This window comes from Pseudophryne corroboree, chromosome 1 (genome assembly GCF_028390025.1).
Source record: "Pseudophryne corroboree isolate aPseCor3 chromosome 1, aPseCor3.hap2, whole genome shotgun sequence".
Lineage (NCBI taxonomy): Eukaryota > Metazoa > Chordata > Amphibia > Anura > Myobatrachidae > Pseudophryne > Pseudophryne corroboree.
Window position 1 is genome coordinate 1105662887 of NC_086444.1, and position 72089 is coordinate 1105734975.

Here is a 72089-nt window from a genome sequence, read left to right on the forward strand (position 1 = left end):
GCGGCAGGATGTCCCTGTACTTAAAAGCCACTGTCGATCTGCGACTCTGAACTTCAACAAAATGGCCATTCCAACTAGCCACAGACCCAGAAGTCCAGGTTAAAAAACTACACATGCACAAATCACCTAGGTGACACCAGAAATGGTATGGAAATGAAGATCTCCACTTATATGTATAGAAAGTGCTGACTCCCATGAATTTATGTGCTTTGTACAGTATCCATATATAGTTTATAAATTTTATATATATATATATATATATATATATATATATATTGCAAACAGAAAGTATTCACAGCGCTTCACTTTTTCCACATTTTGTTATGTAACAGCCTTATTCCAAAATGGACTAAATTTATTTTTTCCCTCGAAATTCTACACACAACACCCCATAATGACAACATGAAAAAAGTTTTTTTTGTGACTTTTTGCAAATTTATTAAAAATAAAAAAACTAAGAAATCAAATGTACATAAGTATTCACAGCCTTTGCTTAATACTTTGTTGATGCACCTTTGGACTACAAGCTGTGAAACATTTTTTCCTGACTAATGCTGGGTACATACTGGCAGATATATTAGCCAATCAATTGATCAGCCAATATATCTTTTGCAGATTTGCAGGTGTGTACAAGCAACATGTCTGTGAAAAATATATTTCACAAATATGTTTCATCTGCTGTGCAACACAGCAGATGGACGATATATCAACAGATGTATTGGTGAATCTTTCTGTGTATATGAACAACTCCCATCCGCATATATAGCTGCAGATAGATTGAACAACAAATATATCTTTAAGATATATTGCTGCATCTTTCTTTGTGTATGAACAACCACCATCAGCTGATAGATCTGCAGATCAATTGAACAGATATATCTGCCAGGTTGTACCCAGAGTGATTTCACCCCAGATAAGATTGACATTATTCTGTATATGTTTGAATTGATTTTGAAGAACCACTTTTGCATATATGACAATAGTTTCTTTCTGCAGATTAAGTGGTGTGACATTTGGCAGTTCCATGGATCCGGTTTATGCAAATATAGTGATGTTCCTGATAGAACAGATGCTGTTTTTTTCCAGATGATACAACTTCTTCAAATATACAGTACAGTACTTTTTTTCTCGGTTCATAAATTATTTTTTTCCTGATTTGGCAAGGTGATGTTCATCAACTCACTAATTTATTAGAATTACACAATACTGTGCTTCAGACAGCCCCATCAAATATATGTTTGCTTTCATTCATAAATCTATGACTTTCCTGGATGTAAATGTATCCATTGAGAACAAACTGATCCACAGTAGTTTGTACACAAAAATAACAGATAGGAATACCCTCTTGAAAGCTCAGAGTTGTCACCCTAAATCGTTAATTAAAGGTCTGCCCTATTGCAGATGATCAGAATACACCACATTAATAGCGAAAAGGAAAGTAGAAGAGCTGCAAATGAATTCTTTGATAGACAAATTTGCACTCCATGGGTGCAATAGAATTGCATCAGAGGAATGTACAGAAAAGGTGCTAACCATTGATAGAATGTCCCTTTTAAAAGTATCTACATGTGACATTAAATATTCAGAAGAAATTACCTTGGGTGAATACTGTAAGTATAATGTCTTGTCTCCCATAAGTAATTAAACAGCAAAAACATTTTGACCAATCACAAGGAGTGACCCTAAAATAAATCTGGGGCATCATGATTTAATGCCCTGTTACTCATGGGGGCATAATTTAAAATATATATTAGTAAAGACATATGTTTCTAAACCTAAAATGCTGAGAACTACATTTCTAAGTAACACCAGAGTAGGCTACTTTAAATGTACATGCACCACATGTCAATTTCTGTTAACAGAGGACACATTCTTTCATTGGGAAGCAGTTGGGATCGCGACGGTCAGGATACCGATGCCGGAATCCCAACCACCAAGGGAATCCTGGCGGTCGGAATCCCGACTGGGGCCCATAATCCCTACACAGGGGGTGGTGTGAATGGGGAATAAATTAGTGTGCTAAGCTCGCCGCCAGCGTAGCAAGCCCGCGAGGGGACACGCTGCGCTCTCCATTGTGCTCCCACCTGTTGGGATTCTGGCGTCGTTCTGATTCCCTTTCATCTTTGTATAGGGAAACCATTTAAAATAAAACACTGCTTTACTTGCAACTCCACATGTATGGTGTATCAAATCTTATGGCCTTGTGGCATGTCTTACATAGGGAAAAAAGAGACTAAATGTAAAAAGCACATGGGCAATCACCGCACTGCCATATGAGCGGCTATTGCTTCTGATACAAGTGACCAGCCGGTCGCTCATCATTTCATGGAGTATAAATAGCCATTAACCAGTGTAAAGTATAGGATGATCGATACGGTCCTTTGTAGAATGAGAGGAGGTGATAGATCCTCACAGCTGTTAAGATGTGAAGCGCGGTAGATTCAACGCCTGAATACTTCACATCCTAACTGAGAAAAACAAAGAGCATGCTAGCGTTAGATAATTTGCTTTGAGGCTTTATTAATGGTAATTACTGCGGGTTGAATGATCTGTGCATGGTTATCCAAACTCGACTGGAAAAAGCAGGTCTATTTTTTTCCTGCTTTTTTTTAAGGAATCGAAAAAAAATAGACCCGCACTTGAGAACTCAGAGACTAACACCCAAATACGAATGAATCGTGAATACCCGTATTGTATGAAATAACAGCCGCATTTGACCGATGGTCTATTCATTCGTATTTCAGAACTTTGCCAATCAAACCATTACAAATAGACCAGACACTGCCGAGTTTTCTGCTTAGTGAATTCCCGGATTGGGACTTAGAAAAAACCCCCCACAAATCGGCAAAACTCTGATTTTTAGTAAATACCGGCCCTGGTGTGCACTACTATAATAAAGACATGTAAGTTTGCTTGATTGTGGGTCCTCATGACAATAGGATTTGAAATATTGAAAAGTTGAACAAAGCACCTGGTTTTATGTCCAATGTTTAATGTTTAGTGAGAAAGAGAGAGAGAGATAATATGCAGGCACTCAAATGTGATTTAATGACAACTTATACTTAAATAAAGTGAAGGCTTTGCATCGACTTTTTGAGTCTCCAAATCCTATCTCAAGCTACCTTGAGAGAGGAGTTGGATTCTCCGAAATGCCGCTGCTCATCCTTCACTTTATTCAAGTTCTCATCAAGTCCCATTAGTGCCTGCTTTTTTTCTTTTACTATGAAAACACTTATTTTGCTGGGTTTTGCCGTGCACCTGGGCCATTAATTACAGGAAGGAATACCTAGGTCACATACACTTTTGATCCTGGGCATTCATTAACCTCTTTGGCAGCACAAAACTGGCAGTACTAAGGGGGTAATTCAGACCTAATCGTAGCAGCAAATTTGTTAACAGTTGGGTAAAACCATGGGGGTCATTCCGAGTTGATTGCTCGCTAGCAGTTTTTAGCAGCCGAGCAAACGCATAGTCGCCGCCCACAGGGGTGTGTATTTTCGCTATTCAGGAGTGTGAATGCCTGTGCAGCAGAGCGCCTGCAAACACATTTTGTGCAAAACAAGACCAGCCCTGTAGTTACTTATCATGTGCGATGATTGCTGCGACGAGTGACACAGTAATGACGTCAGATACCTGCCCAGCAAACGCCCGGCCACGCCTGCACTTTTCCAAACACTCCCAGAAAATGGTCAGTTGACACCCATAAACGCCCTCTTTCTGTCAATCTCCTTGCGTTCGGCTGTGCAATTGGAATTGTCGCTAGAACCAGTGCAAAACCACAATTAACTTGGTACCATGCTTTATGTTTACACTGCAATTTAGATTTCAGTTTGAACACACCCCACCAAAATCTATCTATGCACATGTTATATCTGCCGACCCTGCAGTGCACATAGGGGGTAATTCCAAGTTTATCGCAGCAGGATTTTTGTTAGCAGTTGTGCACTGCAGTTGGGGCAGATGTAACATGTGCAGAGAGAGTTAGATTTGGGTGGGTTATTTTGTTTCTGTGCAGGGTAAATACTGGCTGCTTTATTTTTACACTGCAATTTAGATTGCAGATTGAACTCACCACACCCAAATCTATCTCTCTCTGCACATGTTATATCTGCCTCCCCTGCAGTGCACAAGGGGGGTAATTCCAAGTTGATCGCAGCAGGAAATTTTTTAGCAGTTGGGCAAAACCATGTGCACTGCAGGGGAGGCAGATATAACATTTGCAGAGAGAGGTAGATTTGGGTGGTTTATTTTGTTTCTGTGCAGGGTAAATACTGGCTGCTTTACTTTTACACTGCAATTCAGATTGCAGATTTAACTCACCACACCCAAATCTATCTCTCTCTGCACATGCTATATCTGCCTCCCCTGCAGTGCACATGGTTTTGCCCAACTGCTAACAAAAATCCTGCTGCGATCAATTCAGAACTACCCCCATGGTGTTGCCCAACTGCTAACAAATTTGCTGCTACGATCAGGTCTGAATTACCCCCTAAGTTGCAATTTGCTGTCTAAAATCTATGTAATGCCCAGAAAGTGTCCCCAATCACATGCACTCTTTTAGAAGTTTGTGGAATTTTTTTTTTAAATGCAACAGAACTATTCTTACAGTGTTCCATAGGTGTGAGAGTTACTTTCCAGTGTGCAATGTGACATGCTATATAAGTATAACTAATTATGTAGTTAAAACGTTTGGTACACAAAGTAAAGATGAGTTGTATGAATTTTTGCTTCTACTGCCAGGCTGACATGACATGGCTGCACTGCAAACACAGGGGGTCATTCCGAGTTGATTGCTCGCTACCTACTTTTTGCAGCTGTGCAAACGCATAGTCGCTGCCCACAGGGGAGTGTATTTTCACTTTTGCAAGTGTGCGAACGCCTGTGTTTTTGCCGTTTCTGAGTAGCTCTGGACTTACTCAGCCCTTGTGATCACTTTAGTCTTTTTAGTCCCGTAATTGACGTCAGACACCCGCCCTGCAAACGCTTGGACACGCCTGCGTATTTCCAAACACTCCCTAAAATGGTCAGTTGACACCCACAAATGCCCTCTTCCTGTCAATCTCGTTGCGATCGCCCAGCAATGATCCGCTTTGTACCCGTACGACGCACGTGCGCATTGCGGTGCATACGCATGCGCAGTTGTAACCTGTTCGCTGCGGAAAATGGCAACGAGCTATCAACTTGGAATGACCCCCACAATCTCTATGACAAAGGGCCTAATTTAGACCTGATCGCTAGGGTGCATCCCTGCGATCAGGTAGTCGCCGCTTACAGCGGGAGAGTATGGAGTGTGGGCAGGTGTGTGATCGCATTTGTAGCAGAATTGCTCAAACCTAAGTTTGTGCAGTTTCTGCTCAGCCCAGGACTTACTCTGCTGCTGCGATGATCGGGGCCGGAGCTGACGTCAGAAACCCTCCCGCCAAACGCCTGGTCCCTCTTGCGTTTTCCCGGACACTGCTTGAAAATGGTAAGTTGCTATTCACAAACGCACTCTTCCTGTCAATCTCCTTGTGGTCACCGATGCATTCGGTATTTCCACACCATCCCGTCACTGGCCGGCCATCCCTGTTGCTGCGATCCGTCACACCTGCGCGTTGCGGTGCATATGCATGCGCAGTGCAGACCTGATTGCAGTCTGTCAGAAAACGCACAGAAGTGATCAAGCCTGAATTACCCCAAAGTCCAGCAAGTTTGATTGACCACAATTTATTTTTCTGTGTAATAAAATTACTACACGGAAAAAGACCAAACAACCACAGTGATTATTATGTGAGATAGTGGCTAGACATTGAAATGAATAATCAGTAATTATCCTGTATTTTTTAATATGTCAATGTTTTGCTGTGCTACTCCAATGCATGCTTCAAGTCAAACCCATAACAGAGATACATACAGTACAGTTATTCTCTGTAGCCCCAGCTTGATTATAAATTCCATATAATATACAGTATGTGCTAGTAAAATTGTAAATCGTCCAATATGGCGGTTGTGGAGCTCAAAGATGGTATTGCTTGAAAATCATGCCTCTTTAAAATGACCTTTTCCTGCTCCAAAACTTGATATATGTGAAAGTTTAATGCACCTCCGCACATCGGTACTCGTGAGCAGGTCCGCCATCAGGGGGGTGCTGGGGGCACATCTGTCCCGGACCCAGCCTCTCTGACAGAGAGAGGAGGGCCCGGGATGCTCATGCAGCCACCAGCCCGCCCACCGCCGTCCACGCCGTTCCGCAGTCGTTCCGCTGTTCTACCGCTGTCCTCCGCTGTCCTCCGACCCTCCAGCAGCTCTGTATTGAAAACTTCCCTCCCAAAATGACCGCCGCCACAGAGGAGACAGTTATTTAAGATACTAGAGGAGCCCTCTAATATCTTGAATAACTGTCTCCTCAGAGGCGGCGGCCATTTTGGGAGGGACGTTATCAATACAGCTGCAGGAGGACGGAGGAGAGCAGCAGAACAGTGGGGATGGAGGCATACAGGCAGCGGCATCAGCATCCCTCCTGACAGCGGCACATGTACGTATGTATGCATACACGTGTGTGTATATAATACCAACACACACACATACACACATATATTCATTCATTAACTGGTGCAATTCTAAAGCTGACTCCTCCACAATGGGGGGGGGCTGCCTATTTTGTCAGTCCCAGGCCTCACAATTTCTGATGGCAGCCCTGCTCGTGAGTAAAAACATCCAGAAAATGAAGGCGTACTATAAAAGTTCTTAAAAGACTTCAAATGTTTCCTTCAAATATTTTGACACCTTTTAGTTAAAATTTCAGATAACACATTAAATATGTTTTGCTGAAAATGACAAGAAATTAATTTGCATATTAATTATGCCTTGTAACTGACATGCATTCCATCAAAACTTTTAATCTATTTTTTTTCTTTTATTAAACTTATGGTAGTAAAATGGTGCCTTATTTGTAATACTAAAATAAATTGCTTTATCAATTTCATGTCTTTTTTAATAATTCTTTTATAAATATAGTTTTTTTTTCCATTGCTTGGGGACTTTTTTATATGTCTATTTTATAGTACTTTATTGAGAATTTGTTAGCATTGTCATATAATGGGTGCCACATTATTATAAGCAGAACCTATGATGTTAATAGGTGTCAATGGTGTGTGCGTCAGTCCACATACTGTAACTTAACCAGACTGAGTGGTTTGTAAACCGTTATAAAAAAGGTGCCGGGTGAACACAAGCTTAGTATGCAGCAGGCAGGGGTGTATCTAGGGGTCCGGGCGCCCCTGGCAAAGTAAGGGACTGGCGCCCTCCATATATGAAATAGGGAAGTGCATGTGCAAAAAAGGGACATGGATCTTGTGTGAAAGGGGCATGACCATACAATAGTTCCCCCAATTCAAATGACGCTACAGAGTAGTAACCCTTATACACATCATGCCTACACGGTAGCAGTTCCCTTTATACATTATGCCCACAAAGTAATTCTTCTAACACTGAGGAGACATCAGCAGTGCCTGGCCAGGCTGAGGACGCAATGCCACCCAAGGCCAGGTAGTATAATCAAATAGTAGTGCAAAGAAGTGCAGTGCAGCGCACTATCCAGTGGTGCAAGTTGAAAAAAAATCTTAGTGGTACTGTGTGCGCGTGCACACACAAAACATGGGTGTGGTCACATGCCACATAGGGCGTGGCCAATGAAAATGGGGGCATGATACACATATGACCCCAATAATGCAATGCCAGATGCAGATATGTCTCCAGTAGTGTCAGATACACATATGCCCTCAGAGTGCCAGATACACACATGCCCCCACTGTGCTAGATACACACATGCCCCCCACTGTGCTAGATACACATATGCCCCCACAGTGCCAGATATGCCCCCACGGTGATAGATATGCCCCACAGTGCCAGATACACATATGCCCCCACAGTGCCAGATATGCCCCACATTTCCAGATACACATGGCCCCTCAGTGCTTGATATGCCCCCACAATGCCAAATACACATATTCTCCCACGTTGCCAGATAAGCCCCCATGTTGCCAGATATGCCCCCACATTTCCAGATACACTTGCCCCCCCCCCCCCCCCCACGGTGCCAGATATGCCCTGACAGTGCCAGATATTCCTCCAGCAGTGCAACTCACCGTTGTTGTTGATGCTGCTGCTGTCTGGGGCCGGCACTGTCTGCTGCTGCTGTCGGGGAGAGGAGAGCGCAGCACACACCTCTCCTGCCCTCAGTCCAGTGTCCTCCTGCGGCGGCGGCGGCCTGTAGCTCAGATTCTGGCACCGGTCCGCGAGCTCTGATTGGCTCACAAACTGGCGTTTGAGTACACGCCTCCGCAGCTGTCGAACTCAAAGGGGGAAGAAACTGCCGGTCTACGGACTGAAGGGGGCAGGAAAGGACAGGCACATGCTGTGCTCTCCTCTCTCCACGGTGTCTGCAAGGTGGCTGCCCAGCGTTACTGCGTACCGGCTGGGAATTTCTTGCCGGTACGCAGTACCGCCATACTTGCAGCACTGGCACTACCTAACTCTCCTATTCAAATGTACATAGATGTAGCCCCCCTCAGCACGTAGCCATAGCCCCCACCAGAACACAGCACATAATTATTTGCCCCCTCCCAGCACAGTCATAGTCCCCCCCTCCCAGTAAATAGCCATAGCCTCGCCACCTCTCCAAGCAATAGCTGTAGTCTCCACCTCTCCCAACACAGTCATACAGAAGTCCCCACCTCCCTCCCATCACATAACAATAGTTCCCTGCCAGCACAGATAGCCATAGTCCCCCTCCCTGCACATAGCCCCTCACCTCCCCAAGCACATAGCCATAGTCCCCATCCCCCTCCCAGCACATAGCTGTAGTCTGCCCTTAGCACATAGTGTAGCAGTAGTCTCCCCCACTCCGAGCACATACATAGCCTCCTCACACAGCACATAGCCCTAGTCCCCACCCCACAACATCCCAGCAGATAGCTGTAGTGTCTGGCAATATCTGCTGTGCTGAGCTGCCTGGGATGGAGGCCGGAGGATCGCTCAGCAGGCAGGAGCTGGCACCAGTGTCCTGCACTGCACCAAACTACGTGAAGAAACTGAAAATAAACTACAGGTCCCAGCAGCCCTTGCCGCCGGGAGCTCCCGACAGCAAGGGTTACTGTGAGTTGTAGTTTATTTTCAGTTTCTTCCCTGTAGTACATTGCGGTGCCGGAAACCAGCGCCAGCTCCTGGCTACTGAGCGATCCTCCGCCCTCCATCCCAGGCAATGCACAGGCAGCTCGGCACAGCATGTATTGCCATACACTACAGCTTAAGGTATTCCTCCCATTGGCCGAGGGTGGCACTGTCAGGCGGCGCCCCCTGCTCGGCTGGTGCCCCTGGCGAGTGCCATCCTGGCCAATGGGTAGATACGCCCCTGGCAGCAGGTATACAATACAATACAATACTCCTGTGCAGACTATGGGGGTAATTCTGAATTGATCGCAGCAGCAAGTTTGTTAAATCTAACTCTCTCTGCAAATGTTATATCTGCCCCCACTGCAGTGCACATGGTTTTGCCCAATTGCTAACAAACTTGCTGCTGCGATCAACTCAGAATTACCTCTTATAAGCATACACACGCACCATGGATCCGCTCACTTCTATGGGAAAGCTGCGAATGGATTGCAGTCTCCTGCGGCATAGCTCTCCAGCGATGCATACACATTGCGCTGTAAGGTTGTAGCAGGACACATCTGTAATAGCAAGTATGCTGTATGTACAGCAGATAAAGCCAGGAGCATACGGGGTTAATGCAGTGGTGTTCATGTGGTGTAGCACACACCTGTATGTGTAACTAGCGGTGGTCATAGCATATACTATAAAGCACAGTCACTGTTATAGAGAAACTCAGGGCACATCCTCTATGATGGAGTATGGAGGAGAGAAGCTGCACATGCACAGTAGAGCACTTTAGTCAGGGTCGGAGGTCAGGTCTGTGACACACGTTCATCTCTGGAGTGCTGGAGGAATCCAACTACCATGAGAAAGGGAATGACAGCACAGAGTGCACTCCTCCATAGACAATTATGTTACTCTAGTGCAAGGATCTATCATCTTCCTGCTGAGACGTAAATTAAATTGAGAATAAATTCTATACAGGTAGTTTTTCACTAATAATGTTTTCCTATTTAACTACATCACAGCTGTAATTATAGTAAATAAATTATAGTCAGATAAAAGGAATAAGAGTTTGCGAGCTTGCAGAAAAGTAAATTAAGACATTTTTTTAAATGAGCACATTACTTGGTCACACACAATGAATTTAAAATGATAACGTAGAATTATTGAAACTTAACCTAGATAGCCTGATAATCACGTGCATTGAGACTCTATACTGTCCTACAAAAGCCTTTCTTTTCATCACTCTATAGTTCATTGGGAACCTTCATCTACTCTGTAACAGTTGCAAACAGTTGCGACTTCAAAATTCAAATAGGGGACTCACACCAACTGCCAGTGAGACCTGGCCAGCGATGTTTGGCAGTGTTCGGGGAAGGGGGAGGTGGATGGGAGGGAGCTGTGCGTTCTTACTGAACATATTTATTATCATGAAATGATCCTTATCAACAAGTGTTTTCCCACATTAGTCACATGGGATTGGTTGAGGAGCATTTCACCCTCCCCTCGACTATAGATAAAATACATGTTGCTGTGTGGGCGCACTGTGCAGAGCCACCCCGAGTAGCCATTTATGTGATGATAGAAGCCACTCTGTCCGCTGTGTAAATTAAAGTAGTAGGCACCCCAACCCCCCCACCACCTCACACCTTGTAGTGTGTGGAAAGGGACTTCTGGGGATCAGAAGCCGTCATCTGAGTGCTGGTGCTAGCATAAGGCATATATCACATAGAGGTAGGGGAAGGGGGATGCAACAAACACACACACACTCTCAATATCTTAATATCAATATCTCTCTGTGGCCATGCTCCTACCCAATAAGGCACCAATTCTCTTTCTGGCACACGGCACCAAAATGTCTAGTTATGGCTCTGGCGGTGCACATATCACCCCGTACATACGGTAGCCCAACATCATATATATTTCTGCCCACCCCGATGGGGGTGAAAGCAAAATATGTTATATTGAGGTGATTTTGGAGCGATGTGATGCCACCATTATCAGCATTTAAGCAATGTTTGAGCAGCATATCACAGGCAGGGCCCTCTTAATAGCATTGTAGGCCCTGGGCAAAGAAATGCATTTGGGCCCCTTTCATGAGAACCAATTTAAAAATAAATAAATAAATAAATAAATATATATATATATATATATATATATATATATATATATATATATACCGTATATACTCGATTATAAGCCGACTTTTTCAGCACGTTTTTTTGTGCTGAAAAAGCCACCTCGGCTTATAATCGAGTCAGCGTTAGGAGGGACACGGAGAGCGCAGCGCGCAGCTCTCCTGTGTCCCTCCTGCATCTCCGGCGGTGTGTGTGTTAAAGGAAGTGCACGAACTGGCACTTCCTTTAACACATGCCGCTGCCGCCGGAGACGCAGGAGGGACACAGGAGAGCCGCGCACTGCGCTCTCCGTGTCCCTCCTTCAGAAGACAGCGCGGGAGCGACGGAGGGTAAGTATCTAGCACTGTGGGGCATATCTGACACTGTGGGGCACATCTGGCACTGTGGGGCACATCTGGCACTGTGGGGCATATCAGGCACATCTGGCACTGTGAGGCATATCTGGCACTGTGGGGCATATCTGGCACTGTGGGGCATATCTGGCACATCTAGCACTGTGGGGCATATCTAGCACTGTGGGGCATATCTAGCACTGTGGGGCATATCTGGCACATCTGGCACTGTGGGGCATATCTGGCACTGTGGGGCAAATCTGACACATCTGGCACTGTGGGGCATATCTGGCACATCTGGCACTGTGGGGCATATCTGGCACTGTGGGGCATATCTGGCACTGTGGGGGCATATCTGGCAGTATGAGGGCATATCTGGCACTGAGGGCTGTGTACGGCTAGAGCTGCATTTCCCACCCTAGGCTTATACTCGAGACAATAAGTTTTTCCAGGTTTTTGGGGTAAAATTAGGTGCCTCGGCTTATATTCGGGTCGACTTATACTCGAGTATATACGGTATATGTATATATATATATATATATATATATATATATATATATATATAACACGCCCCTCCAGCAGTCCTGTGCTGTCTCTCCACATGTTCCTATACACTGAATGGCTATCCAGCCATCCACAAATCAGCATGCTGACCAGCAATTACTGTCTGGCTGCAGGCTGGAAGTCAGGTAGAGAATGCTGTCTGATCACTCTGTTTGTGTGACCTTCACCCACCCCTGCTTGAAGTCCCCTAGAATTGTGGGGCAGTGTTAAGCTGCTCAGTGTGCCTATACGTTGAGATGGACCTGATCACAAGAATCGCTGCTATATCACCTTGAGTTGAATTGCTTCCCTAGTCTGAAATATTAATTACACCACACAATTTATTTCTGCCACAAAAGCAACACTGCCAACCTTACAGACTATGGGGTCTTTTCAATTAATGTCAGAATTTCCGACAAGTCAGAAAAACTGCACTTTCCAACTTTTTTATTGAATCTGGATTTGACCTATTCAAGCCCAGTGCCGTGTCGGAAAACACGTGGATTGCCGGATTAGCCGTGGATCCACATTTTTTGTCGACTTTGCGGGCGTTTCCGACAGGTTTGTGGCCCGTTTTCGACAATGCCGATTAAAATTTAAAAAAAGTCAGATTGGCATTGTTGAAAACAGGCAAAAACCTGTAGGAAATGCCCGCAAATTGAATAGTGAAGTGTCCTCTCCATCGAAGAGTATCCGACACTAATTGAATTTACCCATATAGATCTATTTTCCTGCTGGGTATCTGCTGATATTATTACTGTTCCTATTTATTCCTTTCTGAGCTTAGCACTTACAGTACAAGGATGAATTGAATCTGCTTGAATTCATTTAAAGAAAACCTGATAATTTATTTTGCATAGTGCCTTTTGTGCTATGTGCATACCTCCCAACTTTTTAAAATCACAAAGTGGGACCTTGTTGCGTGCCTGAAAAGGGGGCATGGTCTATGTAAAAGGGAGCATGGCCTTGTGGCAGAGCCGCGATCGCAATATACACCCCCTTTTATCTCTCTGAGCTGCTGGCATGCCCCCTCTTCCTCTAATCAGACCAGCAGTGAAAGGAGCCTCCCAACTGCCCCCCCTCCCCACCACGGGACACTGCAGCCTGTGGGTGGGACAGCAGTACAGTCCCAAAAAAATGAAAATTGGGAGGTATGCTATGTATATATACCTATGCATGTATGCATGTTCAAAGGTTTAAAATAAAACATTTTTAGACTGCCTAAACCCAAGGGAATGTAGACAAACAGTGCATATGTTACATAAATTCACTGAGTTGGGAGGTATTCTACCATGCACTTCATCCTCATGTTAAAGGTAGCATAGCTCATGAACAAACTGAATTAATTACTGTATACTGCACGGACATAAGGATAACACGGTAAGTAGCCCAGCAGGTAACGTAAAGACAGAATATTTGCTGCAGTGCATGCTGTCTCCCCATGCTCTCTCCTTTATGCTGGAATATACAGTACATTATACAAAATACAGTGTGAAAATAAAACTTTTTTAACTATAAAGTGACTGATTGTACCAAGATGCCTTCCCTTCAGTATAAATCAACAATATCTGCATTCTACATTATTGTATTACAAGTAAAATCCACGTACACAATAAACACTGCATATAAACTATAACTATGGAGATTTTAGCTTGGACATACTGTATATACACATACACACTGTACAGTACATACATACTGTACATCCATACATACATACTTACACAGGTTTGTGTCTAAAAATTAACTATAATTATTGTCTGTGCAAAGATGTAGAAGCCTTGCACCCAATAATTGATGTTATAATAACAGCATGATTTATACCTTTCAGTGAATTAAATATAGGATAATTTACATAATATAGGATTATTTGCATTTCCGTACAAGCAATTTGCATTTTTTTGCTGGTCACAGTGATATTTTTAGATACTTATTTAGACATTTAATAGTGAAGACTGTCATTCGCTACATAAAATGTAGTGGAAATGATTCTCCAAGCTGCTTCACTACCCCTCACTGGGTTGCATCAGCTTTCACATACAGTACCGTATTATTTGGTTCTCCTAATGGTATTTAGATACCATGCTTAGGCCATGCGTACACTAGATACACTCAATACTTCAGCTCTCTCATCCTCTCATCCTGGTCAGTGCCACATATTCTCATGTCTCGGAGTGCAGAATTGCACGGGTTATATTCATTCTTACATACATTATTCACAGTGGTGGATATTCCACTAGGCATGTGAGGCACATGTCTAGGGGTGACACTTGCTGGGGAGGGAGGTGCGGCACATCATGCTTACTTGCATGAGTGCCCTGCTAGGCCGGTATCCACATAAGGCCATGTTATTATTATTTTTTTTGGGTGGGGGGGGGGCATTACGACTTATTTTTTATTTTTTAACTGGTGCTGGTGAGGGAGGAGGGGGTAATGGTCAGTAAATTGGGGTGGTGGGGGTGAGATTACTGCTACTTTGGCTGCCAGATGGCCCAAACATGAAGGGGGCAGTGACATGATTGGGGTGTGGCCGATAATGTTGTGCCTACGGGCGGGATCACCCCTAAATTCATCCCTAGTTATTCGCATAAGTAGTTCTGACAAATTCAAAATGCTGTCAGCCGCCCCTGATTGGCTGCCAGTTCACTTGAAATGTTTGGTTCATGACCTGCACCAAATTTAAACAGATGTCACAGTGCTTTTGACTGGTCACAGAGTCAACCTCCACAATGAAGTACCGGTGTGACATTCTAGTTCATACCGGCACACTTCACGTGCTTACGTATAGAATATAGGGGGTCATTCCGACCCAATCGTTCACTGTAGTTTGTCGCAGCGCAGCGTTTGCATCGGAACTGCGCACGTGCCGGTGCCGCAGTGCGCCGGCGCATGGCAGCTTTCGTTGGCTAGCGATCGCCTCTGAGACAGAGGTGGACGCTGGGTGGGAGGGGACTGAACGGCGGCGTTAAGCCGCCATTTAGGGGGAGCGGGCCGGCCAACGCAGGCATGGCCGGACAGTTGGGGGGGGCGGGCCTCGGCGGCTGCGTGATGTCTCACGCAGCCGCTGCAGCCAGCGGCAGCGACAATTAACTCCCGGCCAGCCGCAGGAGATGCTGTGCGATGCTTTTGTATTTGTGCAGGGGGTGTGGCACTGACATGCGGGGTGGACTAGCCATGTGCTGGGCGTTTCCCCCGCATGTTAGGGAAGGAGATCGTAGCTGTGCTAAATTTAGCACAGCTACAATCAACTCGGAATGACCCCCATAGACATTTGCAATGTCGACACTGTCAGAATGTCAACATGGTGATTGTCAACACCTGATTTTAGGATTAGGGGGTAATTCAGATCTGATCACTGGGCTGCTAATTATGCTGTCCTGCAATCAGATTGTCGCCGCCTCCAGGGCGAGTGTAAATTCGCCGTGCAAGTGTGCGATCGCATGTGTGTGCCAAGCTACGAAAATACAGTGTGTGCAGTCTGTGCGCAGCCCAGGATTTACTCCTTCAGAACAGGCTGATCGGGAGATGGAGCTGACGTCAGACACCCTCCCTGAAAATGCTTGGTGATGCCTGCGTTTTTCCGGACAATCCCTATAAACGCTCGAATGGATTTTTCGCACCGTTGCTGACTGGCAATGCCTGTTGTTGTTGTCCAATGCGCATGCGTATTGCGGTGCATACGCATGTTTAATTAGGACCTGATTGCCCGCTGTGTGAAAAAGGCACAGCAGAGATCAAATCTGAATCACCCCCTAGATTAGGCTTGGTGATAGGATGCATTAGGATTAGGCTGTGGTTAGGGTTAGGTTTAAGGTTAGATGAAAGTAGCATGCAAAATTACACATGCCAACTGTCGATATTTGCAATGTCAACATTTTGGAAATTTACACAAACTTATGTCTACAAAAACTGCCTAATACAATAAGGTTGATTTATACAGTTGTCCATGTTTCCTGAGACAGGCAGAGCTGGTAGAATTAAATAAAAATGGTGCAACGCAGAGCAATTCCCTTGAAATTGTCAAGTCCGTTCTGAGATGACATACTCACCTAGAAATGAGGTGCTTTTCTCCTTGTTGTCATGATCCTGCCAATGCTATTTATCCATTATAACTCATTCCACCTGTAAACTTGTCGCTGATGCCAGAAATGATCACGTTAGCAGCTTGTGACAAGACACAGGCTTTTAGAAAATAATGTAGAAATTATTTTGTGAGTAAATATATCCCAGGATATTAATAAAATGCAGTATTCTGTATACTACATTTACTAATTCTAATATGACTAGGGAGTCAAATAATCTTGGCCCCTGGCAAGAAAATAGAAATAGAGAAAAATAAAAATTGCTACAAAAATAATCATAAAAATAAGTCTATCAAGAAAAGTTTTAAAGTTCCCCGAATTTCAGCAGAAGATCTGACTGCCCTAAAAAGACTGCTTAGGTTGAAATGGGATGTGTTTGGCATCCCGGTGGTCTGGATGCCGGTATCAGAACACTAACTGCTGGAATGCCGAAGGTGAGTGTTGGGGTTAGGGCCTGGGGTAGGGGGGGAGGGTTAGGGCTAGGCACTGAAGGGAGGGATTGGGGTTAGGCACTTGGGGGGTGGTTAGCTGTTGCCAGCACCCCCTCCCCCAAGGTTTAGTCCTAGCCACCACCCGGCAAGGGTTAGGGTAGGGGGCAGGAGAAGGGTAAAATACTTACCTCAGTCCAGTGTCAGGATCCTCATTTTCGGAATGCTGTGGTTGGTCATGTGAACGCCGGTGTCCCGGCGGTCGGTATTTCATACTGAACCCATTGAAACACATAAGATATTTACTGTACAGTACAGTATACTGGATGCTAATAAAATTCTCTAGTGTAAGTAACAGTAATAACTGGACAAAATTTAGAATTGACCCCAGAAACATCCTATTGTGTGTCAATACAATCTTTCTGTTGAAAGAGGGTAGTGGATGTCACACGGAGGACTTTAAATTTATATGATTTTACAATTATGTTATTTGCAAGTGCAATCATTGCATATCATTGATTTATCTGAATATTTGTTTAAAGTTAATATGCCAGAATTGCATTCATTTTTTGTATTTTCATTTCTTTGAACACCTGTTAAAGTCATCCAAATGCTTCCAAATCTGAATAATTAAAAATGCTGCCAGGTATGATATTAACTCTGGTGCAAGAGTCCTGTGTGTCACCACCAGACATATTTCAATTGTGCTTAATGCTAACTGAATACCAAAAACCCAATAGGTTCCGCCACAGGATATAATGCTAAAAAAAATAGTAAACACAGTACAAAAACAGGTATATTGACAACTTGTTCCTGCAGTGGTGAGGATCAGCCACTGAGTTGTCTGACCTTATCAAAAACCACAAAGGCCAGAGCCTTCTGGAGAAGTTCATCTTTGAACGTGACAAACACAAAATACATTATCTCAATGTTACCATAGAGGTCATTCATCAGCCAATTGTCACAAACATCTACACTAAATCAAGTTACCACAACAACATGCTATTAGCGTCAAGTCACCACCAATTCCCCTCTAAAAGATTATTACCTTACTCGCAAAGGTTTATAGAAGACTGGTAGAGTGATTTTCGAAGATCGTATAGAAATCATTGATGAGAGGTATCTTTTGAAAGCATTGTAGGAGTCCAAAAGGATCCCAAGAGACCATGTATTGAGTTCCAAGAGCACCAAGAGTTCAACTGATAAATTTGTATGGTTTAATACTTTTAACACATTGCTACTGTAGCTGGAATATAAACAAAATCATAAAGTCACTTTGTCCTATGATGTTCTCCGATCCTGCTATCCCCTCTCTACTTGATAGAAAGATAATTTAGCTAAAGTTGATGCTACTAAACAGGAATCTAGTTCCAGTTTCCTAACAAATGATTTCTCTGGGTGTTATAAATGTTTAAATTGTACAATCTGCCGCTATATGGTGATGGAAAATGTTTTCATCATCCATTAAATTTTTTTTTTTTTTTTTTAAATTGTATTGAACATCAGGTATCCTTCAGCTCCAAATTTGTAGCATATCTTATCACTTGCTGGTGTGGAAAACTTTACTTTGGGAAGATGGATTATTCCTTAAAAGAACCTTTGGTCATTCACTGCTCAACTTCTGTGGTGCTCAATCATCAGGCCACAATGAACACCCAGAGGCACATCACTTTTTGGAGGTAAGATGCTCTCTGGCCACTTTCTGTTATCACATCATCAATATGGGATGTAGTTGTGTCACTATACCGACACCGGGATCCTGGACAATTCAAATCCCAACAGTTGCACTCTCCCCCCCCCCCCTCCCCGCTTGCAATCTAAACATCAGGATCCCAGCGTCAGTATGGTGATCCTGCCGGTCACGCGAACCCATCCCACCAATATCACATGGAGGGGATCACTCAAAAAAGTTTAAGCAATTGGATAGCAGATAATTCATCACCTGAACTCATTGTCCCCAAGACTACTAAATGAGTCCTTGAGACTTGCTGTTTTCTTTAATTCTTTATTATTTTTAATCAATCATTTTTTCATTCTGTAAGATTTTCATTTTTAATTTCTAATTTTGCTTTTAGATAGTTTTGTGATGTGGTATTCTCCATAATGATACTAGATCTTGGCATACATATCAGTTTTTCATTTGAACAACAAAAACTATACAGACATTTATTGGCATTAGTTCTTTTACACCATATGCCTGTTTTTTTAATTAAAATTCATTTTTACTTTATTTCTTCTTCGATATTGTTTATCAGTTCTATTTTTTGTAGTACAGTATTTTAATTTATTTTTTATTACTTTTTTTACTTACCTTTTTGGCTATGTGTTCTAACATTCATACAGCATTTTGTATTTATTTTTTGTCTCAGATTGACATCTTTTTTATGTATATCACGCAGTTGTATACTGTAGTTTGAGTTTAGACTTAATTCATTATACATAGATGATTTTCTAGTTTCCATGTGTTCCTCCTGATGGCCTGTTTGTTTATATATTCAGCAATGTCTTGATTGTTCTTAAATAAAGTTCCCATATGGTTCTGCAGCAAAACTTAGTTGTAGTAGTGTGGCTTTGTTGCCATTAGCAACTTCATCATTTAAATGATGTTAGTGGTTCTATCATGTAATGAGTTTTGATCTTTACGTATAGTCTATTATCTATAGATTTGTTAGATTTTTGCTATATTATCTGCCAGCTTGAGCCACCTGTTCTCCCTCAGGTATGTTACTTATGTTTTGATGTTTTGTTTCAATGTTCCACCTTGTGGGCTAGATGCATCATTGCTTTGAAAGTGATAAAATGGAGAGTGAAAAAGTACCAGCCAATCAGATCCTACCTGCCATGTCACATGCTGTGTTTGAAAAATGACAGTTAGGAGATGATTGGTTGGTACTTTTTCACTCTCCATTTTATCACTTTCCAAGTGATGATGCATCTAGCTCTGTGTTTCTTATATACAGTATGTAAATGTGCAGCAGTTGACGCACATGATGCAGGGTCTCACAAGACTTCATCCATTATTTTAGTTCATGACTGGAAGAGGACACGGGAGCCCGGCCCCATTTGTGTTCTGTACAGGCATTTATCATTCCTATTTTGTATATTTGTTTGGGCACCCAGATGAAAATGTTTATGTAACATTGAAACATCGGTCAATATTATGTTGCCTATGTTTTGATTTCAGCACAGCGAGTGCCGCCACTTTGGGACAGTATTATACTTTTTGTCTGCAGTGTGAGAGTGGTGGAGGGTACTGGATCATTTCATTTATTAAGGAGATTACTGCTGATTTATATATAAACCTGAGGATAATCATCATATCTGCCCACAAGTTTGAGAATCCTCTTGTACTCTGCTGCATCCAGTATGTTCAGGGTTGGACTGGCCCACAGGGGTACCAGGGAAACCACCGGTAGGCCCCACTGCCTGAGGGTCCACTCCTTCCTCTAGGGATCAGGTTCCAGACTGTGCATTTGTATTATACATGGTAGATATGTTGCATTACACTGCACTAAACTATTGTGTATTTCAAGCTTCTGTGGAGGCTGACCACACCCCCTTTGTAGGCTGGCCACACTCCTAAGTATGGGCCCCTATAACTGTATTCCCCCGGTGGGCCCTTCATGCCCCAGTTTGACACTGAGTATGTTAAACCAGTTTGCTACAAGCTCCAACTCATCATCACTTCCAAAATAAATGTCTGCCCAAGAACTCTTTGAGATTCGTAAAAAGGTGAAAATCACTTGGATCACAGGACCTGATTCAGTAAGGATTGCAAATTCTGCTAAGTAGAAGAATTTTCAATCCTTTTCATCACATGCTGGTGGCCGCCCACCGCAGGGCAAGGTCACCCAGCATGTTAAGCGCCACCCCCCCTCCTTGAGCAGACTGAAATTGCGGTCGCAACGCAATTTCAGCGTGATCGCTAAATGTAAGGAAGCCTCCTGCTGGCACAGCCTGGCTGCGCCCACAGGAGACCCGCCACCATTTTAGTTATCACAGCGGCTGCATGTAACTCACGCAGCTGCCCCGATCACACCCACCCCACCCACCCCTGTTCGCACCAATATGCCCCCATTTTACGCCGCGTCTCCGCAGCACTCCAGTTTTGCTTCCCCCCGCGTTCGCATTTTCTGCAGGGTGCCTGCAGTAACTGTGGGTGCATGCGCAAGATGGGTGCTACACATGAGCCCGTGGGGCAATCACAAAAATTCCAGTTTGATCGCTCTTTGCGATCTAATCTGAATTAGCCCCACAGTCTGGACTTCTTGTTGGATGACCAAAAACCTCCCACCCAAAACTGCGACACGCGATGAGCATCCCAGTCAATTATCAACATGCATGTACTGTATGTTTGTCGATTATTTAACATTTCACGCCACTTTTTGATATCACCTGCTATAGTTGATGATAAATTTAATAAGCTCTCACTTTCTGCACATTGAAGAAATGAATAACTGTTCACAGTCTGGGGATTTGTGTATGGTAGGGTTCATTTTAACAACACAGCAGATCAGCAAAAACAATCATAGCAGCATGCCATTCACAGAGCACTTAATAAAGGGTTAAGAAGATCGGCCGACCATGAATTAGGGAGGTTAAATGACCTGCACCTTGGGAATGAGCTAACGGGCTTTACTTTCTCGATTTCTCTCTAAATAGATAGAGACAACTTGAGTGAACACAAAATACAGTTTTTAAATGGTCATTTTATTTACTGCAGGAAGAAGTTATACAACACAAACTGACCCTGTGTAAAATGGTAATAGCCCCCTTAGTTACTTTAGTTGCTCATTCAACCAATGACCCAAATTGAATTGATAATTGGGTTTATTTAGACTAGACATACTCAGACTTGACTAATACCAGCCCTGTTAAATCTAAACGTCACTTAAATAGAACCTTTTCAGCAACGTGCAGCTGGCTTAATGATCTCTCAATACAGTAAGCTATGATCAAAATAAAATCCAGAATACATGACAAAGAAACACATTGAAATACTGAATATCGGTCTTAAAAAAGGCTACAAATCCATTTCTAAAGCTTAGAGTCTCCAACAAACCATAGTGGAGAAAACTTGAAACAGTGGTGAATCCTCCAGGGAGTCGCCAACCTACTAAAGTACCTCTAAGAGCACATGATTGATTGATCCAGGAAGTAGAAAAAAACCCAGACAAGGCCAACAAAAATAATTGTTGGCCTTGTTTGGCTCAGTTAATGTCAGTGTTTATGATTCTATCATAAGAAAGAGACTGGCAAAAAATAATATCCATGGGAGAGTTGTAAGGTAAAAATCACTGACAACTACAAACTGTAAGGCTCGTCTCACATTTAAAAAAATACACACTAATAAGCGCCAATCCTTTTGAGCTAATGTCCTGTGGACTGATGAGTCAAAAATTTTTACTTTTTGGAAGACATGGATCCCGTTACATGTGGTGTACACAGCAATAAACACCAACAGTCAAACATGGTAGTGATTGTGTGAACTTGTGATATGTTTTGCTGCTTTACGATCTAGGCAACTTTCCATAATTGAAGAAATCATGATTTCTGCTCTCCACCAGTAATATCAGTCTGTGATGAATCTCAAGTGCAGTTGGACTATGCATAAAGACAACAAAGCAGAAGAGCAAGTCCATCTATAAATGGCTTAACTACTTAACTGATGATTTTTAAATATATTGAATTTATTTTTAAATATATATTTACATTTTGTTTACAAATTATCTAGGGAATGTTTTGCACCCAACCCCCGCCCCCCTCCCTCCCCATGTCCATAGGCTTCCACTATAATAATAATAATAATAAGAATAATTAGAATAATAATAATTTTATTTATATAGTGCTCTTTCTCCAATAGGACTCAAGGCGCTTAACAGATACATAGCATAATATAGTACAGAAAATAATGAAGTACATTTTCATAAAATACAGAAGCATGAAGATACTAAAAGGGACATTATGGAAATGCTTGAGTAAACAGAAAAGTCTTGAGTCTACTTTTGAAGGATTCTATTGTTGGGGCCTCTCGCACTGTGCGGGGAAGTGAGTTCCATAGAGTCGGAGCCGCATGACTAAAAGCTCGACCCCCAGATGAATTACTGTAGATTCTAGGTACTGCTAAAAGTCCTTCATCTACAGATCGCAGTAATCGAGTGTGGCAGTATGGGGTCAGAAGTAGAGATGAGCGCCTGAAATTTTTCGGGTTTTGTGTTTTGGTTTTGGGTTCGGTTCCGCGGCCGTGTTTTGGGTTCGAAAGCGTTTTGGCAAAACCTCACCGAATTTTTTTTGTCGGATTCGGGTGTGTTTTGGATTCGGGTGTTTTTTTCAAAAAACACTAAAAAACAGCTTAAATCATAGAATTTGGGGGTCATTTTGATCCCAAAGTATTATTAACCTCAAAAACCATAATTTACACTCATTTTCAGTCTATTCTGAATACCTCACACCTCACAATATTATTTTTAGTCCTAAAATTTGCACCGAGGTCGCTGTGTGAGTAAGATAAGCGACCCTAGTGGCCGACACAAACACCGGGCCCATCTAGGAGTGGCACTGCAGTGTCACGCAGAATGTCCCTTCCAAAAAACCCTTCCCAAACAGCACATGACGCAAAGAAAAAAAGAGGCGCAATGAGGTAGCTGTGTGAGTAAGATTAGCGACCCTAGTGGCCGACACAAACACCGGGCCCATCTAGGAGTGGCACTGCAGTGTCACGCAGGATGGCCCTTCCAAAAAACCCTCCCCAAACAGCACATGACGCAAAGAAAAAAAGAGGCGCAATGAGGTAGCTGTGTGAGTAAGATTAGCGACCCTAGTGGCCGACACAAACACCGGGCCCATCTAGGAGTGGCACTGCAGTGTCACGCAGGATGTCCCTTCCAAAAAACCCTCCCCAAACAGCACATGACGCAAAGAAAAAAAGAGGCGCAATGAGGTAGCTGTGTGAGTAAGATTAGCGACCCTAGTGGCCGACACAAACACCGGGCCCATCTAGGAGTGGCACTGCAGTGTCACGCAGGATGTCCCTTCCAAAAAACCCTCCCCAAACAGCACATGACGCAAAGAAAAAAAGAGGCGCAATGAGGTAGCTGACTGTGTGAGTAAGATTAGCGACCCTAGTGGCCGACACAAACACCGGGCCCATTTAGGAGTGGCACTGCAGTGTCACGCAGGATGTCCCTTCCAAAAAACCCTCCCCAATCAGCACATGATGCAAAGAAAAAGAAAAGAAAAAAGAGGTGCAAGATGGAATTGTCCTTGGGCCCTCCCACCCACCCTTATGTTGTATAAACAAAACAGGACATGCACACTTTAACCAACCCATCATTTCAGTGACAGGGTCTGCCACACGACTGTGACTGATATGACGGGTTGGTTTGGACCCCCCCCAAAAAAGAAGCAATTAATCTCTCCTTGCACAAACTGGCTCTACAGAGGCAAGATGTCCACCTCATCATCACCCTCCGATATATCACCGTGTACATCCCCCTCCTCACAGATTATCAATTCGTCCCCACTGGAATCCACCATCTCAGCTCCCTGTGTACTTTGTGGAGGCAATTGCTGCTGGTCAATGTCTCCGCGGAGGAATTGATTATAATTCATTTTAATGAACATCATCTTCTCCACATTTTCTGGATGTAACCTCGTACGCCGATTGCTGACAAGGTGAGCGGCGGCACTAAACACTCTTTCGGAGTACACACTTGTGGGAGGGCAACTTAGGTAGAATAAAGCCAGTTTGTGCAAGGGCCTCCAAATTGCCTCTTTTTCCTGCCAGTATAAGTACGGACTGTGTGACGTGCCTACTTGGATGCGGTCACTCATATAATCCTCCACCATTCTATCAATGTTGAGAGAATCATATGCAGTGACAGTAGACGACATGTCCGTAATCGTTGTCAGGTCCTTCAGTCCGGACCAGATGTCAGCATCAGCAGTCGCTCCAGACTGCCCTGCATCACCGCCAGCGGGTGGGCTCGGAATTCTGAGCCTTTTCCTCGCACCCCCAGTTGCGGGAGAATGTGAAGGAGGAGATGTTGACAGGTCGCGTTCCGCTTGACTTGACAATTTTGTCACCAGCAGGTCTTTCAACCCCAGCAGACTTGTGTCTGCCGGAAAGAGAGATCCAAGGTAGGCTTTAAATCTAGGATCGAGCACGGTGGCCAAAATGTAGTGCTCTGATTTCAACAGATTGACCACCCGTGAATCCTTGTTAAGCGAATTAAGGGCTCCATCCACAAGTCCCACATGCCTAGCGGAATCGCTCCGTGTTAGCTCCTCCTTCAATGTCTCCAGCTTCTTCTGCAAAAGCCTGATGAGGGGAATGACCTGACTCAGGCTGGCAGTGTCTGAACTGACTTCACGTGTGGCAAGTTCAAAGGGCATCAGAACCTTGCACAACGTTGAAATCATTCTCCACTGCGCTTGAGACAGGTGCATTCCACCTACTATATCGTGCTCAATTGTATAGGCTTGAATGGCCTTTTGCTGCTCCTCCAACCTCTGAAGCATATAGAGGGTTGAATTCCACCTCGTTACCACTTCTTGCTTCAGATGATGGCAGGGCAGGTTCAGTAGTTTTTGGTGGTGCTCCAGTCTTCTGTACGTGGTGCCTGTACGCCGAAAGTGTCCCGCAATTCTTCTGGCCACCGACAGCATCTCTTGCACGCCCCTGTCGTTTTTTAAAAAATTCTGCACCACCAAATTCAAGGTATGTGCAAAACATGGGACGTGCTGGAATTTGCCCATATTTAATGCACACACAATATTGCTGGCGTTGTCCGATGCCACAAATCCACAGGAGAGTCCAATTGGGGTAAGCCATTCCGCGATGATCTTCCTCAGTTGCCGTAAGAGGTTTTCAGCTGTGTGCGTATTCTGGAAAGCGGTGATACAAAGCGTAGCCTGCCTAGGAAAGAGTTGGCGTTTGCGAGATGCTGCTACTGGTGCCGCCGCTGCTGTTCTTGCGGCGGGAGTCCATACATCTACCCAGTGGGCTGTCACAGTCATATAGTCCTGACCCTGCCATGCTCCACTTGTCCACATGTCCGTGGTTAAGTGGACATTGGGTACAACTGCATTTTTTAGGACACTGGTGAGTCTTTTTCTGACGTCCGTGTACATTCTCGGTATCGCCTGCCTAGAGAAGTGGAACCTAGATGGTATTTGGTAACGGGGGCACACTGCCTCAATAAATTGTCTAGTTCCCTGTGAACAAACGGCGGATACCGGACGCACGTCTAACACCAACATAGTTGTCAAGGCCTCAGTTATCCGCTTTGCAGCAGGATGACTGCTGTGATATTTCATCTTCCTCGCAAAGGACTGTTGAACAGTCAATTGCTTACTGGAAGTAGTACAAGTGGGCTTACGACTTCCCCTCTGGGATGACCATCGACTCCCAGCAGCAACAACAGCAGCGCCAGCAGCAGTAGGCGTTACACGCAAGGATGCATCGGAGGAATCCCAGGCAGGAGAGGAATCGTCAGAATTGCCAGTGACATGGCCTGCAGGACTATTGGCATTCCTGGGGAAGGAGGAAATTGACACTGAGGGAGTTGGTGGGGTGGTTTGCGTGAGCTTGGTTACAAGAGGAAGGGATTTACTGGTCAGTGGACTGCTTCCGCTGTCACCCAAAGTTTTTGAACTTGTCACTGACTTATTATGAATGCGCTGCAGGTGACGTATAAGGGAGGATGTTCCGAGGTGGTTAACGTCCTTACCCCTACTTATTACAGCTTGACAAAGGGAACACACGGCTTGACACCTGTTGTCCGCATTTCTGGTGAAATACCTCCATACCGAAGAGCTGATTTTTTTGGTATTTTCACCTGGCATGTCAACGGCCATATTCCTCCCACGGACAACAGGTGTCTCCCCGGGTGCCTGACTTAAACAAACCACCTCACCATCAGAATCCTCCTGGTCAATTTCCTCCCCAGCGCCAGCAACACCCATATCCTCCTCATCCTGGTGTACTTCAACACTGACATCTTCAATCTGACTATCAGGAACTGGACTGCGGGTGCTCCTTCCTGCACTTGCAGGGGGCGTGCAAATGGTGGAAGGCGCATGCTCTTCACGTCCAGTGTTGGGAAGGTCAGGCATCGCAACCGACACAATTGGACTCTCCTTGTGGATTTGGGATTTCGAAGAATGCACAGTTCTTTGCTGTGCTGCTTTTGCCAGCTTGAGTCTTTTCATTTTTCTAGCGAGAGGCTGAGTGCTTCCATCCTCATGTGAAGCTGAACCACTAGCCATGAACATAGGCCAGGGCCTCAGCCGTTCCTTGCCACTCCGTGTCGTAAATGGCATATTGGCAAGTTTATGCTTCTCCTCCGACAATTTTATTTTAGGTTTTTGAGTCCTTTTTTTTCTGATATTTGGTGTTTTGGATTTGACATGCTCTGTACTATGACATTGGGCATCGGCCTTGGCAGACGACGTTGCTGGCATTTCATCGTCTCGGCCATGACTAGTGGCAGCAGCTTGAGCACGAGGTGGAAGTGGATCTTGATCTTTCCCTAATTTTGGAACCTCAACATTTTTGTTCTCCATATTTTAATAGGCACAACTAAAAGGCACCTCAGGTAAACAATGGAGATGGATACTAGTATACAATTATGGACTGCCTGCCGAGTGCAGACACAGAGGTAGCCACAGCCGTGAACTACCGTACTGTACTGTGTCTGCTGCTAATATAGACTGGTTGATAAAGAGATGTCTATGTAACTATGTATGTATAAAGAAGAAAGAAAAAAAAACCACGGTTAGGTGGTATACAATTATGGACGGACTGCCTGCCGAGTGCAGACACAGAGGTAGCCACAGCCGTGAACTACCGTACTGTACTGTGTCTGCTGCTAATAATATAGACTGGTTGATAAAGAGATGTCGTAGTAGTATGTATGTATAAAGAAGAAAGAAAAAAAAACCACGGTTAGGTGGTATACAATTATGGACGGACTGCCTGCCGAGTGCAGACACAGAGGTAGCCACAGCCGTGAACTACCGTACTGTACTGTGTCTGCTGCTAATATAGACTGGTTGATAAAGAGATGTCTATGTAACTATGTATGTATAAAGAAGAAAGAAAAAAAAACCACGGTTAGGTGGTATACAATTAAGGACGGACTGCCTGCCGAGTGCAGACACAGAGGTAGCCACAGCCGTGAACTACCGTACTGTACTGTGTCTGCTGCTAATATAGACTGGTTGATAAAGAGATGTCTATGTAACTATGTATGTATAAAGAAGAAAGAAAAAAAAACCACGGTTAGGTGGTATACAATTATGGACGGACTGCCTGCCGAGTGCAGACACAGAGGTAGCCACAGCCGTGAACTACCGTACTGTGTCTGCTGCGACTGGATGATAAATGATATAAAAAATATATATATATCACTACTGCAGCCGGACAGGTATATATTATATATTATATAATGACGGACCTGCTGGACACTGTCTGTCAGCAGAATGAGTTTTATTTTTATAGAATAAAAAAAAAAACAACACACAAGTGAAGTCACACGACGAGTGTTTAACTTTTTCAGGCAATCACAATATAAGTATACTACTAACTATACTGGTGGTCAGTGTGGTCAGGTCACTGGTCAGTCACACTGGCAGTGGCACTCCTGCAGCAAAAGTGTGCACTGTTTAATTTTAATATAATATTATGTACTCCTGGCTCCTGCTATAACCTATAACTGGCACTGCAGTGCTCCCCAGTCTCCCCCACAATTATAAGCTGTGTGAGCTGAGCAGTCAGACAGATATATAATATATATAGATGATGCAGCACACTGGGCTGAGCCTGAGCAGTGCACACAGATATGGTATGTGACTGAGTCACTGTGTGTATCGCTTTTTTCAGGCAGAGAACGGATATATTAAATAAACTGCACTGTCTGGTGGTCACTCACTATATAATATTATGTACTCCTGGCTCCTGCTATAACCTATAACTGGCACTGCAGTGCTCCCCAGTCTCCCCCACAATTATAAGCTGTGTGAGCTGAGCAGTCAGACAGATATATAATATATATAGATGATGCAGCACACTGGGCTGAGCCTGAGCAGTGCACACAGATATGGTATGTGACTGAGTCACTGTGTGTATCGCTTTTTTCAGGCAGAGAACGGATATATTAAATAAACTGCACTGTCTGGTGGTCACTCACTAGTAAACTCTCTGCACTCTCTACACTTCTACAGTACTCCTCCTAGTCCTAAGCTCCAGTAAATCTCTCTCTCTTATAATCTAAATGGAGAGGACGCCAGCCACGTCCTCTCACTATCAATCTCAATGCACGTGTGAAAATGGCGGCGACGCGCGGCTCCTTATATAGAATCCGAGTCTCGCGAGAATCCGACAGCGTCATGATGACGTTCGGGCGCGCTCGGGTTAACCGAGCAAGGCGGGAGGATCCGAGTCTGCTCGGACCCGTGAAAAAAACCATGAAGTTCGGGCGGGTTCGGATTCAGAGAAACCGAACCCGCTCATCTCTAGTCAGAAGCTGTTTCAGGTACCTTGGGCCTTGGTCATGTAATGCTTTGAAACTCAGTAAACAAATCTTGAAGATGATACGCCATCGTACAGGCAGCCAGTGAAGGGAGTAGAGGATGGGTGTTATGTGGCTAGAACGGGGCTGGTTGGTTAATAGCCTGGCAGCTGTGTTTTGCACCAGCTGTAAGCGGGTCAATTCTTTTGCTGGGAAACCAAGGTAGAGGGCATTACAGTAGTCTAAACGAGATGATACAAATGCATGTATGACTTTTGGCATATCATCTGAGGGAATTAAGTGCTTGATTCTGGCTATGTTCCTCAGGTGAAAGAATGAGGATTTGATTGTGGCTGATATCTGATGTTTAAGTGTCAAGCCACCATCCAGGACAACGCCAAGATTCCGCACACGATCACTGGTCTGTAATTCTGAATCCCCGAGTGTAAGTCCAGTTGGTTGGCTATGCTGCAGTCTTGTCCTTTGATGTTGCGGTCGTATCATAAGGACCTCTGTTTTATCCGGGTTCAGTCGCAGCCAACTGGCGCTCATCCACTCCTGTAGTTCAGCTAGACAGCCATTTAGGGTTGCTATTGGGTTATCAGTGCCCAGAGCAAAGGACAAGTACAGTTGTGTATCATCTGCATAGCAGTGGTAGACCAGGCCATGGCGCCTGATTATTTCGCCCAATGGGAGCATGTATACTGCAAAAAGCATGGGGGATAGTATAGAGCCTTCTGGGACACCACATGGCAATGGCACTGGTGGTGATGAGTATAATCCAGATGATACTCTCTGTGACCTGCCTGTGAGAAATGATTTGACTATTAAATAATTTTCCACAAGTGTTGGACTTGGGCATGAAGGGCCCACTGGGGGAATGCAGTGGTTGGGGGCCCTGTTTAGGGGTGTGGCCAGCCACCACATTGGTTTACCTAACCATTACAAAGTGCATGTCCTTGGCCCCTTGATAATTATATATAGTACTGTACATACTGCTAGTGCATGCATGATAATGTACCAGATTAATAACAGCAGTGCACTGTAGGAAATACACCATAGTCCGTGAGTAACCTCACCGCTGACTGCAAAGTTCCCACCATTGGACACAATGGAGCGCCTATGCGCTACATTGTATCTCTGCTGTGCGCAGCCTGACTGTCAGCTCAGGAGCGCACAGCCAATCAGGAGAGTGCCACGACGTGGCGCTCCCTAATTGGCTGAAGGGACCCTCTGTGACAGGAGTCACGGGGGGTCTCGGCAGTCGGGGAAAGGGGTCCCATGTGTAAACATGGGGCCCCTTTCAGTGCATGGTTCGGGTTTTTCGGTTAGTTTTTTTGCCAAGTACGTGGATTACAAGCTCAGAAGAGGACCGATCTACACTGGATTTTTGTGAGTATAATTTTATTCACAGGTATCCCATGGATTCTACTTGGAGAAGTGGACCGACCCTCGTGTGAACATAGGTAAGTATGTGTGAATGTAGGTGTGCACGTATGTAATAAAGTTTTACTTTCAAGGTGTGTGAGTTCTGTTTTTATTTGGGTATTTTGTTGTTGTAGTACTACAGGTACCAGCGGGCCCATTTTTCCACCGCATGCTGGTACTTGTGGTTCTCCAAGTACCCGCTTGCGGGGGAGGCTTGCTGGGACTTGTAGTACTGCTACAAAAAACAATATTCTTATTTTTACACAAGGCTATCAGCCCCCCATCCGCAGCCCTTGGATGGGGCGACTGCCTCGGGCTTCACCCATGGCCCTTGGGTGGTTGGAGGGGGGGACCCCTTGATTTAAGGGGTCCCCACTCCTCCAGTGTACCCCGGCCAGGGGTGACTAGTTAGTGATTTAATGCCAGGGCCGCAGGGACCGATATAAGTGTCCCCCGGCTGTGTCATTATCTCTCTGACTAGTGGAGCCCGGTGTCGGTTCAAAAAATACGGGGGACACCTACGTTTTTTGTCCCCCATATTTTTTTGCACCAGGACCGGACGCAGAGCCCGGTGCTGGTTGTTCAAATATGGGGGAACCCCAGTAATTTTTTATCCCATATTTTTACAACCAGGACCGGCTCAAAGAGCCCGAGGCTGGTTTTGCTTAGAAGGGGGGACCCCACACATTTTTTTTCTAGATTTTTAACACTTTAATTTTTTTTGTAGAGGTGCACAATGAAGCCCTGCACGGATCTCACAGATCCGGCCGAGATTCATTGTGTTAATGTCGGCAGTGTTTTACTATTCACTCCCGTAAAACACTGGGCAAAATTACGAGTGACATCGACATCGGAAAAAACTAAAATGCAGAATACGACAGCTTAGTAAATGTGGCGTAAAAAATGCAAAAATTTGCAAATTCACACATTCGATGTCATTCGTGTTTAATCTCCCTCCAAATCGACACAAATACGAATTTTAGTAAATATACCCCTTTGCTTCCTATCACATGCGTTAAGAATAGTGGTCGAAAGCCATTCTGTGGTGCAATTCTGGTAGTGATATCAGTGGTCAAGGAACACCATATCACTGCAGTGGGGCTGGGGAGCCAGAGAAGATCCGTTCTGGACTTTTGCAGAGTGGATCTCCTAAACTAAAGCTGGGGCATACATTGGGGCAGCACGGTCACATGTGATCTGACCTTGCCAGCTGAATCACTTTTGGTACCAGTCGCATCACATGCAGTGGCATCAGGCAAATGGTTAATTGAACAAATTTAAGGTTTTAGAGTGGCCTAGTCAAATTCTTGTCTTGAATTCAATTGAGATGCTGTGGCAGGACCTTAAATCCATTCTGAAAAACCATGCAGTGTGCCTGAATTAAAGCACTTCTGCATAGAATAGTAGGTTTAAATTCCCGTGATGTGAGCTGCAAGCTTAAATCCATTGATCAATTCATGAACCAAAACCCCACTGTTTATTTGTTGAGGTGAGTTTTTTTTAAGTTGAGTGCTGAGCTCTATGTGGATATGTGTGTGTGTGTCTGTATGTATATATACACACACACACACACACACACACACACACACACACACACACACACACACACACACAATGTGTTACATGAGTATATTAATACTGTATAATGTTAATCAGTGCCCATTTTCAGAAAAAAAAATGTTTACATTGTATTTCCCCTTGTCTTGACTTCCCATCTGTCTGTATGTGAGTGTGATACAGGAGTAAGACATTAGAAACATCTACAGTCATTAGGTCAACACCATAGGGTCAACAATCAAAAGGTTGACAGGGTCAAAAGGTCAACACAAAAGTTTATTTTTTTATATTTTCTGTTTTTAAACCTAATTTATGCAAATTTGTAGAAATGCATCCCCTCCACTTCACTTGCCAGAAGGTTACTAAAGGTAATAGTTTGTGACATGGATAAGAAAAGCAAAAGTTGTAAAAACATGAAACAAAACCCCGAAAAAAATGAGTGTCAACCTTTTTCATGTTGACCCCTATATGTTCTTTTAGTTTTTTTTATATTTCTTATATCACAATTATACATTTAACAGATAAAATGATATGGACATATCCTTCTCAATTACATAAAATGCAAAATACAAATTACACAACAACACACAACATGACATATTGGAACACAATCCTATGGTTTTACATTTGACTCTTAGTCACCTACTCTTCCTATAGAGTTTATAATTTATATTCTATATTAGGGGAAGTCCCGGAGGTTAGCCTACCCCCTCTTGGATTCACCCAAATCACGCTGGGTTGTATTGTCCCATTTGTTCCAGAAACAGGTCCCAACCACACCACTTTTTCACTATATTGGAGTTGAAAGTTTTATGTATAGTTGCCATTGTATGGCTATAGTTTATTTTATTTATCACCTCCTATGCAGTTGGGATCAGATCTTGTCTCCACAGTTTGGAAATCAGTGCTCTAATAGCAATTAAGACCTGGCATAATAGATATTTCTGTGTATTCACCATGCTGGGTGGAAGGATGTGTAGTAATTTGATTTGAGGTGTTATTTGTACTTGCATCCCAAAAGTTTGAATTAGAAGATTTTTTGTTTCTACTCAAAAAGGACTGTTTTTTACAGGTCCAAAATATGTGCATAATATCTTCCCTTTCTTCTCGACATCTCCAACATAGATTAGGTTGCTCTGGCCAGATTCTATGCATCTTGGCTGGGGTTAAGTACATATGGTAGAAGATCTTTATATATCTTTCGATATGAGTGATTGACTTAGACATCTGATGTACTGACCAAAACAATTGTGCCCATTGTATTCTGTCCATTAAGATATCTAAATCTTGTTCCCATCTTTCTTGCCATAATGTCTTATCTTCCCCTTTATCTTGTGACAAAGCCTTATACCAAAATGCAATTCCACACCTTCTTATTGGTGCAGAGAGTTGGCCAAGATACTTCCTTGGCAAGACTCTCCTCACCTCTGTCTAATTTGTAAATATTTATAGAATTCTACCATAGAGAGCCTATATGGTACTTTTTCTTAATCTGCGTAAATGACATCAACTCATTTCCTAAATATAAGTCTTTCAATGTAGTTATTCCCCTCTCTCTCCAGCTATCCAACTTTAAATTAGGAATAATTTTTGTCAATGCCTCAAGCAACAGATGCAACACCGGTGCTATGGAGCATTCCTTCTGTTCTATATATCTATCACAGGCTTTCAATGTTGCCCCTGTCGATTTTAACACCGGCATTATCATTCCTCTGCTTTGTGGTGGTAGCCATATTATATCTTTCAAAGGTATTTCTCCTACCATTTTATCCTCCATCTCAATACCTGGCTTAAATTTATCTGCAACTTCCCAGTCACAAATTTGATTTATTATGGTGGATAATTGATATAACTCTAAATTGGGGAAGACTAGCCCCCCTCGAGTTTTGGGAAGTATTAGGTATTTTTGTTTGCCAGAGTGGGCTTTTTATTCCCCCATATATAGCTATTGAATATTGAATTAAATCTATATAGCCAGTACTTAGGGAGCAGTAGTGGAACAGAGCAAAAGAGATAGAGGATCTTTGGCAGGAGAAACATCTTTATTACTGCATTTCTCCCAACCCAAGTGGTTTCATGCTTCATCCACTTGTTAACTTTAGAATTTAGTTGTTGAAGGAGTGGTCCAAATTATATAAAAGTTTTTTTTTCACTAGAAACTAGTTGGATACCTAAGTATTGTAATGTGTTTATCTTCCATTTAAATTTAAATTCCATTTTCAAATGCATCATTTCTGAAGATACAATGTTTAATGGAAGGGTTTCCATTTTACTCCTATTTAACTTGTAGTAAGACACTTCTGAGAATTTGACTAAGGTGTAGAGTAATTGAGGAAGTGATTCTTTTGGTTCCTGAAAGGAAAAGAAGGACATCATCAGCATAGAGTAAGATCTTCTGGTGTCTGAAATTCACTACCGCTCCTCTTATACCCAGGGCTTCTCTAATAATTTCCGCTAATGGATCTATTGCCAATACATACACAATAGGGGAGAGAGGGCACCCTTGTCTGGTCCCATTCGTAATGGGGAATTTAGATTAAACAAGCCCATTACATATACATGGGCTGTTGGTGTAGAATAAAGTGCCAACATGGCATTGAGGAGACCCCCCACGATTCCATATTTTTGAAGTACCCCTTTCATACATCCCCAGTGTAAGCGATCAAATGCTTTTTCTCCATCTAATGATATAACCAATAGCGAAATCTTTTCTTGAGCTACTTGTTCCATTACATTAATTGCTCTATGAATATTATCTGGTCTTTGTCTACCTCTTATAAATCCTGCTTGATCTGATTTTACAAGATCCCCCAGTATTAAGTTCAGTCTATCTACTATCATTTTCACATATATTTTGATGTCTGTATTCAGTAAGGCAATTGGCCTATAGTTTTGAGGTGATGTTAAGTCTTTCCCTTCTTTACCAATTGTAACTATATGAGCTTCGAGCATCTCTTCCGGGAATTTCTCTTCCTGCATACCTGTAATAGGAATGAAGCTATTTATAAACCTGTCTGGTTCTGGGGATTTATTTACCTTCAGGGTCTTGATGGCTTCAATAACTTCCAAGGTGCATTGAGTGTTTCTAATTGCTGTTGATTTATTCTTAGTAATTTTACATTTGATAAAAATAAATCTATATCTTCTTTAGAAGGTTGGCATATATTGATATCCTCTTTTATATTATATAACTGCTTAAAATATTCGGCAAAAGTATTCGAAATCTCTAAGGGGTTTGTTATCTTAGTGCCTTTGGCATTATAGAGAGCTTTAACTGAGTTTTTAATTTTTATCCCTTTAAGCTATCCTGGCTATCCTTAGTCGTGAGGCTCTATTGCCTTCTATATAATATCTTCGGTTAAGCTTATCTAGATCTCTACAAATCTGTTTTATATTATCAGTTTCTAATTCATCTCTTAATTTAGTAAGTTTTCTCGAGAACTTTAATCTTCATTTCTAGTCCATTTGTTCATTCTCTGTATTTTCTTTACTTCACTTCTCAGTAGATCCACCAGTTTTCCCTTTTTATGCTCCACACATCTTCCACCATGTTTTTCATTGTGCCACTGCCTATATGTTAAATTAATGTAATTAATGTGCAATGTGCTCTTAACCAGACACTCTGTCTATATAATTTGCCCCCCCCATGTTTATCCATCATTGTGCTACCTTTTCAACATCCACACTGTGCTCCCCTTCCCCAATCCACATCACAGATTTTGTTTCCCACATTGTGTTCTTAACATCAGTGTAGGCCCTGGGCTATGCAATTCACTGAGACTCCTACCCACTCATTCACAGGAATAAATAAAAAAAAATCATTATGTACCCGTCCTGCAGTCCCACACCTTCTCTTCACATACTTCCGTACAATGAGTGGCTGTGAGATATCCACTCTCAGACTGCAGGCTGGAAGGCAGGTAGGGATTCGGGAATGCTGCCTGATTGTTCTGTTTGTGTGTAATTCACAATCAGAGCAGCTGGGCAGCATTATCTAACTGCATACCAAGAAGCTCCATAAGCACCAAACTGGGGTTCAGATGCATACCAGCCCAACCCCTGCTTATAGGCCCCTAGAGTTATGGAGTCCTGGACAGAGCCCCAGTGTGCCCATACGTTAAAGTAGCCTTGATTGTGTTGTGTTCTCCTTTCCCCATCCCACAGTGTGCTACACATCCCACACTGTCTTCCCCTTCTACATCTCACACTGTGCTTCTTATACCACATTGTCCTCCACTTCTACATCTCACACTATGCTTCTCATCCCACATTGTGCTTCTAATCCCCAATTCCATAATGTGCTATCTATCCCACATTGTTCTCCCTGTCCCACACTGTGCTCCCTATCCCCCATTGTGCTTTTCCATCCCCAATTCTATACTCTGCTCCCCATCCCACATTGTGCTTCATAGCCCCAATTCCATAATGTTCCCCACATCCCACACTGTGCTCACAATCCCACACTGTGCTCCCCAACCCACATTGTGCTTCACATCCTCGATTCCATACTGTGCTCCCCATCTCACCTTGTGCTTCCTGGGTGTTGATCATTAAATCTACAAGCAAAAGTCCTGCAGTCATTAAGTTGACCACTAATGGTTGACAGGCATTAGGTAAACAGGGTCAAAATGTCAACAAGGTCATTAGGTCGACATGAAAAAGGTAGACAGTAGTAAAGGTCGACAGGGTCAACATGTCAACACATTAAATGGTCGACATGACAAAAGGTCAACACAAAAAGGATGGACCCAACATTTATGTTTTTTGGGTGTCGTTTTCACTGCCACAGCACGTTGAACCTCCACAACTAGTGTACTGCATCCCCCTGCATGGCGAGTGAACTATTTCCAATCTTAGTCCACTTGGATGTTACTTAAGTAAATTTAACCAATAGACTCTGAAACATGCAAAGATATACATACATTCAGCCATGGAGTGCATACATTCAGCCACAGTGCTAAAAATCATAGATACTGTGTATCGCTAAAAAGATTTGAGTTCAACTCTTCCCTCTTCCCTTACTTGCTTATCCTTTTTATTACTTTAATAGTCTTCAACTCCACCAAATCCAGCAGTCTTCTGCCACCTGATACTTATTTCAGTGTCATCTGCTGATGTAGCTATGTTTATTTACCCTGTACTTGTCCTATATTGTCTTCAACTGTAAGTTACTGTTTTCCTGTTTTGATATTTGTTTCTGTACTCTGTATTTGGGCGCTGCGGAACCCTTGTGGCGCCATATAAATAAAGGATGATAATAATAATAATAATAATAACTACAATAGCTGCAGAGGCATGTACAGTATAGGAAACCATTATCATTATTAATGCTAAGAGGACCTCACGGCATGTTTCAGTTTAACACAGAAATGCTCCAGCGTAAACTCATGAAAATAATAAAGATAATAAAAATGGTAATTATTAATTCAACTCATATGGGACTCAATATACAGTATGCTCTAAGACATTATGGTGTTCTATTTTTCTTGAGGAAGACCTAAAATGCTTATGCTGTCACTAGATTGGGAATACGCTGTCTGAATCAAATCAATTGATCCCTGGATCGAGAAAATTTACTTCCACAGTATCTTATTTCCTGTGCCCCGCTTGTCTTATTAATTGTGTAAATTGTATTCTGCTTAGAGGAAATTGATGTTATGATCATATATTGCAAGGTAAACTAATTTACCTAATCAGTTTTATGTGAATTGGACAATTTATCCGTTTCAGCCCATTGCCGGCAATATTTGATAAGGAATTTCAATTTTATTATTACTGTAGAATGTTTTGCTGTTTTGATTTTTTCATTACTTTGAAGATGCTGTTTTCTTTCCCTTTCTGCATAAGAGCACCTGATGGATGTGTGTAGAGATAAGTCACAAGAGAGTTCAGACATATGCATTTGATCGAGTAATGTATGAGCCATTTCGATATAAACGCAGTCACACAGATGAGCATAATGTTTGTGCGCATGTGAGCGTGCCATTTATTTTTCTCAGGATGATGATTTGACTTTTGTAATTTTGCATCTCAGTATGCCTGAGAGATGCACTGGGAAGTTCCAAGACAGCTTAATAATTCACATAGAGTGAGGTTTGCATTCTCATACACATTTACATTGCTTCCCTTTACATTTACTTATTGCATTATTCTTTAATGATCTTGTCTCCTTTATCATAAGCTATCAATTTCCCTCAAGCATATTATACCAGGTATGCCACCTGAGAATTCCACCCACTTCTCCTTCATCTGCACTCCAAAGTGGGGAAATAAATCTTCTATGTTGTACAGTGATTAGTTTCTTACTGTCTTTGTCTATTCAATTAAATATAGTATTATGGCTCTATTTCCCTCTGGTTCTTTTTTCACCTCCCATCTGGAAAGCCTTAGTGCATACTTGGTAAAGGAGGATGTGTGAGTGGCATATACTTCTTTACACCTCATGAATTACGGGAGGTCATTTATAAGTATAGAACAAATTCAATTTTGATCAGTCTGAGCACCTGGATTTCCAATCTGCACCTAGGCATGAGCCAAGTGCATATGTTTTCACTTGACATGCCCATGATTCTAATAAACACCCATGCTACTAGGGAATGGGTACTTTTAAGCCACCTACAGTACAGACACTAAAGCTGTTTTCGGCTTATAGGTCCTCAGTAGTTGGAGATTTAGAGATAGCTTAAGCCTAGGTAATGCAAAAAAAAAAAATGAAAAAAAAAATGTTAAATTATATTTCCCTACCATGTTCTATACAGCCCTGCAGTTTTGATCTGCCATCTATACACATAATAAAACTTTAAGGGTTATGTAGCATATTTTCTTGAGAAATACTGTATACTTCTAGGGACAGTTTAGGAAATATGTGGATGAAAAAAATGTTTTTTTTTTTTTTTTAGTCTGTCTGTTTATCTGGCTGTTTGTTCTGGCATCACGCAAAATGTCAGCATGAATTTGGAACTTGTTTTCAATATTGTATAGCTTTGTGACCTAGAAAGAAACCGAAGTATGTATGATGCTTGACTTCCAGCGCACAGCATTGTGCTGAAAGTTGGTGATCCAATCATGCTTCTGTGCAACTTGACTCCACCCAAGTTATGCCATGGAACCTGACTTAAAGTGACTGCTCTGCAGAGGAACCTAACTGAGGCAGAGATTCTAACATGATGTGACACAAGTGAGACTGTGTTTATATCACGTATTCCCCTTATCTCCAACTCACTCTTCTTGGGAACAGGAGCCAGACTGTGCAGTTGAATTATACATTATACATATTTTATATTACATTGCACACGACTTTGCTGTATCTTCTCCAGTGGTTTGCTGTTATTTATCTGGTACATTATTTTGCATGCACTAACAGTATTTAATATATATATATATATATATATATATATATAGTATATTTATAAAGGGGCCCAGACCATGCACAGGTTAAAGGGGCCTACGCATGGTGCAATTCTGGCTATGAACAATTTTTGCTTAATGATCTCCCATGAACTTCCCTGGTGTCCAAAACAAACAATATTGACTATACACTTGGAACAATTTTGCTATGAATGATTTTGACTATGTATTTTCTAGTCATGTTCTAGCCAAATTTGTATGTGCATGCACAGTATATTTTTACCGATGATGACAATCTGCAGGAGTGCACATTGTTCATCATTGGTTCTATACACATGGAATGATGTGCTCTAGTTTTTATAACTACATAGACCAGGGCTGGCCAAACCGGTCCTCGTGATATAGCAACAGTTAATTTTTTCCAGGCCTCCTGGAGAGCTGTAGAATTGTCAGTTAGGAATTAATGCAGCACATTTTAATTAGTAATGACTACACCTGTGCACCAGCTAGGTGGTCTGGAAAATGTGAACTGTTGGTAGATCTCAAGGACTGATTTGGCCAGCTCTGACATAGACTATATATTCCATATTATTAGTTCATATCGCTCCGTGTGTCTGTCCTTTAATGTTTAGCCAAGCATCTGTGAAGGCTGGTCCCCAAGTATTTGGCTCTTATCACTACATTTCCCCAGTGAGCTGTTTATGTCCCAGTCCAACACTGGAGAGAGGCAATTGTTATTTCTTGGTAAGAGTTCACACTCTCCCATAAAAACCTAGAGATGAGTGAGTTTGGTTCCCTGAGAACAAAACCCCCCCGAACTTCACTGCCCGAGCCAGGATCCGAGTCCAGCTTGGGTTTAACTGCCTGACTCGGAAACCAGGCAAAACGTCATCATCCCACTGTCGAATTCTCGCTGGGTTTGGATACCATATAAGGAGCTGCGCGTCACCGCCATTTTCACTCCGGCATTGGAGAGTGTAGAGAGAAGATGTGTCTCCATCCTCAGAGTCCTGCATCAGTTCAGTGGTAGTGTCTTGTGCTGCATCAGTCCAGTCACTGAGGCTGTGTCCTCTGCTGCCATATGTCCAGTGCTGCTGCATAAGTCCAGTCCAGTGGTGCTGTGTTGTCCTGCATTAGTACAATGGTAGTGTCTTGTGCTGCATCAGGCCAGTCACAGTGGTGGTTTCCTCTGCTGCCATATGTCCAGTGCTGCTGTATAAGTCCAGACCATTGCAGTGGTGCTGTGTTATCCTGCATCAGTCCAGTGGTGGTGTCCCTGTGCTGCTGTATATGTCCAGTGGTACTGCCGTATATGTCCAGAGATACTGCTGTATATGTCCAGCGTTACTGCCGTATAAATCCAGTGAACCTGCCATATAATTCCAGTGGTACTTGCGTATAATTCCAGTGATACTGCCATATAATTCCAGTGATACTGCCATATAAATCCAGTGATACTGCCATATACTGTAATTACAGTGGTACTGGCGTATAAATCCAGTCCAGTGATACTGCCGTATATGTCCAGTGATACTGCCGTATATGTCCAGCGGTACTGCCGTATAAATCCAGTGATACTGCCGTATAATTCCAGTGGTACTGGAATATAATTCCAGCAGTACTGGCGTATAAATCCATTCCAGTGATACTGCCGTATATGTCCAGTGGTACTGCCGTATAATTCCAGTGATACTGCCCTATAATTCCAGTGATACTGCTGTATAATTCCAGTGGTACTGCCGTATAATTCCAGCAGTACTGGTGTATAAATCCAGTCCAGTGATACTGCCACATATGTCCGGTGGTACTGCCATATAATTCCAGTGGTAGTGCAGTATAATTTCAGTGATACTGCCATATAATTCCAGTGGTACTGGCGTATAATTCCAGTGTTACTGGCAGATAAATCCAGTCCAGTTATACTGCTGTGTATGTCCAGTGGTACTGCCGTATATGTCCAGTGATACTGCTATATATGTCCAGTAGTACTACCGTATAAATCCAGTGGTACTGCCATATAATTCCAGTGGTACTGGCGTATAAATCCAGTGATACTGCCTTATAATTCCAGTGGTACTGCCATATAAATCCAATCCAGTGATACTGCCGAATATGTCCAGTGGGATTGCCGTATAATTCCAGTGCTACTGCCATATAATTCCAGTGATCCTGATGTATAACTCCAGTGGTACTGGCGTATAAATCCAGTGATACTGCAGTATAATTCCAGTGGTACTGCCATATAAGTCAAGTCCAGTGGTGCTGTCCTGTTACTCAAAATAAAGGGGTTATTAATATTTAATCCAAATAATTTTCACAGGGTTTGCCCTGTGTGGTGTAGAGGTACGCTCTCCAGTACCGCATATTTTTATGTAACTCCAGGAAAATAATGGAGAACAAAAATTTTAAGGATAAAAATAGGGAAAGATCAAGACTCACTTCCTCCTTGTGCTCAAGCTGTTGCCACTAATCATGACATAGACAGTGAAATGCCATCAACGTCGTCTGCCAAGGCCGATGCCCAGTGTGATAGTAGAGGGCTTGTAAAATCCAAAAAGCCAAAGTTCAGTAAAAAGACTCAAAAAAATAAATTTAAATGGTCTGAAGAGAAACGTAAACTTGCCAGTATGCCATTTACGACAGAGTGGCAAGGAACGGCTAAGGCCCTGGCCTAGGTTCAGCTTCACATGACGATGGAAGCCCTCATACTCCCGCTAGAAAAATGAAAAGAGTTAAGCTGGCAAAAGCACAGCAAAGAACTGTGCGTTCTAAGATTGTATAAAAAATCCCTAAGGAGCGTCCAAGTGTGTCGGCGGTTGCAATACCTGACATTCCCAACACTGGAGGGGAAGAGGTGGCTCCTTCCACCATTTGCACGCCCTCTGCAAGTGCTGGAAGGAGCACCCACAGTCCAGTTTCTGATATTCAAATTGAAGATGTCACTGTTGAAGTACACCAGGATGAGGATATGGGTGTTGCTAGTGCTGAGGAGGAAGTTGACGATGAGGATTCTGATGGTGATGTGGTTTGTTTAAATCAGGCACTGGGGGAGACACCTGTTGTCCATGGGATGAATAAGCCCATTCTAATGCCTGGGCAAAGTACCAAAAAACCACCTCTTCTGTGTGGTATTATTTCTCCACAAATCTGTACAACAGGTGTCAAGCCGTGTGTTACCTCTGTCAATCTGTAATAAGTAGGGGTAAGGATGTTAACCACCTAGGAACATGCTCCCTTATACATCACCTGCTGCGCATTCATCAGAAGTCAGTGTCAAGTTGTGAAACTTTGGGTAAGAGCGTAAGCAGTCCACGGACACCTAAATCCCTTCTTCCTATTGTACCCAAGCTCCTGCAAGCCACACCACCAACTCCTCAGTCAGGATCATCAGTTGTCCTGCAGGCCATGTCACTGGCAAGACTGGGGAGTCCTCTTCTAACCGGGATTCCTCTGGAGGATCCTTGAGTGGTACGCCTACTGCTGCTGTTGCTGCCGCTGCTGCTGCTGCTGGGAGTAAATCGTCATCCCAGAGGGGAAGTGGGAAGACCACTTGTACTACTTCAAATAAGCAATTGACTGTCCAACAGTCCTTTGTGAGGAAGATGAAATATGACAGCAGTCATCCTGTTGCAAAGCGGATAACTGAGGCCTTGACAGCTATGTTGGTGTTAGACGTGTGTCCGGAATCCACCATAAGTGAAGTGGGACTTAGAGAATTGTTTAAGGTAGTGTGTCCCGGGTACCAAATCCCATCTAGGTTCCACTTCACTAGGCAGGCGATACCGAGAATGTGCAGAGACATCAGAATAAGTGTCCTCAGTGTCCTAAAAAATGCAGTTGTACCCACTGTCCACTTAACCACGGACATGTGGACAAGTGGAACAGGGCAGACTAAGGACTATATGACTGTGACAGCCCACTGGGTAAATGTATTGCCTCCTGCAGCAATAACAACAGCAGCGGCACCTGTAGCAGCATCTCGCAAACGCCAACTCGTTCCTAGGCAGGCTATGCTATGTATCACCACTTTCCATAAGAGGCACACCGCTGACAACCTCTTACGGAAACTGAGGGACATCATCGCACAATGGCTTACCCCAATTAGACTCTCCTGGGGATTTGTGATATCGGACAATGCCACCAATATTGTGCGTGCCTTACATCAGGGCAAAGTCCAGCACATACCATGTTTTGCACATACAAATAATTTGGTGGTACAGAATTTTTTTTAAAATGACAGGAAGTGCAGGAGATGCTGTCGGTGGCACGAAAAATTGCGGGCCACTTTCGACATTCAGAAACCGCGTGCCGAAGACTGGAGCGCCAGCAAACACTCCTGAACCTGCCCTGCCATCACCTGAAGCAAGAGGTGGTAATGAGATGGAATTCAACACTATATGCTTCAGATGATGGAGGAGCAGCAAAAGGCCATTCAAGCCTATACATCAACCTACAATATAGGCAAAGAAGGGGGAATGCACCTGATTCAAGCGCAGTGGAGAATGATTTCCGTCTTCCTCAAGGTTCTGCAACCCTACGAACTTGCCACACGTGTAGTCAGTTCAGACACTGCCAGCTTGAGTCAGGTCATTCCCCTCATCAGGCTTTTGCAGAAGCAGCTGGAGAAACTGAAGAGGGAGCTAAGATGGAGCGATTCCGCAAAGTATGTGGGACTTGCGGATGGAGCCCTTCATTCACTTTGCCAGGATTCAAGGGTGGTCAATCTGTTGAAATCAGAGCACTACATTTTGGCCGCTGTGCTCGATCCTAGGTTTAAAGCCTACGTTGTATCTCTCTTTCCAGCAGACACGAGTCTGCAGAGGTTCAAAGATCTGCTGGTGAGAAAATTATCAACTAAAGCGGAATGTGACCCATCAACTGCTCCTCCTTCACTTTCTTCTGCAACTGTGGCTGCGAGGAAAGGGATAAGATTTCATAGCCCACCCGCTGGCAGTGATTCAGGGCAGTCAGGAGTGAGTGATGACATCTGGTCCAGACTGAAGGACCTGCCAACGATTACTGACATGTCTACTTTCACTGCATATGACTCTGTCACCATTGAAAGAATGATGGAGGATTATATGAGTGACAGCATCCAAGTAGGCATGTCAAACAATCTGTATGTATACTGGCAGGAAAAAGAGGCAACTTGGATGTACTTGCACAAACTGGCTTTATTTTACCTAAGTTGCCCCCCCCCTGCAGTGTGTACTCCAAAAGAGTGTTTAGTGCAGCCGGTACCCTTGTCAGCGATCGGCGTAGGAGGTTACCTCCACAAAATGTGGATAAGATTATGTTCATCAAAATTAATTATAAATTCCTCCAGGAAGACCTTTAACAGGAATTGCCTCCAGAAAGTACACAGGGATCTGTCATGGTAGATTCCAGTGGGGACGAATTAAGGAGGATGTACACATTGAGGAGGAGGATGTACACACTGAAAGGGGTGAGGAATTGGAGGATAAGGATGAGGTCGACATCTTGCCTCTGTAGAGCCAGTTTGTGCAAGGAGAGATAGATTGCTTCTTTTTTGGTGGAGGCCCAAACAAACCAGTCATTTCAGCCACAGTCGTGTGGCAGACCCTGTCGCTGAAATGATTGGTTTGTTAAAGTGTGCATGTCCTGTTTATACAACAAAAGGGTGGGTGGGAGGGTCCAAGGACAATTCCATCTTGAACCACTTTTACTTCTTAGCATCATGTGCTGTTTGGGGACTAGTTTTTTAAAGTGCCATTCTGTCTGACACTGCCATACAACTCCAGGGGTACTCTTGTATAAGTCATGGGGTACTGCCGTATAAGTCCAGTCCAGTGGTGCTGTCTTGTGCTGCATCAGTCCATTGGTGGTGTCTTGTGCTGTAATAAGTCCAGTGGTGGTGTCCTGTGCTGTATATTATTTACTCCAAATAAAAGGGTTATATAAATTACTTATATTATTATCCAAATCATTTTTACAGGGTTTGCTCTATTTGGTGTAGGGGTACGCTCGCCTGTGCTGCATATCATTACAACAGCTCCAAATAAGAGGGTTATTATTATCCAAATTAATTTTACAGGCTTTGCCATGTGTGTGTGTGTGTGCTCTCCTGTGCCACCAATATTGTGCGTGTATTACATCTGGGCAAATTTCAGCATGTCCCATGTTGTTTGTGCTGCACACTTGTGTCGCTTAGCTTAGTCATACAACTACCTCATTGCACCTCTTTTTCTTCTTTGCATGATGTGCTGTTTGGGGGTCTAGTTTTTTTAAGTGCCTTCCTGTCTGCAACTGCAGTGCCACTCCTAGATAGGCCAGGTGATTGTGTCACACACTTGTGTCGCTTAGCTTAGTCATACAACTACCTCATTGCACCTCTTTTTCTTCTTTGCATGATGTGCTGTTTGGGGCCTATTTTTTAAATATGCCATCCTGTCTGCCACTGCAGTGCCACTCCTAGATGGACCAGGTATTTGTGCCGCACACTTGTGTCGCTTAGCTTAGTCATCCAGCCACCTCGGTGCAACCTTTTGGCCTAAAAACAATATTGTGAGATGTGAGGTGTTCAGAATAGACTGGAAATGTGTGGAAATGAATGTTATTGAGGTTAATAATACCGTAGGCTCAAAATTACCCCAAAATTCTGTGATTTTAGCTGTTTTTATGTTTTTTTTTAAAATCATCCAGATCCAAAACCAAAACACGAGCATGGAACCAGATCCAAAACCAAAACATAAAACACGAAAAGTGCCTACCGCACATCTCTATAAATAACCTGCAGTAAGGTAGATTGCCATTGTATGTCAGTGAAAACCTGTTTGTCCGGTTGCTGTGAATGAATGCTGTAAATCACAACAGTTAAAACCCCCATTGTAGCAGTGGAACCTAGAGACAGAATGAAGTGCTTACTTTATCTTTTTTAGACTTGCATGCAGAGATACCTGTGTTCTGTACTCTGTACATGCAACAAATCTCACATGCCTATCTTGTTTATTTTAATTGTATAGGTATTTCTTATATGGCAGCTATGTGGTTGAGTATGTTCCATGGCTATTTCTCAGGCTTGTTTCTTTAATATGTGTGAGCATACTTAGTTTTGTAAAATAAGTACACTTGTATTCATTTACTATTCTTGAATTTAGGATGCTGTTTCTGACGTTCCTCATCTTTTGATGCCAATAAGGAGCAAACATGTTTCCTATGTATTTTCGCTGTAGAAAAAATCCATTGCCAATCAGGGATGCTGCTCTGAAGTGTTACCAACCCATGCTGAATGCTCTGCATGAATCTGAATCCAGCATCTGCATGATCATTTACTTCATCCTGATGGTTAAACTCTTCTGTCTTTGTCTTGGAATATTGGATGTGGCTTCTTTTCCCTGTGGTTTGATCTGTCAATACTACTTACAGACAAAAAATGTCCATGGAATCTACAAATTCACTATATTACTCTGGTATACTTTTATCACAGCAGTCTATTAGTGCTTCCAGCAATCTTACATCCATTCAGGTTTTATTGTTACAGCAACTGGAAGAAAGATGAGTTTGATAAATTTTGTGCTACACTACAACCTACTGTAATATGGGGGTAATTCTGAGTTGATCGCAGCAGGAACTTTGTTAGCAGTTGGGCAAAACCATGTGCACTGCAGAGGAGGCAGATATATCATGTGCAGAGAGAGATAGATTTGGGTGGGGTGAGTTCAATCTGCAATGTAAATTGCAGTGTAAAAATAAAGCAGCTAGTATATACCCTGTACAGAAACAAAATAACCCACCCAAATCTAACTCTCTCTGCAAATGTTATATCTGCCCCCCCCCCCCTGCAGTGCACATGGTTTTTCCCAACTGCTAAAAAAATTTCCTGCTGCGATCAACTTGGAATTACCCCCTATGTGAATAACAGTATCTGTCGTCAATCCATAATATGACATTCCTCTTCATACATCTGTCAAAATGTCCTTAAATATATATATGTATATATATATACATACTGTGTGTGTGTGTGTATATATATATATATATATATAGTGAGAGAAAGAGAGAGAGAGAGAGAGAGAGAGAAATAACAGCTGCGGCACTCAAGGACTTAAATCAAATGATGTGTTTTTGAAAAAATCACAGCATAATCAACCAACGTTTCGGGGTGTCTAACCCCTTTGTCAAGGTGTGAGAAGTGAAAAGAGAGTGTGAAGTACTCACCCATATAGTAGAAGAGCCCGCCAAACGAAGTGCAAATCCAACAGTGAGCCCATTGTGAACGCCGTGCGGCTCCATGTTATGATGTCAAGAAGCGCCTAGCAATGCCCGAGGTGAGCTCCGGTGCTGAGAGTTGGGCGGCTGTTGGGAAGTGCGCTGGTCGTGGAAAATACAGTGCACTATAGTAAATAAATAAAAAACACAAGCATACCAGTGAAAGTTAAAATACCTAATACATCAGTGGCCCTGCACATACACCTCCTAAACTAAACGGAGGGAAGCAGGAGAGGTGAGGAAGGACCTACAGACAGAGGAAATATACAAGGGTAATATACGTCCCAGTGGTACGGAGATCTAACTGTTATGTAACCCAGTGAGAGTTTTAGTGTGTTGTCCCATATTGGACTGCGGGGACTAGGTATCAATCTAGCACCATAAGGACAAACCCCAACCATACATGGGTACAATACATCATGATACAGATAACTAAGTATACAAACATGAAAAAGGCAAAGTGTAAGATCCGGAGCAGGGAGCATTACGGGGGGGAAGAGATTGAAATGGAAACAACAGCTACTGGAAGGCAGAGACATTGGGAAAAAGAATGAAGATAGAGAGTGGGAAGTAGTCAGGTCAAGCTGCAATGAACATATTAGACGAACGCTGATCTATCACTATAAAAAATGTATTTGCAGTTGATTATAGAGTTCACTAATACAGTGGAAAGGAATAGCTGCTCTTCCCAACTGTATGTTATCCAAAAGTACTCCAAACGATCCTCTCGTTCAAACCTGCTGGATGGATATTATTCAAATTGAATATCCATTGGGCTTCTCTTCGAAGGAGTTGACCGTCCCTATCTCCTCCCCGGAGTGATTTGGGGATGTGATCTATGATGATATGTTTTTATCCAGAAAGCAGGTGTTGTGCTTCATAAAAGTGTCTGGATACTGGTTGCTCCGAAGGTGTTCCCGCATTAGTTGCCTTAATCGCGGAACGGTGTAGTGCCATGCATTCACGTAGGGATCTTATAGTTTTCTCCACGTAGCATAGCCCGCAAGGGTAGATGATCAGGTAGATGATGTAGGTGGAAGTACAAGACAAGTACAATGGGAAAATTAGGTAAATGCTTATATCAGGCGCCAACCAAACAATATGTGAGTAGATCAATAGCAACCACACATTAATACATTCTGGTAATACAATTACCAGAGCTAATTGAGAACTGGTGTAAAACAGCTCTCAGACACATATATGGTGGTAGTCACCAAACAGTCCTCCCGGGCGGGCAGTCTGGGATGTCACTCAAACAAACGAACAGCAATCCAACCTTCTACTGTAACTGGGGGGTCCAAATACAGCCAACGCGTTTCAACCCAAATGCTCTGGGTCTTTCTCAAGGCAGTGTAAAAATTTCCGGTTCCCGGACTTGTTTAAAAACCCAAAGCGTCCAATCAGAAGTGATACCCATACAATGGTAGTCAATTAGCCAATCGGGAGCCTCCATCCTCATTTCCTCTGTATATTTTATGGAGGGTCCCACTGTCCATCATGGCTACAACTACCCAGAAATACTGTATGTATTTACCGGAAGTGCGTCGTCCCACTTCCGTCATGCGGGACATCCATCCTAAGTGGGCGCCGCTTCTGTAGTTCTCATCCTCCCAAAGCGCGTCATCACCAGAAGTCTGTCAGTGCGTGTTTGGAGTGAGCAACGTCACTTCCGGTAGCACACCTTCCTCACATTCTATAACCCTCATGATATTGTTGTTGTCCTGGTGATTCTCTAAATATCTATGGACATCTTCTCCCATTGTCATAGCAATACATGTACAATCAATAGAAAAAACTCCCAATCCATATAGTCCTTCATGTTAAAAATGATGTCCATGAATTTAAAATGTCCCAAAGATGAATAATCCACATAATATATGTACGGATGAGGGGACGTTTAAACAACAAGCTGATGAATTGAAAATAAGATTTAAGGAAAATGGATACAGAACTGAACTGGTTGAACAAGCTATGCAGGAGGCTGATAAAGTAGATAGAAAAGACTTGTTGGATACTAATCCTTTGAAAAAAATTAAGAGAGATAAATATGAGTGGGCCTTTATTACAGGCTTTAATTCTCAATATAGGATTCTAGAAAAATAATTTAAGAAAAATTTGAATATTTTAACAAAAGACCCTGTATTGAGTGGAGTCATTCCGGGACGTCCGGTTTTTATATCCAAAAGGCTCCAAATTTAAAAACCTCATTAGTGAGAAGTTATCTTCCACTAAAAAAACTGGAGGGCAGGATTGCCACCAAAGGCTTCCACCGCTGTGGTTCATGTACAGGGTGCCGAGAGATCAAGAGTGATAGCTCAAAAAAATTAGAAACAATAAGTATAAATGGACACAAATTCAAATTAAAAGATTTTATCACATGCAATATGAATAATGTAATATATTTTATTGAATGTACTTTTTTGTACATTGTCACTTCTTTATGTAGGACGAACTTCTCGTGCCTTAAAAGTACGGATAGGGGAGCATTGTCAGAATATTAAGAAGGGTTTAGAAACCCATGCTCTTTCAAACCATTTTAAAAAAAACACCACAATTGTTCCACAGAAGGAATAGTGAGATTTGACAGTATTAAATTAGTAATCATCGCCAAAGGGATATTGCTTCCCTTTTGGCTAAATGTGAAATGCAGTGTATTTTGAATTCAATACACTTCATCCACATGGCATCAATAACGATTTTGAATTGAAGTGGTTCCTTTAATATATTTATATTATATCATTCTGTATTTTCTGTATATTATCATGAATAATATCTCTGTTCCCCCTTTTTTAATTGTGCCTTTTTAATTGAGCTTTTGTATTTTAGATATTATGTGGATTATATCTTTGGGACATTTTTATACATTTTTACCATGAAGGACTGTATGGATTGGGAGTTTTTTCTATTGATTGTATATGTATTGCTATGACAACGGGAGAAGACGTCCATAGATATTTAGAGAATCACTAGGACAACAACAATGCCACGTGGGCTATAAATTGTGAGGAAGGTGTGCTACCGGAAGTGACGTCGTGCACTCTAAACACGCGGTGACAGACTTCCGGTGATGACGCGCTTTGGGAGGACGAGAACTACGTCCCGTGCGACGGAAGTGGGACGATGCACTTCTGGTAAAGACACATTTCCGGGTAGTTGTAGCCATGATGGACAGCGGGACCCTCCATAGAATATACAGAGGAAATGAGGATGGAGGCTCCCGATTGGCTAATTGACTACCATTGTATGGGTATAACTTCTGATTGGACGCTTTGGGTTTTTAAACAAGTCCAGGAACAGGAAATTTTTACACTGCCTTGAGAAAGACCCAGAGCATTTGGGTTGAAACGCGTTGGCTGTATTTGGACCCCCAAGTTCCAGCAGAAGGTTGGATTGCTGTTCGTTTGCTTGAGTGACTTCCCAGACTGCCCACCCGGGAGGAATGTTTGGTGACTACCATCATATATGTGTCTGAGAGCTGTTTTACACCAGTTCTCAATTAGCTCTGGTAATTGTTCAGCTTGTAGCATCTTAACTGGACGTGGGGAACAATATGAATTTTATTTTGTGCATATTGTGTGTATGTCATTAAAACTAATTGTACTGCACATTATAATTTTCTGTTCTTTCCTTATGTGCTGAGGATATAATATTTGGAAGAGGATGAAGCCATGAGGATGATCTCCATTAAAAGGAATGTATTAAAGTGTGGTTGCTATTGAACTACTCACATATTCTTTGGGTGGTGCCCGGTATAAGCATTTACCTAATTTTCCCATTGTACTTGTTGTTCAAAAGTGTTTTGGAGGGACACTTTTTCAGGCATTTGCACTTTCCAGGCAGCCTACTGTGCGTAGTTGTTTATATCACTAAATTCTTTCTGTAAAGGAAGTACAAGACACTCTAAGCTGGATGACTATCCTCTTCTCCATTAAGTGTAATGTAAAGTGGGAACCCAATGATAGCAGCCAGGTTTTTTGGATAAAAACGTCTCTTTCTGCGATGTAACTGAAACTTTGGACAGGTAAGTTATATTGGTGCGGACTATCATATCTTTAATATTTCGGCCCCTCTTGTAGCACATCATTGGGGTTTTATTTTTAAAGCATGTTAAATTGGGAAATACTGTACAGCTCAGAATGATTGTCTGTAGGAGCTGTCCTAGTGCTGAATTGCTGGTTAGGAAGTTTTTAAGGACTGTCAGTGCTGTGTTGTACATGAAAAATATGTTTCATTCCTGAAAAATCCCCCCCCCCCCCAGGAATTATCATAGATTGCTTTCCAGCTGCAACTGAATACAAAACCCCCTCCTCCATTCAGATGCTGAGGTAATAGTAGGGGAGCTTTACCCTAAGAGGCTGGTAGAGTACCTAAATAATTCAATTAGCTAAGCTTATGGCAACACATTAAAACTTCTAACAAACATTTTAGACTTGTGTGATCAGTGATGTGGAGGCATCTATTATAATTTAAAATTGAAGAAAAGAAAAGCCGAAGCCAAATTTAAGCTAAATTATTTTTTTACAGAGATAGCTTCCTGAAAAAATGTTCTTTGAATGGGACTAGTCTAAGCAATTACACTGAACCCTAGTATCTCAAACATAACCCTTAAAGAAGAGATAACCATTAATCAAGATGAGTTAGCCATTAATGTAATACTTCACTACTTCATAGACAATGGCACATGGAGAATAGATGGCTGTTTCTGACAGATCGTTTCCACCCAGCATAGGCCTGGTGTAAGTACCAATACTAATGATGACAGTTACGGCAACGGATGAGCAAACAGTGGGAGATTCAACCATATGCATGAATCCAGACATATACATAAGCGTAAGGTAGTAAATATGGCTTCCATGACATTCACACTTACACCTGACTTAGGGGGTCATTCCGAGTAGTTTGCTCGCTAGCTGCTTTTAGCAGCATTGCACACGCTAGGCCGCCGCCCTCTGGGAGTGTATCTTAGCTTAGCAGAATTGCGAACGAAAGATTAGCAGAATTGCGAATAGAAAATTCTTATCAGTTACTGAGTAGCTCCAGACCTACTCACAGATTGCGATCAGCTCAGGTCGTTTCGTTCCTGGTTTGACGTCACAAACACGCCCTGCGTTCGGCCAGCCACTCCCCCGTTTATCCAGCCACTCCCCTGTTTCTCCAGACACTCCCGCGTTTTTTCCTGGCACGCCTGCATTTTTCTGCACACTCCCAGAAAACGGCCAATTTTCGCCCAGAAACACCCACTTCCTGTCAATCACACTCCGATCACTTCAACGATAAAAAATCTTCGTTCAGATGTGAGTAAATCTACTAAGTTTTGTGCTAAAATACTAACCGCATGCGCACTGCGTACCATGCGCATGCGCATTTTTGCCTTAATCGCTCCATTGCGAAAATCGGCAACGAGCGAACAACTCGGAATGACCCCCTTAGAGTCAGGCCCATTGTCAGCAAACAAATCTGTGTAGACAAACTGAGGAGTAGGCACATAAACGTAAACCCCAACAATGTATAAAATAAAATTGTTGAAAATTGAATTGACCTTTCTTTACAGGTGATGGAGAGTTCTGTGTTTTGCCCACTGTGATTATGGTAAAGGTAGAGACCAGGTAGTATATCTACTAAAGTGTGGGTTTTTAGAAGTGGAGATGTTGCCCATAGAAACCAACCAGATTCAACTTATTGTATCATAAATCTATAAGCTTCTAAAAGATAAGAGCTAGAATTTGATTGGTTGCTATGGGCAAAATCACCACTTTATAAAACCTGCACTTTAGTAAATATACCCCTAAATGTAAGTCATACACCATACCACTCATTTTGATTTTTAGGTATATATAATATGATTAAGACAGACTATTATTTTTTATTTTATTTTAAAAAATTATTTGAAATTGTTTTATTGTATAGAGATATAACAATTTTACTGGAATAGGTAGAATTTCAATGACAGATTGAGTTCTACTTACCCTTATTTTTTATACAATGGTGAATGCACAGTACTTCTACATGCTGACCAATAATATTACACACCGTGACTACTAATTTCTCATAATGAAAGTTGTTACATTGCAATTGATACCTAACAATTTTGGATCATATATTGTTTTTTACTAGTAAGGTAAGAAATTGAATTTAAGTGAATTCTTCATGGATATTAAAATAAAAAGAGAAGAAAAAAAACATTAAGAACTAAAAGCAATAAACTAGGTTAGGAAACTGCAAGCCTTGCAGTATACATTCAGTTTTGAGTCCAGCTGCTACAAAAGCATTAATCATGAGAGAATTATTTTGAGCAAAATAACTTTAGGCATAAGATCGTATCTCTTTTGTTTTTCTGTTTTTTTGTGCACAGTATAGAAATAACTTTCCTGTTATTTGAAAATAAATGACTACATGGTTTCAGAGATGCTACAAAGATGGTTCAAATTATTTTCACAAACCTGTTTAACATGAATGATTAATTCCCCAAAATGTATGTTCAATTAGTAGTTCACAGTTTTATCTAAAACAGGGAGATGTCTCTTCTGGGAATAGTGGAAAAAAACAGACACACAAAGAAAATGCATTAATAACAAAAGTCGTAAGTTAAAAATACTGGACTATTGTATAACAAGAAGAATCTAAAATTAGTTGAATAGAATTTCTGTGTACGTAATAAGCAACACTGTTGTTGTGGGACAATGTGATGGCAATTTTTTTTAAACAATGTTTGTTCCATATCTGTAAAGGAAATTATACAAATAAGGGCATAGTCTATCAGTTATAAAAGAAAGGAAAAGCTCAGTCTAATATGTTTATTGATAAATAGAAGATAGATCCTTTTATTTTCCAAAATTGCTAAATTTTCTGTCAATAAAAGTTTTTTTTAATCTGTTTCCAAACTCTCAGCTGATGATGTGTTAGATACACTTGCATTTAAAGAAAACACAAACACTCAAATTACATAAAAAATAGGATTTAATTACCTGCCGGTAAATCCTTTTCTTGTAGTCCATAGAGGATGCTGGGGTTCATTTTAGTACCATGGGGTATAGACGGGTTCACAAGGAGCCATGGGCACTTTAATAGTGTGGGGTGGCTCCTCCCTCTATGCCCCTCCTACCAGACTCAGTCTAGAAACTGTGCCCGAGGAGATGGACATACTTCGAGAGAAGGAAATACACAGATAGTGGTGAGATTCACACCAAGTCACACGTACAACAAAAGGAAAGCCAAGCTAACCAAATCGGAACAATTCAGCAATGGCTGAACCAACAAACTGAACCAAGTAACAAAGCAGGAATACGAAGCACTGGGTGGGCACCCAGCATCCTCTACAGGTTACGAGAAAAGGATTTACCGGTAGTTAATTAAAATCCTATTTTCTCTTTCGTCCTAAAGGATGCTGGGGTCTATTTTAGTACCATGGGGATGTACCTACGCTCCCAGTATGGGAGGGAGAGTGCTGAGGTTTCTGCAGAACAGATTTAAACTTTAGGTTCTCAGAGGCCAAAGTATCGAACTTGTAGAACTTAGCAAACGTGTTTGACCCTGACCAAGTTGCTGCTCGGCAAAGTTGTAAAGCCGAGACACCCCAGGCAGCCGCCCAAGAAGAACCCACTTTACGAGAAGAGTGGGCCTTAACAGATTTTGGACACAGCAAGCCTGCCATAGAATAGGCATGCTGTATAGTGAACCTGATCCAGCAAGAAATTGTGTGCTTAGAAGCAGGACACCCAACCTTGTGGGTATCATAAAGGACAAACAGAGCGTCTGACTTCCTGTGACGAGAAGTTCTCTTCACATATATTTTCAAAGCCCTCACAACATCCAAGGACTTTGAAATAATTGAGTCAGTAGCCACTGGCACCACAATAGGTTGGTTGATGTGAAAGGCTGACACAACCTTTGGAAGAAAGTGTTGACGCGTTCTGAGCTCAGCTCTATCCTCATAGAAAATCAAATAGGGGCTCTTGCATGACAATTCCCCCAATTCTGACACACGTCTAGCAGATGCCAAAGCCAACAGTGCGACCGCTTTCCAAGTAAGAAACTTGACGTCCACATCCTGTAAAGGCTCGAACCAATCTGATTGCAGGAACTGCAGTACCACATTATGATCCCAAGGTGCTGTAGGCGGCACAAAGGGAGGTTGAATATGCAGAACCCCTTTCAAGAATGTCTGAACTTCAGGAAAAGCAGCCAATTGTTTCTGGAAGACAAAGGACAAGGCCGAAATCTGGACCTTTATGGAGCCCAAGTGTAGGCCGACATCCACACCTGCTTGCAGAAAGAGGAGAAACTGTTCCAGCTGAAAGTCCACCATAGGAAACTTCTTGGATTCACACCAAGACACATACTTTTTCCAAATTCCGATGGTAATGTTTTGACGTTACTTCCTTCCTAGCCTGTATCAGGGTAGGAATAACCTTTTTCGAAATGCCCTTTCGAGCTAAGATCTGGCGTTCAACCTCCATGACATCAAACGTAGCCGCGGTAAGTCTTGAAAGGCGAATGGCCCCGGTTGCAGAAGGTCCTCGCAAAGAGGAAGAGGCCTCGGATCCTCCAGCAGTAATTCCAAAAGATCCGCGTACCAAGCTCTTCTTGGCCAGTCCGGTGCAATGAGGATCGCCTGAACTCCTGTTATCTTTATGAACTTGAGAATCCTTGGGATGAGTGGAAGTGGAGGGAACATGTACACTGACTGGTACGTCCACGGAGTTACCAGTGCATCCACCGCCACTGCGTGCGGGTCTCTCAACCTGGAATATTACCTCCGAAGCTTCTTGTTGAGGTGAGAGGCCATCATGTCTATGTGAGGTACATGCCATTGGCTTGTTACCTCTGCGAACACCACCGGGTGGAGGAACCATTCTCCTGGATGGAGATCGTGTCTGCTGAGGAAGTCCGCTTCCCAGTTGTCAACTCCCGGAATGAAGATTGCTGACAGTGCCACTGCATGCTTTTCTGCCCAGAGCATGATACTTGTTACCTCTGACATCGCAGCTCTGCTCTTTGTTCTGCCTTGCCTGTTTATGTAGGACACCACTGTGACATTTTCCGACTGAACCTGAATGGCTTGATCTTGCAGAAGGGGTAGTGTTCATCAAATCGACAGTATCTAGGTCGACAATGTTTAGGTCGACCACTATAGGTCGACAGTCACTAGGTCGACATGGATGGAAGGTCGACAGGGTTTCTAGGTCGACATGTGCTAGGTCGACTTGTCTAAAGGTCGACATGAGGATTTTTTTTTTTGTGTCATTTTCTTCGTAGAGTGACCGGGATCCCAAATTAGTGCACCGCGTCCCCTCGCATGGCTCGCTTCGCTCGCCATACTTCGGGCATGGTGCCTTCGCTCCGCTACCGCTTCGCTCGGCACAGATTACCGTTCCAATCGTAGTCCATGTGGATCGTTAAGTATGAAAAAATTCAAAAAAAGAAAAAAAATTGAAAAACGTATGTCGACCTTTAGACCTGTCGACCTAGCACATGTCGACCTAGAAACCCTCTCGACCTTCCATCCATGTCGACCTAGTGACTGTCGACCTATAGTGGTCGACCTAAACATTGTCGACCTAGATACTGTCGATCTTCAGACCGGATCCCTTGCAGAAGATGTGCCGCTTGTAGAAGGCCATTGTAAATGGCCATCAGTTCCAGGACATTTATTGGAAGAAGAGATTCCTGACTGGACCACCTTCCTAGGAAGTTTTCCCCTTGGGTGACTGCTCCCCAACCTCTGAGACTTGCATCCATGGTTAGAAGGATCCAATTCTGAATCCTGAACCTGTGGCCCTCGAGTAGGTGAGAAGTTTGCAGCCACCAGAGGAGTAAAAGTCTGGCTTTCGGCAACAGGCATATCCGCTGGTGCATGGGAAGATGTGATCCCGACCATTTGTCTAGGAGATCTAGTTGGAAGAACCTTGCATGGAATCTTTCATACTGTAGAGCCTCGTAGGAGGCAACCATCTTCCCAAGAAGACGAATGCACTGATGTACCGATACCCGGGCTGGCTTCAGGAGATCCGGACCATTGATTTGATCACCAATGCTTTCTCCACTGGTAGAAACACCCTATGCACTTCCGTGTTGAGTATCATCCCCAGGAAGGGCATTCTCCTTGTCAGCTCCAAATGTGACTTTGGCAGGTTCAGGATCCACCCATGATCCTGGAGTAGTTGAGTTGAGAGAGCAATACTCTGCAACAACTTCTCCTTGGAAGATGCTTTTATCAGCAGATCGTCCAAATATGGAATTATGTTCACACCCTGTTTTCGAAGGAGTAACATCATCTCCGCTATGACCTTGGTGAATACCCTCGGTGCTGTGGAGAGGACAAATAGCAGTGCCTGGAACTGATAGTGACAGTCCAAAAGCGCAAATCAGAGATAAGCCTGGTGAGGCGGCCAGATCGGAATGTGAAGGTACGCATCCTTGATTTCCAGGGATACCAGGAATTCCCCTCCTTCAGACCAGAGACACCATCTTGAATTTGAATTCCCTGAAGTAGGGGTTCAATGACTTTAGGTTTAATATAGGCCTTACCGAACCGACTGGTTTTGGCACCACAAACAGGTTTGAGTAATAACCCTTGTGTTGTAGGTGGAGTGGAACTGTAACAATGACATTTGTTTGAACCAATTTTTGAATGGCTTCCTGTAAAATAGCGCTGTCTGTCAGCGAAACTGGTAAGCCTGATTTGAAGAATCTGTAAAGTGGGAGTTCTTGAAACTCCAGTCTGTATTCCTTTTGGCCACAATATCCTGTACCGAGGGCTCTAGGCATGATGACGCTCAAACGTGACTGAAATCTTTTAGACTTGCTCCCACCTGCCCGACCTCCAGGTTGGGAGGTCCACCGTCATGCTGAAGATTTTGAGGAAGAAGAACCTGGTTTCTGTTCCTGGGAAGCTGATGGTGCAGGCTTTCTGGACTTTCCCCGACCTCCTCTAAAGAAGGTAGGAGGGTGTTTGGATTTCTTAAATTTTGCGGTCTGAAAGGATTACAGTGTAGGCAAAGGATAAGATTTCCTAGCCATTGGTGCTGCTGAGGGAAGAAAGGTTGACAGTTGTCGTGGAGGTCCATGCATCCAGGTTCTCCACACTTCTCTAGGATTCCGCATCCGCAGTCCATTGGCGTAGCTAGAGTCCTCTGCATGCCGAGAACGCCAGAGAAGTAGCCCGTGCATTCAGCAAGCCAAGGTCTTTCATGGCCTCCACCATGAACCCAGCAGAATCCTGTATGTGATGTAAGAACAAATCAATGTCACTTCTATCCATAGTATCTAAGTCCTCTAGCAATGTGCCTGACCACTTTACTATGGCTTTTGAAATCCATGCACAAACAATAGTGGGCTGTAAAGCGACGCCATTAGCTGTGTATAGTGATTTGAGTGAAGTCTCAATCTTGCGGTAAGCCGGTTCCTTTAAAGCGGTTGCCCCAGGAACAGGTAAAACCACCTTTTTTGACAACCTGGATACAGAAGGGTCAACTATAGGTGGGTTTTCCACTTTTTCCTATCCTCTTCAGGAAAAGGAAAAGCAATGATAACTCTTTTTGGGATATGGAATTTTTTCTCTGGGTTTCCCAGGATTTTTCAAACAAAGAGTTTAACTCCTTGGAAACCAGTAAGGTAAGCGAGGATTTCTTACTTTCTGTAAAATAAGATTCCTCCACCTGTTCACTTACGTTCTCAGAAATGTGTAAAACATCCCTAATGGCTTCAATCATTAGTTGCACCCCTTTACCAAGGGATGCATTCCCCCCCTGCATATCCCCATCACCGTCCCCTGTATCAGAGTCGGTATCAGTGTCAGCTTGTATTATCTGGGCAAGTGTATGCTTTTGTGGGTATGTAACCCCTCCACAGATTTCCTCAAAAACTGCGTCTTTCTCAGCATGTGACATCCTTGTTGAAATCTGGGATATCATTCCCCTTAAAGAATTCACCCATGGGGGTTTGGATTCCAAAGGTTGAGACAGTATATTGCAGTCCTGAGTACATGGGATAGACTCCTCAGGAGATGATGAGCACAGGACACAGAGTCCTTAGACATGGTAATGTGGGATACACACACACACACACACACACACACACACACACACACACACACACAGGAAAATGTCAGATACAGTTTCCCCCAGAGTACCTTCAGAGAGTCACAGAGTCTAAGGAGCCAGACACACAGCACCCTTGTGAGCAGTTATTATGATAAAAGCCCAGTGCTGAGTAACCAACCTTAATAGGTTGATTATTACTAACAATGCACTCCCCCCCTTTCTATAACACCCTGGTACCGCAGTAACTGGAGTTATCTGGAGGGTCAGCACTCCCTGTCAGCGTCCTCTTGTATGTCTGCAGGCTGGAAAATGGAGCAGGTGAATGCTGGATCCACTCTGAGGAGAAGCCCCGCCCCCTCTAATGACACGCGGCTTCCCGCACAAATTAATTATACTGGCCAGAGGTATCTATGCTAACAGCGGATTAGCCGCTGTTAGCATCTGTGCATCTGTGACCAGTTTAGGGTGACTGCGCTGGCCCAGGACACCCCTCCAAGCACCTACACTAAGTGTTGCTGAGCCTTCCGGGAGCGCAGACTGTCAGAGCTGCGCTCCCACCCTTGTGCCACCATTCCCACCGGCGGCCACCTTCTATCTTCTGGCTCTGTTAAGGAGTGGAGGCCGTGCTGCGGGAGTGAGCGGTTGCCTCGTGGGCTTGCGATCATCACCCTCAGGAGCTCAGTGTTCTGTCAGCAGAGATAGAGAACCATTAACTTCTAGAGTTGGTTCCTACTCCATCCACGAAGCAGGAAGGCTGTTGCCAGCAGCCATCCTGTACCTAATGTTCTAATAAAATAAAAAAAGCTAAGAAAACTCCTAAGAGCACCCTTAGCTGTGACCGGCTCCACTAGGCACATTTTCTAAACTGAGTCTGGTAGGAGGGGCATAAAGGGAGGAGCCAGCCCACACTATTAATCTCTTAAAGTGCCCATGGCTCCTAGTGGACCCGTCTATACCCCATGGTACTAAAATGGTATCCTCTAGGACATAAGAGAAATAGTACATTAACACCCATATGCTGAGCTGGAGGCTTCTCAAAATGTATGTGCGGCAGGTTTACATCCGGCACACACTTACACCCAACCTGTTTATGCTTTTTCTTTCTCAGATTTCTTTGGATAGCTATAATGGATTCAATGAGAGGTTTGATTTATTGAAAGTACTGTAGAATTTTTTTTTCTAAAATACAGCCATGAAATCACTGTCAAAGAATAAAGAAATACTGTTTCAATTTCATAGATGATTCCACACAACTAATCAGAAGCAGCTAGATAATCATGGTGTCTGTCATCATTAGTGTGCCCATGTGTACCTGCAGGAGATACAGGGGCAGATGTATTAAGCCTGGAGAAGTGATAAAGCAGTGATAAAGAAGTGATAAGTGGAAGATGATAACGCACCAGCCAATAATTTCACTTTTCAAAAATAACAGGAGCTGATTGGCTGGTGCATTATCACCTTCCACTTATCACTTTTTTTTTAATCACTGCTTTATCACTTCTACATGCTTAATACATATGCCCCATGGTCAGCTACTGACAGGTGTATCTTCATTGCAGGACTGCCTTAGTTAAGAATGACTAAAACACATCTTCACTGTGTTTGTACTGTGCTTATACTCCCCCTTACCCCCAATTCCCCTTCTCCAAGCAGAAAGGCATCAGATCTGTATATGGACGTTATTAGAGGTGAGGGTTCTAGTTGAAAGTTTTCATCAAATAAAGACTACTTGGTAGGAATAACCAAATACTCCCATCAATACATTGGCTCCCATCAATACATCAATACATCCCATCAAATACTCCCATCAATATATTGGCTCCCATCAATACATTAAAAATAATGAACTATAATTATATTGTGAGGATACTTATCACATAGTGTTTTTCTATATTATAATTGAAAATAATTACAAGTGCTGCACAACAACCATAAAAAAATGAAATCACCAAAGTAAAAGTCACTTATAAAACTGTTGGGTCTTTGCATGTTAATAATGGCATTACGCCTTTATATATCCAGAATTCTGTGGGAGGAATTTAACCCCATTCTTTCACAATAAAACCACAAAACTAATGCCTGGCTTATAGTGGACATTAACATCAATGTCCTGCTGACCAAACCATTGGTTGAACACATCTTCTCTGTATACGATATACTGTAATCTTGGAAGACATGCACCCCACATGTTCCAAAAAAGCCACATGTGTTGAAACTTCACTTAGCACCGCTAAGTAACAATTAGCATTGACTTTGCATTCTAAGGAAATAACTACACCCAAACCATGCCAAGAAAACACTTCACATAACATAATAGAACAATGAGAACTTATCATAGGAAGTATGCACTCAGGAGAGTGTGGTTTCCTTAGGTTAGTCCAGCTTGTGCATGCATCCACTTGCCTACAATAAGATACAGGATGATACATCTGACCATATCACATTCTTCCACTACACACTAGTCAATGGCCTCTGCTCTTTAAACTACTGAACCCCCATGGTGCATTTCCAGGTGCTTGAGTGGGTTATGCAATAACTAACTATGATATCCATGGGGAGTTTTCATTTAAAAAAATAAAAAATATATTATTTATATATATATATATATATATATATATATACTGTACATATAAAACTGAAATATTGAAAACTGCTGTAGGTGTTTGTATCGTGTACTGGGTGACATTGCTCCACTAATGAAAACTACAGTGTTAAATAAAATAGCAGTGGGTGGATTAAAAAGACTATTTACACTGTACAGCTGTACGTGATTGGTCCTTCTGTCAGGGCTTGCTAATGTACAGTGGTATAACTAGGGTTTTCGGAGCCCATGGCAAGATGAAGAGTGGCAGCCCCCCAAAAAACAAAAACAAACAAACATAAAATCAACTATATGTGTGGGGGGAAATGGGCATGGCCACACTCCAGGAGGGGTGTGGCCACATACCAGAAGGGGCATGGCTACTGAAACTGCGGCGTGCCAACATGACTTTCACCTACCCCTGTGTCGCCTATCAGCACACTATCACCTACCCCTTGTGTCATCTCTCAGCACACCTTCATTCAATTTTTGCACATTACGGCAGTAGAGTCCCCTATTTACACAGTACGCAGGCAGAGACCCCTTTTTACACAGTATGCAGGCAGAGTCTTCTTTTTACACAGTATGCAGGAAGAGTCCCCTTTTTACACAGTACACAGGAAGAGTCCCTTTTTTACACAGTACACACAGTGCCAGATACACATTGCCCCACAGTGCCAGATACACATTGCCCCACAGTGCCAGATACATATTACCCCACAGTGCCAGATACATATTACCCCACAATGCCAGATACACACTGCCCGACAGAGCCAGATTCATATTACCCCACAGTGCCAGATACATATTACCCCACAGTGCTAGATACACATTGCCCCACAGTGCCAGATACACATTGCCCCACAGTGCCAGATACCGATAGCTCCACAGTGCCAGATACATTTTACCCCATAGTGCCAGATACACATTGCCTCACAGTGCCAGATACATATTACCCCACAGTGCCAGATACACATTGCCCCACAGTGCCAGATACACATTGCCCCACAGTGCCAGATACACATGGCCCCACAGTGCCAGATACATTTTACCCCATAGTGCCAGATACACATTGCCTCACAGTGCCAGATACATATTACCCCACAGTGCCAGATACACATTGCCCCACAGTGACAGATACACATTCCCCCACAGAGTGCCAGATACACATTGCCCCACACAGTGGTAGATACACATTGCCCTACACAGTGACAGATACACATTGCCCCAAACAGTGACAGATACACATTGCCCCACACAGTGAAAGATACACATAGCCCCAAGATACACAAGATACCACACACTGCGCTCACCCACTCACCGCTGTTGCGCTGCCTCTGCTATGTGAGTGGAGGAGAGCATAGCACAGCGCAGTGTCTCTCCTGCCCCTCAATGCTGCGCCATGAATTCCGGTCTCCAGCAGCGGGTATCTTGGCGCCGGTTCATTAGCAAATCAGAGCTCACGGACCAGCAGCCAATCAGGAGCCGGTTCATGAGCTCTGATTGGCTAATAAACCAAACCAAACGGAGACCAGACACATCACATTGAGGGGCAGGAGAGGCGCTGCGCTCTACTCCCCTCACATAGCAGTGGGATGGGGGACAGCCCGGAGGCATGCAGAGCAATAGCAGGGGTGAGTGGGCATGATGCCATGACCACCGGCAGTGCCCCCCTCTGCTGGGCCTGCCAAGGCACCCAGGGCACGTGCCCTGCTCAACCCCCCTTGGTTACGCCTCTGCTACTGTATTCTGTAATGCCATATCCACCCACTGCTATTGTATTCAACACTGCAGTTTTCATTAGTGGAGCAATGTCACCCAGTGGTGAAGCTGTGTATTGCATACTGTGAATCTTCTTGTACCTTATCATGCCTAACGATGCCAACCCATGCTATTTTCATGCTACAACTAAGGGGGTAATTCCGATCTTATCGCTGCTGTGCATTTTTTGCACAGTGGGTGATCAGGTCCAAACTGTGCATGCGTATGCACCACAATGCGCAGTTACAGCTACAACGGGTATCACCGGTCAGCGACGGGATGGTGCGTCGGACAGCTACAACGGGCATCGCCAGTCAGCGTCGGGATGATGCGAAAAATCAATTTGCGTGTGCGTACATAAGGTGATTGACAGGAAGAGAGCATTTGTTGGTGGCAACTGACCATTTACAAGGAGTGTCCGGAAAAACGCAGGCATGCCCAAGCATTTTCAGGGAGGGTGTCTGATGTCAGCCCCGGCCCTGATCAGCAGAATTCAATTGCACTGGAAGAGTAAGTCCTGGGCTGCGCAGAGACTGCGTAAACTGATTTTTAGCAGCTCTGCTAACACATAGGAATGCACACTTGCACAGCAAAAATACACTCCCCCTGTTGGCGGCGACTATCTGATCACAGGATAGCAAAAAAGCAAGCCCAGCAATCAGATCTGAATTACCCCCTGTCAAAGTAAAAAAATATTGAAGAACACACAGCACGTATAAACTGTACACACATGCCCACTGATGACGATAAGTATACAGGCCCTTACGGCAAAACCCCATTAGCCAAAAACCCGGACCCCTGTTGTTTGGGACAGACCTAGAACATGCTACATTTGTAGGAAGGAAGGGCATTTTGCCAAAGACAATAGGAGTAGTAGAGCGCATAGCCAATATAGAACCCTAGACAGAGTTAACGAACCACACTACTACTCACATAATTGGGATCAGGGACCACATAGGAGAAGTTACGAGCCACATGCAGGGGAAACAAGGAGGTACCCCCCAAGGAGAGATGGGCAGACCTCTGGAAATTCTCAGCTACCTCCCCCACATATCGTAGCTGCCAACGCGCTGCAGGAGGGTCTCGCCACACAATAGGGGTTGGGCCACACCTGTAGCCTGCAGCCAGTGAAGTTGATTGCTATCCTAGGTAGTAAACCTGAGGTGACAGTTGATGTAGCTGGTGTACCATTACCTTTTCTTGTAGACACAGGGGTGGCCAGGTCAGTGTTAAATTCAACTGCAGGTATGAAAACCATGGGTAAAACAATTTCGGCAATGGGAGTAACAGGAATAGTGCAACACTACCCTTTGAGTAGACCTGCAGAGATTACGATAGGGCCCTTGCAAACCAAGCATTCCTTTTTGCTGGCTGCAGCGGCTCCTACTAACCTGCTTGGAAGAGATTTATTGTGTAAAATGCGGTGTGTCATATACTGTACTCCTGAGGGTGTTTTCTTGGATATACCTGAGAATCACGTTCAGGAAGTGCAAGATATATTAGACACCCCTCAAAGGCTAATGTTGCATTCTGCTGTTATAGACAAGTGTCCATCAAAGGTAGAGGAAATGATCTCACAAATACCGGGTTCCCTTTGGACCAAAGATGGACAAGACACTGGATTGATGGCGAATGTAGCTCCGGTAGTAGTGCTAGTAAAAGACGGTAGGATAGCTCCAAAAATCCCTCAGTATCCTCTGAAGCCAGAGGTAGAATTAGGAGTGTACCCCGTCATAGAGCGAATGCTACAACAGGGCATACTAGTCAGGACGTCCAGCACTGCCAATAGTCCCATCTTCCCTGTGAAAAAGAGTGGGGGGAGGGGTTACAGGCTAGTGCAGGATCTAAGGGGGATAAACAAGATAGTTGAGAGCCAATTCCCCGTAGTGCCCAATCCAGCTGTCATCCTCATGCAAATTCCCCCTACTGCAAAATTGTTCACTGTCATTGACCTCTGTTCTGCCTTCTTTTCTGTCCCTCTGCACCCTGACAGCCAATACCTCTTTGTATTTACATACAGGGGAGTACAGTACACCTGGACTCGCCTACCCCAAGGTTTCATTGACAGCCCAAGTATTTTCTCCCAGGCTTTGCATGACTGTTTACAATCCTCTCAACCTGAGAGTGGGTCAGTATTAATTCAGTATGTCGATGACTTGTTGCTGTGTTCTGATTCACTCGAATCGTCCTTGAAAGACACGAAACAGCTTCTGTTTCACCTTTCTACTACGGGACACAAGGTTTCAAACGATAAGTTGCAGCTGTGTCAGACCAGGGTAAAATATTTGGGACATTGCTTGACTCAAGGACTTAGACATCTCACCGCTGATAGAATACAGGCGATTCGCGACATGACCCTGCCACAAACCCAGCAACAGATCCGCACTTTCCTTGGAATGTGTGGGTACTGCCGAAACTGGATCCCAGGATTCTCCATACTGGCTTTACCTTTGCAAGAAATGGTCTCCTCGAAATAACCAGATCGGATCTCGCACACAGATGAGTCCGAATTGGCCTTTGAGAGACTCAAACAGTGCCTATCACAGGCACCTGCATTAGGTATGCCAGATTATGGGAAGCCTTTTGAATTATACGGTACAGAAAGTGCAGGGTGCGCAGCAGGAGTTTTAACCCAGAGACATGGTGATGCCAGCAGGCAGGTAGCTTACTACAGTGCACAGTTGGACAGCGTAGAACGGTCTCTCCCCACATGCTTGCAAAGTGTTGCAGCGATAGCTTTGCTAGTAAGTAAAAGCGAAGATGTAGTGTTAGGATACAACCTGACAATCCTTACACCTTATGCAGTGTCAGCCTTACTGAACTCCGCCCAAACCAGACATGTCTCATCGACACGGTTTACATAGTGTGAATTAGCACTAATGGCCCCTGTAAACATCACCATGAAAAGGTGCAGCACACTAAATCCTGCAACTTATCTGCCAAGTGTGCCTGGACAGGCACAAAGGGTGGAGGATGAGAATGATGGTGAAGAAAGGATTTAGTACAGATACTGATACGCATGATTGTATGGAATACCTGAATCAGACTTTCACTGCAAGACCTGACATCAGTGACAACCCACTGGAAGGTGTAAACTTTACCTTTTACACTGACGGTAGTTGCCACAGACAGACGGACTCGGGAGACTTGTGTACTGGATATGCAGTCGTAGATGACAGAGGTATCATAGAAGCTGAACCCCTGGGCCCACCGCACTCAGCACAAGTTGCTGAGCTGGTCGCCCTAACAAGAGCATGTGAATTGGCCAAGGGTAAGTCAGCCAATATATACACAGATTCTAGGTATGCCTTTGGAGTAGTGCATGATTTTGGGGCCCTATGGCGCCTCAGAAATTTTATGACGGCAGCTGGCACACCTGTAGCGCATGCATCCCACATAAAAAGGCTTCTAACAGCGATAAAAGAACCAGACAGAGTGGCTGTTATCAAGTGCAAAGCACACACTTACAACCAAGACCCAATCTCACTTGGTAACAGCCGGGCAGACGAAGCTGCTAAATCAGCAGCCAGCACCCCCATACAAACGAACATCACATCACTGATGACATTCAACACAATTAACACACAAAAATTAATTGAAATGCAAAATTTGTGTTCTCCACATGAAAAGGCGGTCTGGAGGTCAAAGGGGTATTGCCAGGAGTCCTCAGGACTCTGGACAGGTGGACACGGTAAGCCAGTGGCCCCCAGAGCATATCTTCCAAGCTTAGCTGAGGCGGCACACGGTCTGACTCATCTGGGTAAAGAGGGTATGTGTAAGAGGGTGAGAGCCTACTGGTGTGCGCCAGGATTATCTTCTCATGTGGGTAAGAGAGCAATGACATGTCTTACTTGCTTGAGGAAGAATATTGGAAAGTCAATACCAACAGAACCATCCCATATCCCTCCGACAGATGGCCCTCTTCAGGTAATACAAATTTATTTCATACAGTTACCACCCTGTAGGAATTTAAAATATGTGTTAGTCTGTATTGATGTATTTTTCAATTGGGTAGAAGCGTTCCCTGCCGCCACAAATACTGCTACGTTCACTGCCAAGAAAATTGTGCAGGAATTTGTGTGTAGATAAGGTATCCCAAGAATAATTGAAAGCAATAGGGGTACCCATCTTACAGGTGAAGTCTTTCAGGTAATGTGCAAACTGATGGGAATTAATAGCAAGCTGCATACTCCGTACCGACCACAGGTGAGTGCGAAGGTGGAGAGAATGAACAGCACTATTAAGAACAAGCTGAGCAAAGTGATGGCTGAGACTGGATTGTTGTGGCCAGAAGCTTTACCACTAGTATTGTACAGCATCAGAACCACTCCCAGGTCCCCCCTTAACCTATCAACCTTGGAGATTCTTTTTGGCGGACAACCTCATGTAATGATAGACCCCCAGGATGATTTGAAATGCAATAACGAAGTGATTGTAAAATATTTGGTTAGGATGAACCAGCAGCTGAGGAATCAAAATAGAAATCTAAAGCTGGTGATTCCTGACCTACCGAACAGTAATTGTCATGACATTGAACCTGGGGAATATGTAATGATTCAAAATTTTCTACGCTCAGGTTGCCTCATTGACAGGTGGGAAGGACCGTACCAAGTCTTGCTAACCAGCACGACAGCATTAAAGGTTGCTGAAAGAGAGACTTGGGTCCACTTGTCCCACTGTAAGAAGGTCGCTGGCCCAGAGAGAACCTGTGACAAAGAGCAGAGTGTAGAGAACATCGTATCACTGGAGTGTCTGTTCCGGAAAGGTTAAGAGGCAGTACTGTTGAGACGGCACCTGAGCGCGGAGAACAACAAGACCAGAGGCGGTTGTCGCACCAGTTTTTTTATTTTCTCCATTCCCCACTACCCTCCTTCTCCTCTTCTCTTTCTCCCCCCCTTCTTGTTTCCCTTCTCTTCCCTTAACAAGATGGACTTACCCCAAGAGACTGCGTTCTGGGTTTTCCTGTTAATCCTGTTGTTGACCAGGACAGTCTGTTTCGGTGAGGGTCCCAGAGAAGTCGAGAAAGGATCTGGAATGGGTTCTGATGGCGGGGATGGATTTGTAGAATCTCAAGAGCAACACATCACTCGAACAGAGGCGAGTATAAGAAAGTGATCTGGTAGTCAGGGAGCTCGGAGGCACTGTGAAGGGTTATTGGCTGAGGAAAATTGCATTTGTAGGAATTGTGAGAACATAGTCGAGTATGGGTGCATCCAGAGATGTCAGTCCAGCCTTAATATCAATATGGACCGTCATCCATTGAGTGATTACCACTCACTAGTGGGTAAGGTCTTAAAACAGACAGAATGCTGGGTGTGCTCACAAGTACCTCAAGGTCAGAGCAAGTCAGGATTAGTACCGTACCCTTTAGCAATAGATGAGGTACTCGAATTACAAGGTGGGAGACCGGTGGACAAGAAATTCAATATTTCTAGGCCCCCTAGTTTGAAGCTCCACCAGTATCATGTAGATAGATCCTTATTATGTTTCAATATTTCCAATTCCTGAAAACCGGGAAATTGGGAAGTAACGTGGAATAACCAGAAAATGGCCTTTTCGCACAGAGCTGATAGGATACCCATAGACTCTGAACTTGTACGCCAAATAGCCAACAGTGGAAGGTATTTTCGGTATTTCGGTATAGGTATACTCGAGGAAGCAAGACCATGTGGTTTGGAGAAGTATCACCAGGGTACTGTGCTCATATCATCCAGCCCGATACTTGTACTGAGCAGATGGGAGAACTAGGGATTGGGCTTTTCACTTGGAAAGTTTGTAATATGGTAATGTCATATTCTGTCCCCTATGTTCACCCTGATGATGCCTATTTCATATGTGGGAGGAAGGCGTACAAGTGGCTTGCCCCGAGCTCAGAGGGATTGTGTTATGTTGGAAGAGTGTTGCCAGAGGTCATGACCATAACCCATGATAAGATGAAAGATGTTCACCGCAGTGCTCAGGCTCCTTATACTCATACTCACTATGAACACATCGTCAAGAGACACCTCATAGAGAGGACAAAGCACGTAGCCTCTGATTTGATCCACGAATCCACCGGGATTCAATTCCTTCTCGCATTAGACATCACCCGTACTGCCAGAGGAATTATAAATTATAGGTATATCCATGCGCTAGCGAACATGATAGATAATATCACTGAGATGTATGATGACACCTACAGGTATACGGGAAGGGAGTTACAAGCTTACAAGACGGAATTGATCCAGCATAGGATGGTCCTTAATTATATCACAGCCGTGACGGGTGGGTACTGTGTCACTTTGGCAACTCAGTATGGTGTGAAGTGCTGTACGTATATTACAAACAGCACTGATGACCCCACGGAGATCATCGATCAAAAGATGGACGATATCTTGCAGTTAAAGTGGGAGTTCCAGAGGAGACACAACCTTACCCTAACCGCTGTGGGTAATGAGCTGACCGGCTGGGTCTCATGGTTGAACCCACGAAATTGTTTCTCAGGGTTAGGAGAGTGGGCTCAAAATATTATTATGAGTGTAGGAAAGTTTCTCCTTTGTATCCTGGGAGTCGTCATAATTATTAGCTTGATATTCAGGTGTGTTCGAATTCTGACGCGGCGCAAGCACAGCACAAATTTGATGAGTTTAAGGAGCGAGGGCATTGTTATAGCAGCAGATTTAATTTACGACCCATCCATAGAGACAGTGTTATAAGGATTGCAAATGAATTCCATGGCCTGTTTCTTTCACCCGTTTTTCCTTTGGCTCCCCCTCTGCCCAGATACACCCATCCGGAAAAGACATCAGCCCAACCCAAGAATGTTTATGTAAATATTATGTGAATGTATTTTAGATATGTGTCTTATCTTCATCTCTACAACCTTCAGTTAATGACACACATAGTCGACAGGTGATATCCACATATACTAGCACTCACATATGTTCCCCCTCCATGTATCATCAACTAAATGTGCACCCCATTTGTTGGAACAAGAAGCCGAAAAGAGCTCGGTAGTGTTTGTCAGCCCACTAACAGACCCTTAATATGGGATAAGAAGGATTTAATGTATACTTTGCAATACCTCGAATCTTATCTAAAACATATACGGCACAATGATATATGCCTTTCAGACATGGATTCATACATACATGCTTTTTACTATCCCACTAGATCCTACATTTCCCGCCTACAACTCTCCTCTGACCATCCAATCGTCTGTAGATATTATATTGATATTTTTCTGTTTAGTGATTAGAGAGTGGCAGTTATTGATGACTGCCAAAGGGTGGACTGTCAAAGTCGAAAAATATTGAAGAACACACAGCCCATATAAACTGCACACACATGCCCACTGCGCATGCACTTGTTCTGCCGTGCGTGCACATATCCGCAATTTGCGTATGGTCGCTCCCGCGGACCTGCGCATCGGCGCGTGGTATGGGTATTTACGGCAGAGTTTGTGTACGCATGGAGAGCCATCAAAACACATTACATATTTAATCCAAATAGTGCACAATGTACACATAGCCTCCATGCACCACATCAGAAAGTTATAGCTGTTTAAATGGTTGCAGAACAAAGGGATTCACCTTTACAGGATAGGAGGGGACAGACTAAGGTTATAAGGTGGTATTTGGTATCCAGCTGTAGGGTATTTTAAGGGTAACATTCTGGTGTTGGTCTGCGGAAGATCGCATGTTCCTGCGGATAGTTATGTGCGGAAGCAGAACATAGATATAAACTGTATTTACTGTATATTATGTATGCAGCGGGATTCCAGAGGAGACCACCCACAAGAGCAGTTGAGAAAGACATCGCCTACCTTTTAAAATCAACCTATGACCTCTCCTGTACTGTAAAAGTGCATCCTTGTGTCCAATGGACAAAGGGATTACAGTATCTATTGTATTGCTTTTGGAAGACTTGTATAAATAAAGCTGCTGCAGGCCGGCCACACACAAGACTCACAACGTTATCTATTTGATTACGGAGG

The 72089-nt window shown here is 43.4% G+C and overlaps 1 long non-coding RNA gene across 1 annotated transcript; it reads right to left on the bottom strand.

Annotated features, from left to right (window-relative positions):
* Positions 1-46467: 46467 nt before the first annotated feature.
* On the bottom strand, positions 46468-54256 carry LOC134994400 (uncharacterized). Its single transcript, XR_010197470.1, has 3 exons — positions 54172-54256; positions 47681-47856; positions 46468-47006 (listed from the first exon to the last, which is right to left on the bottom strand). It is a non-coding gene; the product is annotated as an uncharacterized LOC134994400 (long non-coding RNA).
* Between the last annotated feature and the right edge of the window lie 17833 nt (positions 54257-72089).